The following is a 72,089-nucleotide window of genomic DNA, read 5'->3' as shown; positions in this document are numbered from 1 at the left end:
TGCATAAGAGCATCCCTTTCATCTGACCGTGTATCCTGCTGCCTCCTACATTATAGCACAGGGAACCCAAGGTACTTCATAGTACATCATTTCAATGTTGCTTTCACACTCTAGAAAAATCTTTCTTCATTCTGTAAAGAGCACTGAATATTCAGAGGAATCCATTGGCAGCTCTGTATTTTACCTTAGATTTCATTTTCCAGTATAAAGGCCTGATTCAAAGCTTTGTGAAGTTCATGACAATCTTGTTTCTAGCAGGCACAGGATCAATTTAGCTCTTAATTTAGCTCACCGACCATCCTGATGTCAGGTCACAGATTCAATTTAGTTCTGACTTCCACTTTCCCTAGTTAATCCTTTCATTTGTGAATACTTCCAGCAGTCAGGAGTTAGACATTCCTGTTTTAAGATTTACCTCAGAGGATTCATATCTCTTCAGTCATGTGGTACACATTTATCCCAGACTTCAGTGATTTCACCTATTTAACTTCCACTTTCTTGTTGGATTTAGTTACCTTGTTATTTTCAGAAGCAGAAATCTTTAGCTGTGGATCATTAAGTTGGGGTATTGCACTGAAGTGCAAGTTCTAAATCTGCGATAGTTGGTTATTTATTTAGTCTTGGAAAAAAATCTAACAAAAATGCCTTTCCTGGCCTTTTCCCTACAGATCCCCGTCATAATTTCTCACTGAGTTATATCAAACTTACTACCACATAAAAGTTTTAAAACACTGAGAGAATTGGACTGTTGTGTATTTTAAGGATGGAAAAGGAGGGATACAACAACGATAAGGATACAACAGCGATAAGGATACAACAACGATAAGCAGCTAAAATTATTTTGGATGAATGAACCAAAATCCTAAAAGGGTGCTCACAGAGTGTAGCTTGGAATGCGAGGCCTTCTTGCATCATTCTCCATCATGTCATACACCAATTGAGGAAAAAGAGAAGGGGAGAGAGCCATGGCTTAGGTCATGCATTTTACATTATTTGGGGGATGTTACCTCTCTTTTTAACTCCACTTATCCCTTTGCCTTTTGTGTATGGTAAGGAATATTCAGTGTCATATTTTCTTTTATGTTTGTATACAGGAAGGGCCAATGAGAAACTGATTCATAGATTGCAAGTAAGCGAAGAAATATATAAAATTATTTTTATTAGTCTGTTAAACTCTGAATACGTATATATTATTATCTAAGCGCACTTACAAACCCATGAATTTTTGTTACTTTTATTATACTATGCTAATAGTGATTCAGCGAGTACATATGTGTATACCGGACACAATGAAGCTCCTATGTCCACAAGATGCCTAAATAAAGAATACAAACAAATTGTTCTTAGCCATGCCATTTTGTCTGTCTTTGAATATTCATATGGCTGGAAGTTTACCGGGGTTTACTTACTCAGAATGTAAGTCAAATACCAAATTCAGGTAACGTGTAGCCAGAATTAGTTGAGTGTGCAGCTCTACTCATACAACTCTTTGGCTTAATTGTTTAACATGTCCTTAGCTCTGGCTGTTTTTTCACTATGTAGAAAAAACCTACCAAAATTTTTATCACAAAACATAGAGATAAATTAGATTTATCTGCAGTGGACCACTGTCGCAAAATAGCAGTTGCAAAAGCAATTTGTGAAAGGAAAGAGTCCTTTTTGAAGACAGTAACTTTTTGAAAATTAGTAAGAATCTTTCTAACCTCAGTATCTTGCTTTTGATACATTAAATGACTTGTCATTTTCTTTTGTTTTTCCTTTAGACTTCCAGCTGCAAAGATTAACAGGTATCAGACAAAAAAAACCTTGGTCACTTTTCTGACCCCTTATATTCAGTGAATTATAGTCAGCTCTTGTAAAATGAACAATAGTAATCAATATTAAGAGGGAGACAGAAAGGAAACAGAGGAGTAACTGTATCTTGCAGCAAAAACTGAGGGTTATTATGTCTAAGCAGGATGTACAAGACCAAAACACTCAAAAAAAGGGAAAGTGACAGTTTTAGCTGCACAATGTCTAAAGGCCATTTGTGTTGTGCTGATAGTTTTTATATATGCCCAAATCAGTATAATCAGTGTTTTAAACAGTCTGTTGACTCGGTAACACTTGACTTACTGCTCCGGTCATTCTGCCATTCCTTGGTGTAATTTTTCATAACAAAAGAATGGATGGTGGTCATATCAGCCAAGTGCAGACAGTATTTTCATTTTTCAAGGTGGGAAGCAGTAGCTTATTATTAGGAAGCAAGATGTTATGTGAGAAAGAGTATTGGACACTTAAAATTACTTCTGAATTTCCCTTTTGGCTCTGGCACTCATATTTGAATTGCCTTGGTGACGTGAGCAGCCATAAAGGTGGCCTGGTCAGAAGGTGAAAAATACTGAACAGAAGAAATTGTCTGCTGAAAAATACTGCCAGGGAAAGGCCTGCCAGCCTGGGACCGTGAGCCTGGGAACTAGGCCTGGGAACCAGAAGCATCCTTGAAAACTGCAGCTGGGATACCTAGAAACCAGAGATGTCCTGAGATATCACGGATAAGCACAAAAACAAGGGACTGTAATGGCAATTTGTAATCTGAGAAGGTGGAAAACCACCTGGAAAAATAAAATTGTTCTGAAAGAACAGAAAACTGCATCATCTGTCAGCTGTTATAGGTGAAAAACCAAAATCAACATCTTTTGGTTGCTTGAAGTAGGGTGTCCTGAACCCTCTCAATGTTATAAAAAGGACTCCAAAATGGAACCTCTCGCTCTCTGAGAACTTCCCAGTTGAATCCCACATGAACTTTCTGTGAGCTCTTGGACTCTCAGTGGGGACACCTGGCTGACTCCAGACTCTGTGTCATGGATCATTTTTAAAGGGAGACTCTGTCTGTATCTTATTGGTTCGGTCTGTCCTCCCCTCTTTGGGGGTGGCTAGGTTTGCGCCTCTGAGATCCCTCCCCCCGCCTTTTTTGATGGTGTGGCCCCTTCTGAAATCTGTCTAATTTGCTTCATATCGATATTATATATATATACATGTAAGTACTCTATCATATCTGCTGTTATATTGTTGATATGTTTGCTTCACTAAGTTGTAGTAACCTGTAGTAGTATGTAAGTATTTGGTTGTTACTGCTATTGGTTGTACTGCAATACTGATTGATCCTATTATTGATTGATAACATACTATTGATTGTTACTATATTATTGATTGATGATAGTAATTTGTAATAGCTTGGTATATATATTAATTCATATTCACTTTATTAATTATACATATATTTGCTAATGGTGATTTTTGTGGTATTTGTGGTAATCTGTAATGAAGTACAGAAATTTAGAGGATAAAGCCTCCGTGTTCTTGCATATTACAGAATGCTATGAACCTACAGTTGCGATCTCTACACACCCGGAAGCCAGGTAACCCTTTAGGTTGTGACGCTTGGGAAGATCACTTCATCTTCTATGCTCCTTCCCTCCTTCTATAAAATCATTCCAGTTAAAACTGTGTAGGCTTCTAGCTTTCTGTCTTGGTCTTCCTTCCCCTCCAAGTGAACCGCTTCAATTCTATTTTTTCTAACTCTCTTTTCTATATAGATTTATGAGCAATGGAGATTTTATGCATCATGTCACAGAGCAATACTAAAAAAACCCAAAATTAATGTGAAACTGCTTGCTTGTGAAATACAGAAATGGCATTTTTTCAAAAATCCTTTTTTGCTGGCAAGAGTTTCACAAAATGATATGTTTGTCTTGCTGTACCATTGGAAGGGGAGGAAAATTTTAATGATGCTACCTATAGAGAAGAGAAAGAGGAGGACAGAGTCTCAATCTAAGACCTTACATGTTACATAGTTTCCCATGCCTTTACACAGGAAAACTGCAATATTTCACATGCAGAGACTTCAGATGTCTCTCTTATGAAACAGAAGCATTATTAACATTTTTATGTCTACCATAAGTATGTTAATCATGTAGAATGACTTGCTACATACAACATTTTCATTTCGCAAGAGAGGAAATTGAGCAACAAATACATCATCTCTATTAAATACTGATAAAAAACAAAGGATAATATTTACTGTAAAGAAGAAAATATTCCTAGGGAAGCTGAAAGTATAATAGAATGAGATTACACAAAGAAGTTTAAACATACAAGTAACACGTTAAATCCTTCCTGTCTCTTGACACCTTCAATACCGAGAAAAAAGAATCTAAGGAGTCAGAGTAACAAAAAATATCACAATCTGAATAATTAATTTATGAATGGTGAATTAAATTTCAGTTCAGTAAGTGCTTGTGTTATGTTGTAAGAGCAAATCCACATGTGAAATTCTGTGAACAGAACTTTTTCTCTTTAGTCTTCAAAGAAATTAAAACATTTCAAGAGAAAAGATGCTTTGTAGAAACTCCATGAACTCAATAAAGACAAATGTGAGTGGTTTTAGCAAGAGTAACAGTTACATTTTAATTCTAATAGCTTTTTATGGTCAAAGATTTTTTCTGCTTTTTCAGTTCTAATGGCATTGACCATGATTTCTTTTGGAAGAAATAGAATTGTGCTAATGATTTATCAGGATAACAGTATTCAAAGGTCATATATTTATCATATGTTAAGAGAAGATATGGTGGTTTTGTTAATATCTTGCATCTTCATTAAGTATTGAAAATTATTCTTTTTATTATTCAGAAACCTCTTTACTACACGGGTTCTCTTAAGGTTACTTCTTGGATAAATCAGTTTAATAAAAATAATGGAGATGGTGATGTTTTGCCTCCTCATTTTTCTCAAATTTCAGGAACTGTGTGGTCCAGAAGTCGGTGCACTAGCTGGAAAGATGTTTCCTCTTGGGTTCTGTTATGGACTTGCTGCAGTAAATTTCCTTGTTGCTGTTTCCCCTCCTTCTGTTGTCCAATATTTCAAGCACTTTGAAGCAGATGCATTCTATTATGTTTCTATAATCCCTGGCACAGTTAGGACTTCATGTTATTTTACATCTGTAGGATAATTTTAAAGTTAAAAAACACAAGTCAAGTAGAGGTAAGCTATCCTATATTTCAAAATTTATTATAGCATACTAGTATAAAAGCTTATATAGGCATGAGGTGACGTATGTTGTATGAACCATTAATTAGACCTTCTTTGTGGATTCAGAACATACCTATGGAATTTGCAAGTCAGTGTGTTTGTGTGAAAAAAAGTACAGAATCAAAAAAGCTGTAGAGCAAAGACTGGGATCCACGGGACATGATAAAGCTTTAAATGGCCATCATGAGCAGCAGAGGGACATTGAAAACAAATTGAATGAATTTATCACAGAAGCTTTTAAAAGGTAGTAAGTATGCATAACCAGTGTGAGAAAATTTTTTTTCTTTTGATACTGGTAATAAATTTAGCCCTTTGTTTTTCATGAGTGTTTTGTTGTAAAGAATTTCCTTATTGCATTGAGGAATGTAATCTTAAAGGCTAATTTTAGCTAAGGCAGGCTCTTCTCCCGAGGCTCTATTGACAAATGGTTCTTCTGAAGGGCAGTTCAGAGCCTAATTCACGTGCTTTGCATTAGTTTACTGAAGGAGCCTTTCTCTCTCCATTGACTGTCTCTCCTGGAAAAAAACAAGTTAGACAGACCTCTCCAGTGTAAGCTTAGTCTTTGGTGATTAAATGGAAAACCCTGTTAGCATTCAGACTACGATTCAGAATAACTCTTTTTAGGTCACATTATTTATGAAGATTTTTACTGAGTTTTCACAGATTGATAACAGATAGCGTAAGATTTACTCTTGGAATCAGCCCTCTCCCACCCCCTGCAAGTCCTATGCAGATCTTACAGACAGTAATATTGGGCCTTGGATCTTTGTGCCTTCTGCTTCAGACTCCTTCGTTTTTCAGCAGTCTGAAGCACATTGGCAGTATTTGGCAGATGGCTATCTGCTGTGCATTGCACTGGTCCTGATAGCAACCAGTAAATGCCACTTCCTGATCATAATCTTTCTGCTGACACTTCATTCACAAAAAGCTATCTAGTAGGAGTTTCTTGGAATGAGAAACAGATTTATGGGGGACCCATATAAGAAAGTAAAAAAATGAAAATTTTGTAATTATTCTAATATAATATGACTACCTGGTCTAGGAAATCTTCAAACTAAAGCAACGGGACATGTAGCAATGCCTTGCTGGGTAAGACCTTGCCACATGGGAAGGAATGTTTATTAGCTGAAAGTACTTTGTCCAGGAAGCTCTTGGAGATAAAGCAGTAGTCTCCATTGCAATTATGTAATTACAATTTGTTACCTTGGTTATAAGTACTTGGATCTATTAACAACAAACTTGGAACACATTCGGACGCTTAGTTGGGCATGTACTTCCAATGATTATAAGTCTTTGAGTGACACTACATGCATGAAAATCTATTCATATATGTTGTGGTAATATACAGGTGGTGCATGTGAATATAGGGATGGCTCGACCTCTTACATATAGACGGCTGACTGGGGAATTTATTAACATGAGTTTTTTCAGTTCTTTCTTTCATTCATTGTACAAGAAATGACTCAGCCATGAAATCAGGATTCAAAGAATATTTTCACTCTGGAGAGAACTTTAAGATACCAAGTTAGGTTGCTTCAAACTGTACATGGAACTGGGATATTGATTCCTGTCTTCAGTCAACAGATGATGTCATCATTAAGATCATGCTGTTTCACTTTCAGAAGAGCACTTGGAAAGTCCTTCACAAGAAACTTGCCAATCTACAGTAAACTCTGTTCTACTATGAATCCTGCCAGAAAAGCCTTGATAACGGTTAGAGAGCAGATGTGATGAGATAAGCTCTCTTTTCCTAACCCAAACCATCTTATTAACTCTGACTACCATAGCTGTCTGTATTTAAATCTGTAACCTTTCTGTTCCATGTTTGCATCATACCCAGTTCAACACTACCCTCACCCATGACTAGAATTCTTTTGCACCATCACAATACAAATGAATTTTAGAGCAACTGAACTTGCAAGATAAAATGAAACAAAAATGGACAGATACAGCCAAGCAAATAACAGAATAATATTCTGCACATGATCTTGCAATTTGGTGAAAGTATTTTGCTCAACTGTATAAGTGCACCACAGAATTTTTACAGTTATATTGCTTAATATGTGTTCCCAGTCTTTGTAGGGCTGCTTAGGAAACTGTCCTTAGCTATGATTTTGACACTAACTAATAATATTTAATATAATAATGCTAATTGATACAGTAACAATTACCTTGATTAAACAACTTATGCTTGTGTGCCTACTTTGCATTGTTGGTACAAACCACTGTACGTTTCTTTTGACAGTGCAGTATGGCTAACCAGCTTTGTGGTGAATCAAACAAGAAGATGGCTAATGTTTTCACCTTCTTGTAATGCAAAAGCTGGCATTGACCCATAACATGGCATAGGGTATTTATGTCTTCCCCTGTCAGGAACTTGGAACTGAATAACAGTGCTAGGCCAGTGTCTCAGCTCTCCACACAATGGAAAAAACAATATTGCTTGAAAATAGTAGAAAAGTAAAAAAGCTGGAGCAGGGAAAGGTAATGGATAGGGGAAGAATGCCTCTAGTTTTGCTGGATCTTTCAACTCTGAAGTCACGTGCAGCCTGTAATTTAGTCAACCACTAATCAGATAGAAGTACGTTGAAGAGTTGAACCTAAGCTGATCAATGCACATGGCATTTCAATTGAGTTTGTACTGTGGATGATAACTTCAACATTCATATAACAGTTGAATTTGATTCTGGCTTTCTCTCTCTCCTCCTGTTATTATCACTAGTTAAATTTAGATCTTGGGTTTCACTGCAGGATAAAGGAAGAAGCAACAACCCATTTTAAAAAATCCACATATAAATAAATAAAGTTACCCTGAGACAGAATTGCACTCCAGTAATCTGAGTGTATGCATAACAACACAGCTGTTGGGCCATAACTGTACATATGTTTCTCAGCAATGGAAATCCCCAGTTTGCATAATACCTGTTTACAAATAGATGTATCATTACAAAACTTTGCAAGACTCTTATCTACAGGTTTATTTTTAGTGAAGTAACCTTGTTATACTTTGCAAGTGGAATTCAAATATAATACTAAGTATTTGGTGAATCAATACCAATGACATAGTAGCTATTATTCTCTCCACTTATACCCACCTGTCCAACAGAAACAAATCTGCTTTATTGCTTTATGTACACTCACAGGCATCTCCCATCCCTTTAAACTTTTGTTCCTAAATAAATTATATTCATCGGTTAATATTTATCAGTAAAAATGGTGTAAGCAATTTTGCTTGTATTAGGTTGTATTATACTTTAAAATCCTGTCTTCAGATTTCAGTAGCGAAAGCACTGACTGTTGTGAAAGGGTGAATTGGTTAGAATACAACCAAACCATTAAAAACCATTCTGAGCTGATGGAGTCCTCAAGCTGCTTAATAAAGCAGCCTAGATGAGGTGTGGCATTAACCACATCCTCAACTAGTTTCATTTTCTTAGGGCGTCTTTTTGGCCTAAGAGTTTCTATTTGTATGAGCCATTAACTGCACCGTGCACTAGAATTTCTTGTATAACCTTTTATTTTCTTCAAAATTGGTTTACTCTGCAGATGTCACTGAAATTTGAATTTAGAACCAGCGGACTTTATATGTACACTTAAATGTACATATTACACTAAATGAGTTACATAACGAAGATATGTCTCAAAAATAAATCACATAAGATAAAAAGTAAATTAAGTCATCCTCCCTAGCTTTCCATCACCTGCTTCTTAAGGCTGTGTTTTTTTCTCTGGGATTTCCTCTTGGAGTTCTCTTTCAGTTGCATGCAGCCAGACCATCTCATCCATGTCCTTAACTTTTAGCTCACACACTCCAAATATTTCCTGATTGGTGAAAAACATCCATTAGTTCTAGATAAACAGCATGTAAGTTAGCACAAATGAAAGTATATGTGAAATATCACTCATGATTAAGTATTTATTATGTGTCTATGTCTGACTGAGAGGCTATGCGTTGTTGCACTGATGAGCTTCAGAGGGCTGGCTCTTAAGTTCCAACTGCAGCAAAACTTGTTTACCTCTTAGGTCTTTATTCAGATCGTGTGTGTTGAATGAGGGGCAATCATCACAAATAAAAATAATGCAAAAATACCTCTTCACACCTACCTCTTGTTAATGGATATTATAAGCAGAAGCCACCTCCAACAGCTCCAGGGTCCAGGGATTCCTCTGCCCGGCCACTGGATTCCAGCCTGGAGACCCATGGGTCTCCATCCCAAGCTGATGGACGTGGCTGCTACTTTCCCATTTGCAGGTTCAGCCGATAATGAGGCTGAGCATGTGTCCTGGAGACACACACAGATACACAAAGAAAACAGGCACGGCTGGCTACACAGCCTGCCACAGACAAGGTGCTGCCTTCAACAGCACCCACATGTGACTGTAGCAGGACTACAGCCAAGTCCCCTTCCTCCTCTTCAGCTGGTAAGGACTCAAGTTCACTAGTGAAAGCACACATGTCCCCAGTCTCTAGATTCACAAGTAGATGCATGTTTGCAGATCCCTTACGTATCAACGCGGCCCCTCTGTCCGTCTGATGCCCCTGCCTGTATCCCCGTGTATTTTATGCACTCTAGGGATCTCCTACTTGCTGGCTAGTCCAGCTCAATGCTCACCAGCAAGCAAATGCATGCACTCACACACTCCTCTCAAAGGCACTCCACGCTCGTGGGTCCCCCCTAATATCAGCACAGACCCTCCACCCATCGGATACGTCTGGGCCTCATACTCTCCAGTTACTTCAGCTGAAGTTTGCAAACAAATTACATGTACACACACCAATGTGCACCAGGTTCAGGGAAGATGCAAACACTCAGGTGTCCAAACGCTGTAGAGGTGCACCTAGGAGCTATGACCCCTCTGTCTACAGACACTGAGACCCTCTTTTGATCCAGTTGCTGGCACCACACACCCTGGGGCACCATCACCCTCAGTCTGACTCCAGATGCTAACCCCATACTCCCCCACTGTTGCATCACTTAAACCAAATGAAAACACCCTAGATTTCTCTAGAAAAAGGGGGTAAACTTTCCTAAAAATGACCTTTTTTTTTTTTTTAAAAAAAAGCATCTTACAAGGTCCACCTCAATGATGCAAGATTTTGAAAAAAATTAGTTTGTGAAAATGTAGTTATAATCAGAAATAATGGGAGGAAGAGGTTGTTTCTTGTTTTGCCCATGCTTAACATGCAACAGCTGGAAAACTAGAGATTAGAAATGGTCAGTAAACAAAGCAGAATTTTTTTTCCAAGTGCCTACACTTTATCTTGCCATAGTCTTACCATTGGATGTTTCTACTGCTCACTTCAAGATTTTGTCCCTTATTATTTAAATCACCAAAAAATAATGAAGATAGATACATCATCTGGGGTGATCACAAAAGGAGCCAGGTAGTCAGATGGTAAGTAGTCTTAAAACCCAGATAGACGCACAGGCCTCAAGCCTGCATGGAAACTTCAGTAGCCTTTTGTATTACCAGGGCCAGCTCATGCCTTAGCTGCCCAGTTCTCTCTCAGAGGGAACAATTTGGATAGCACAGGTCTCTGTGAAACTGGAAACTTGCCCTCTGAGGACCAGCAGAAGAGTTGAAACGGAACAAGAATGAGACTTTTGCACTACTCTGACCTTTGGAAAGGTGCTGTGACTGGGAATTGCCAGAGGCACTGCATAACTATGGTTTGAGAAGCCAAACAGGCCAGAGTTAGTTTTATCTTATTGCATGGACAGTGGATAAGGACAGTATCCACCCCTTATTCCATACCATTTACGTCGTGCTTAGGTCTCACATCTTTTTTTAATACATTTCAATTAACCACCACTATCTTTCTATATATATACACACATATATATATATATGCACGCACAGATATCATTCCCTCGGTCTATGGACTATCCCTCTAAAATGTCCACTGAGTTCATTTAGTCCATGACTTTGGGCTCCATCTGTCATAACAGTCTTTCAGGGCCGAAGAGATGGTGTGCGGTGTTGGGCCGTTGCATCCTGAAGCCAGTTCTCATTTCGGTACTGCTGCGCTCGTCCAGTTCTATCATCGTTGCACTTTGCTCGGTTTCATCGGAGTTAGTTCATTCTTCACTAATCTGGGTGATTTTCACTGCTATACCACTGCTATATCATAGAAATAATGATATAAAATATCATGTAACAGTTGACATCAAAATTCAGTTCATTGGCTATTTTCACCCAAAATCAAATCCCCTTGAGGTACACACCGGACTTGCCCATCCTTTCGCATCACCACCAAGTGCACCCAGGTCCTTGAGCAAAAGCGATCCCACGAATGGGTTTTCCCTTGCCAGAGGCAGGAGTAACCCAGACTGTCTTCCCCAGCATATTCCTTATGTGCACGACAGGGACTTTATCTCCATCTACAGTACATAAGAGTCTTGATTGGGCAGGGCCAGCTCGATTGGCAGATCCCCTGGTATTGACTAACCAGGTGGCCTTTGCTAAATGTGTGTCCCAATGCTTGAATGTCCCACCACCCATTGCTCTCAGCGTAGTCTTTAGCAGTCCATTGTATCGTTCGATTTTCCCGGAGGCTGGTGCGTGGTAGGGGATGTGATAGACCCACTCAATGCCATGCTCTTTGGCCCAGGTGTCTATGAGAGTGTTTCGGAAGTGAGTCCCGTTGTCTGACTCAATTCTTTCTGGGGTGCCATGTCGCCACAGGACATGCTTTTCAAGGCCCAGGATGGTGTTCCGGGCGGTGGCATGAGGCACAGGGTATGTTTCTAGCCAGCCGGTGGTTGCTTCCACCATAGTGAGCACATAGCGCTTGCCGTGCTGGGTTTGTGGGAGTGTGATATAATCAATCTGCCAGGCCTCCCCATATTTGTATTTCAACCATCGTCCCCCATACCAAAGAGGCTTTACTCGCTTGGCCTGTTTGATTGCAGCGCATGTTTCACATTCGTGGATAACCTGTGCAATAGTGTCCATGGTCAAGTCCACCCCTCGATCACGAGCCCATCTATATGTTGCATCTCTCCCTTGGTGGCCTGAGGCGTCATGGGCCCACCGAGCTATAAATAATTCACCCTTATGTTGCCAGTCCAAATCCACCTGGGCCACTTCAATCTTAGCAGCCTGGTCCACCTGCTGGTTATTTTGATGTTCTTCAGTGGCCCGACTCTTGGGCACGTGAGCATCTACATGACGTACTTTTACAGTCAGGTTCTCTACCTGGGCAGCAATATCTTGCCACAACGCGGCAGCCCAGATGGGTTTACCTCTGCGCTGCCAGTTGTTCTGCTTTCACTGCTGCAGCCACCCCCACAGGGCATTTGCCACCATCCATGAGTCAGTATAGAGATAAAGTACTGGCCATTTTTCTCGTTCAGCAATGTCCAAGGCCAGCTGGATGGCTTTCACCTCTGCAAACTGGCTCGATTCACCTTCTCCTTCAGCAGTTTCTGCAACTTGGCGTATAGGACTCCATACCGCAGCCTTCCATCTCCGATGCTTTCCCACAAGGCGACAGGACCCATCAGTGAACAGGGCATATTGCTTCTCGTTTTCTGGTAGTTTGTTATACAGTGGGGCTTCTTCAGCACGTGTCACCTCCTCCTCTGTGGATATGCCAAAATCTTTGCCTTCTGGCCAGTTCGTGATCACCTCCAAGATTCCTGGGCGACTGGGGTTTCCTATTCGAGCCCGTTGTGTGATCAGTGCGACCCACTTACTCCACGTAGCATCGGTTGCATGATGACCCTCCCTTTGAACATCCAGCCCAGCACCGGCAGTCGGGGTGCCAGGAGGAGCTGTGCTTCGGTACCAACCACTTCCGAAGCAGCTCGAATCCCTTCATATGCTGCCAATATCTCCTTCTCAGTTGGAGTGTAGCGGGCCTCAGATCCTCTGTATCCCCGACTCCAGAACCCTAAGGGTCGACCTCGAGTCTCCCCTGGTGCTTTCTGCCAGAGGCTCCAGGTAGGGCCATTCTCCCCGGCTGCGGTGTAGAGCACATTCTTTACCTCTTGTCCTGCTCGGACTGGCCCAAGGGCTACTGCATGAACTATCTCCTGTTTAATTTGTTCAAAGGCTTGTCGTTACTCAGGGCCCCATTTGAAGTCATTCTTCTTCCTGGTCACTTGATAGAGAGGGCTTACGATCTGACTGTAATTTGGAATATGCATTCTCCAAAAGCCCACAACGCCTAAGAAAGCTTGTGTTTCCTTTTTGCTAGTTGGTGGGGACATGGCTGTTATTTTGTTGATCACATCTGTTGGGATCTGACGACGTCCATCTTGCCATTTTATTCCTAAAAACTGGATCTCCTGTGCAGGTCCCTTGACCTTACTTTGTTTTATGGCAAAACCAGATTTCAGAAGGATTTGAATTATTTTCTTCCCTTTCTCAAAAACTTCTTCTGCTGTGTTGCCCCATACGATGATGTCATCAATGTACTGCAGGTGTTCTGGAGCCTCACCCTGTTCCAGTGCGGTGTGGATCAGTCCATGGCAAATGGTAGGGCTGTGTTTCCACCCCTGGGGCAGTCGGTTCCAGGTGTACTGGACGCCCCTCCAAGTGAAAGCAAACTGTGGCCTGCACTCTGCTGCCAAAGGGATGGAGAAGAAGGCATTAGCAATGTCAATGGTGGCGTACCACTTGGCTGCCTTTGACTCCAGTTCGTATTGAAGTTCTAGCATGTCCGGCACGGCAGCACTCAGTGGCGGCGTCACTTCGTTCAGGCCACGGTAGTCTACTGTTAGTCTCCACTCTCCATTAGACTTTCGCACTGGCCATATGGGACTGTTGAAGGGTGAGCGAGTCTTGCTGATCACTCCTTGGCTCTCCAGTCGACGAATCAGCTCATGGATGGGGATCAGGGAGTCTCTGTTGGTGCGGTATTGCCGCCGGTGCACTGTTGTGGTAGCGATTGGTACTTGTTGTTCTTCAACCCTCAGCAACCCCACAACAGAAGGGTCCTCTGAGAGACCAGGCAAGGTGGACAGCTGTTTAATTTCCTCCGTCTCCAGGGCAGCTATACCAAAAGCCCACCGATACCCTTTTGGGTCCTTGAAATACCCTCTCCTGAGATAGTCTATGCCAAGGATGCACGGAGCCTCTGGGCCAGTCACAATGGGGTGCTTCTGCCACTCGTTCCCGGTCAGGCTCACTTCAGCCTCCAATACAGTTAACTCTTGGGATCCCCCTGTCACTCCAGAAATACAAATGGGTTCTGCCCCTTTATAGCTTGATGGCATCAGGGTGCACTGTGCACCAGTGTCTACGAGAGCCTTATACTCCTGTGGCTCTGATGTGCCAGGCCATCGAATCCACACAGTCCAGTAAACCCGGTTGTCCCTTTCCTCCACCTGGCTGGAGGCAGGGCCCCTCTAGTTCTGGTCATAGTATCCATCTCTCACTCCTTGCAAACGTAAGTCAAGAATTTCTTCATTGCAATTACAATCCAAAGTAAGATCAGCCTTTCTACTCTGTCTGGGGAACTGTTCACTGGAAACTGGACCGTCGTGAGACAGCTTTTTCCTGACAACTGGAGCAGCATTTTTCCTGGGAGAACCCCCTTGTGTGATTGTTTTTCCTTGCAACTCAGGTACACGTGCCTCTAGGATGAAGGTAGGTTTTCCATCCCACTGCCTCATGTCCTCTCCGTGGTCACGCAGGTAAAACCACAGGGTGCCCCGTGGTGTGTACTTTCAATATCCTCTCTCTTGAGGAGAAAAACGCTGACTCCTAATGGCTGAGATACTGGTCCGTACAGGTGGAGAATAGGACATATCCTCTTTGAGTTGCTGGACCTCCCGGGACAGTTTCTCCACAGCTGAGACAAGGGAGGAGGAGATAGTTTCTTCAAAATCCCGAAGTCTGCTAACCATCTCATCCACCGTTGGTGCTTCTTCCTCTTTCCAGCACAGTACTGCCAACGAACTGGCATACGATGCTGGTGCGCTCCGTACCAACTTCCGCCACATGGGTTGCGTGCACTGGACGTCATCTGGATCTTTGGGTGTTCGGGCGTCGTCCAGGTCACTATAAACCACCTCCAGCACGCCTAGTTCTCTCAGGTACTGGATACCTCTCTCCATAGTGGTCCATTTGCCTAGGCGATATATAACATCTTCCTTGAAGGGATACCTTTCCTTTACGCCTGACAGCAGTCGCCTCCAGAGGCTGAGGACCTGTGTCCCTTTTCCGATTGCTTTGTCAATACCCGCTTCCCTAGCAAGGGATCCCAGCTGTTTGGCCTCCTTCCCCTCTAATTCCAGGCTACTGGCCCCATTATCCCAGCATCGGAGCAGCCAGGTAACAATATGCTCGCCTGGACAACGGCCGAAATCTTTCCGCATATCTCGCAACTCATTCAGGGATGTCGTGGTTTAACCTGGCAGGCAGCCAAATACCACGCAGCCGCTCACTCACTCCCCCCGCCCCCCCAGTGGGACGGGGAGAGAATCGGAAGGGTAAGAGTGAGAAAAACTCGTGGGTTGAGATAAAGGCAGTTTAATAGAACAGAAAAGGGAGAATAATGATAATAAATAATTATAGAATATACAAAATGAGTGATGCACAATGCAATTGCTCACCACCCGCGCTGACCGAGAACCAAGTAGCGATCTGCCCTTCCTGGATCACGCCTACCGTTCATATACTGAGCATGACGTCACATGGTATGGAATACCCCATTAGCCAGCTGGGCTGGCTGTCCTGATTATGCTCCCTCCCATCTTGTGTACCTAGCTCAGTCAGTAGGCACGGGAGCTGTCCTTGGACTAGGAGGGCACTTAGCAACAACTGAAAACATCAGTGTGTTATCAACATTCTCCTCATACTAAATCCAAAACACAGCACTGGGAAGAAATTTAACCCTATCCCTGCCGAAACTAGGACAAGGGATAAGGATCGGGTGGTTTCCGTCTCATTTATGAGTTCTTCCTCTTCCTCCTCCCCTCCTCGTGATGTCCCTGCTTTTCCATCATCCTTTTCTACACGACCTGACTTCCGCTTCAAAGATTTCTTCTTCTGTACAGGGGCGACGGATACCAGCGACGGTTGGTCCTCTGATTCAGCTGTAGTACCCGTCGCGAGGGTTTGGGTAGCTGCAGTGCCTGTTGCGGGGATTGGAGTATTTGTAGTGACTGTTGCTGGGGTTTGCGTGGCTGCAGTGCTTGTCGCACTGGTTGGAGTAACTGCAGTGACTGTTGGCGGAGTTTGAGTAGCTGCAGTGCCTGTTGCGGGGGTTGGAGTAACTGTAGTGACTGTTGCCGGGATCTGAGTAGCCATAGTGGTTGTTGTGGGGGTTGAAGTAGCCACGGTGGTTGTCGTGCGAGTTGAAGTAGCTACAGTGCCTGTCATGGGGGTTTGAGTAGTCACCGTGTCTGTTGCTGGGGTTGATCTCTGGACAGTATTCCTGAATAGTTGTTTAACTCTAAACAAGGCCTGAACCACATTCAGGAGACATAGCAATATGAACGTGCTTGTTTGAACATCCCAAGGATATTCAAAATTCTCAGGGAATATTGTGGACGTCTTCATGAAGAGGATAGAAGAAAAAGGAGTTTCTGAAGATATGGAGGGGAAGGTGAACAAGTGGGAGAAAGTGTCCCATCCTGTCTCCCCTCTAAATTCATCCTCTGAGGTGAAGACGTAAGAAGTGTAATTATTAATAGTTTCCAAAAGATAGCTCCCAAAGAACAGGAATGATGGCAGTGCTGAGTACAGGCTCGTGACCAATAATTTTATCATAACATAAAGCCAGGTCACACAGTATAGCAAAGCAATGACCTTAATCCATTTCCCAGAGATGACCAACCCCACATACAAACTGATAATCAGCAGTATAGACAGCCAGTAAGGTGCTACATACCAAAACTGCAAGAACAGATCCAAAAACTCTGAGAGCAAATAAATCAACATTGTGAACATCGAGTACTAAACTGATATAATGAATGCTTATAACAAATTTGTTTTAACCCGTTCGGGTCAGATGTGTCGTTATCTCAACCCTTCGTGCCCCACGTTGGGCACCAAAAAGGACTGTCGTGGTTTAACCTGGCAGGCAGCCAAATACCACGCAGCCGCTCACTCACTCCCCCCACCCCCAGCGGGACGGGGAGAGAATTGGAAGGGTAAGAGTGAGAAAAACTCGTGGGTTGAGATAAAGACAGTTTAATAGAACAGGGGAAAAAAGGGAAAATAATAATGATAATGATAAAATATACAAAATGAGTGATGCACAATGCAATTGCTCACCACCCGCGCTGACCGATAACCCAGTAGCGATCGGTACTTCCTGGATCACGCCTACCCTTCATATACTGAGCATGACGTCACATGGTATGGAATACCCCATTAGCCAGCTGGGCTGGCTGTCCTGATTATGTTCCCTCCCATCCTGTGTACCTAGCTCAGTCAGTAGGCACGGGAGCTGTCCTTGGACTAGGAGGGCACTTAGCAACAACTGAAAACATCAGTGTGTTATCAACATTCTCCTCATACTAAAACCAAAACACAGCACTAGGAAGAAATTTAACCCTATCCCAGCTGAAACCAGGACACTGTTCTAGTCCTCATTCTGAGGTGAGACTGGAAATAAGAGATTATGCTAGGGCAGTAGCCTTTCCTCAAGGGACAGCATGCTGTTCATAGGACTCAAATCTGTTGTCAATCATAAAAAACATTTGTATACGATACTGGTTTCTAAAGTGTTCCGTTTATAATTTTATCACCAGCCCCACCAAGTAATCACTTTGTTTGTGAACTAGTTGACCACTAAATATGAATTCCCATGTGAAAGTACAATATTGCATTTTTATGCATAGTTCAGTTATAATTAGTGCATAAATAGAAAACTGTTTGAAGTTGCTCATGTATAAAGGACTGCTACAGATTCTGGTAGACACATTCTCCATGCACTACACCATGTACAGAAATGTGTTTAGCAATCCATAAAAGGCAATAGTTAATGTAATCAATCAGTCAAGATAAGAAATATGGAAGCTAAAATAAGCGAATTGTATCACTGTAACAGCAAGAGGAAGCTTGCAGCTCCGTAATACACAATGCAAAAGTAGACATAAAAGAGCTGCTGCTTTTTTTTCCAGCCTGCTGCAATATGGCAAACAAGCCCCCGAATGTCTGTAAATAGCATTTCTCTCACACTGAGACTGACTTTTCCAGTCATAGAAATAATTGCAGTTTTAAAGGTAAGATAGTTGTAGATGTAGAATCTGTAACAGTCAAATGAAGAGAGAGAGGACATGGTTACTACAGATGTAGACAAAACTGTCTATAGCCAGAAGTAATCTTCCTGGCATGTGTTTCAGATGTTATACTGAGAAGGAAACTTTACTGAGTCTGCTCTCTCCCTGGGGCCCGGGTGAAGGACATTACTAGGAAGCTCCCTAGTCTCGTGCAGGTCTCCGATCACTACCCGTTACTGGTTATACAGGTTGGCAGTGAGGAGGTTGCAGAGAGAAGTCCCGAAGGGATCAAAAGGGACTTCAGGGCACTGGGGCGACTGGTGGGAGGATCGGGAGCACAGGTGGTGTTTTCCTCGATCCCTTTAGTGGCAGGGCGGAACACCGAAAGGAACAGGAAAACTCATCGGATCAACATGTGGCTCAGGGGCTGGTGCCATCGGCAGAATTTTGGCTTCTTTGACCACGGGGAGGTTTACACGGCACCAGGCCTGCTGGGGACAGACGGAGTTCAGCTGTCTCAGAGGGGGAAAAGGATCCTCGCGTGTGAGTTGGCGGGGCTCATTGAGAGGGCTTTAAACTAGGTTCAAAGGGGGAAGGGGATAAAACCAGGCTCACTAGAGAAAAGCCTGGGGACCGCACGCCAATGTCAGGGGAGAAATCGGCAGCCCAGCTCAAGCATCTACAGCAGCCCAGCATCTACACCAATGCACGCAGCATGGGCGGCAAACAGGAGGAGCTGGAAGCCATTGTGCAGCGGGGTAGCTATGACTTAGTCGCCATCACGGAAACGTGGTGGGATGAATCTCACGATTGGAGTGCTGCAATGGGTGGCTATGAGCTCTTCAGAAGGGACAGGCGAGGAAGGAGAGGCGGTGGAGTAGCCCTGTATGTTAGGGAGTGCTTCGACTGTCTAGAGCTCAATGGTAGTGATGACGAGGTCGAGTGCTTGTGGGTAAGGATGAGGGGGAAGGCCAACAAGGCAGATATCCTGCTGGGAGTCTGTTATAGACCACCTAGCCAGGATGAGGAGGCAGACGAAATATTCTACCAGATGCTGGCAGAAGTCTCGCAGTCGCTAGCCCTTGTTCTCGTGGGGGACTTCAACTTTCCGGACGTCTGCTGGAAATACCACACGGCAGAGAGGAAACAGTCGAGGAGGTTCCTGGAGTGTGTGGAAGATAACTTCCTGACGCGGCTGGTAAGCGAGCCTACCAGGGGAGGTGCCTCGCTTGACCTGCTGTTCACGAACAGAGAAGGGCTGGTGGGAGATGTGGTGGTCGGAGGCCGGCTTGGGCTTAGCGACCATGAAATGGTAGAATTCTCGATACTTGGTGAAGTAAAGAGGGGGGCCAGCAAAACCGCTACCATGGACTTCCGGCGGGCGGACTTTGGCCTGCTCAGGACACTGGTCGAGAGGGTCCCTTGGGAGACAGTCCTGAAGGGCAAAGGGGTCCAGGAAGGCTGGACGTTCTTCAAGAAGGAAGTCTTAAAGGCGCAGGAGCGGGCTGTCCCCATGTGCCGCAAGAAGAACGGGCGGGGAAGACGACCGGCCTGGCTGAACGGGGAGCTCTGGCTGGGACTCAGGAAAAAAAGGGAGAGTTTATCACCTTTGGAAGAAGGGGCAGGCAACTCAAGAAGAGTACAGGGATCTCGTTAGGTCATGCAGAGAGGAAATTAGAAAGGCAAAAGCCCAGCTAGAACTCAACCTGGCCACTGTCGTGAGAGACAACAAAAAATGCTTTTATAAGTATGTTAATGACAAAAGGAGAGCCAAGGAGAATCTCCATCCTCTCTTGGATGCGGGGGGGTACATTGCCACCAAGGATGAGGAAAAGGCTGAGGTACTCAACGCCTTCTTTGCCTCAGTCTTTAGTAGTCAGAGTGGTTATCCTCAGGGTACTCAGCCTCCTGAGCTGGAAGACAGGGACGACGAGCAGGATAAACCCCCCATAATTCAAGAGGAAGAAGTTAATGACCTGCTACGCCACCTGGACGTTCACAAGTCTATGGGGCCGGATGGGATCCACCCGAGGGTACTGAGGGAGCTGGCGGAGGAGCTTGCCGAGCTGTTCTCCATCATTTACCAGCAGTCCTGGTTAACTGGGGAAGTCCCGGACGACTGGAGGCTCACCAATGTGACGCCCATCTACAAGAAGGGCCGGAAGGAGGATCCGGGGAACTACAGGCCGGTCAGCCTGACCTCGGTGCTGGGGAAGATCATGGAGCGGTTGGTTTTGAGGGTGCTCACGAGCCATGTCCGGGACAACCAGGGGATCAGGCCCAGCCAGCACGGGTTCATGGAAGGCAGGTCCTGCTTGACCAACCTGATCTCCTTCTATGACCAGGTGACCCGCCTAGTGGATGAGGGAAAGGCTGTGGATGTGGTCTACCTGGACTTCAGTAAAGCCTTTGACACTGTCTCCCGCAGCATTCTCCTAGAGAAGCTGGCGGCTCACGGCCTAGACAGGTACACTCTCTGAAAGAAATATATTACTTTAATGGGTCCTGAGTCAACATCATTTCAGGGACTAACTAAAGTTAGCTATTCATTCCTTTTAGGGCTAGTTGAATATTTTGTACTGAGTGTTCTTTAGAATATTATTATTATTATTATTGTTATTATTATTATTATCATCTTTATAATCTTCATTTTCCCATCATCATCATTATTTTAAATTACCCATATTTTATGGAAAATGTTGATTTTTCAGAAGCTAAAAATCTCCTTTTACTGAAATGAATTTTTTTTTTTCAAAAATATTTTTTAAAACTTACCTATTTATTTATTTATGAGAAGAGGGTGAAGAAAATAAATGTTGCAAATACTACAGTCTATTTAAAGGGGAATGTGTAGTCCTTTATGAACTACGTTCCCAAACCAGAATGCATCTTCAGAAAGGCCATAGTAAAAACAAGAGTCTATGGTGAATCATAGAAGAGAAGAGACTAGAATGAATAGAAAGAATGGGAGCATAAAGATCTAACAAGGATCTTGCATCATCCAAATGCAAATGTTCGAGTTTTATCACAATTAAGGGCGTTTCTCCCCCCTTTTTCCAACCACATTAGCTTATGTGGCTGGTAGTCATGTATACATGGCTTTTTGTTCTGTATTGATAGAGCTTCTTCTTGGGTCATATGGCTGGAATCTTTATTTTTCATTAAGGATGACTTTGAATCCTACATTTTTTAATTGTCTTACTGTGGCTGATTGGAAGTCTTGGAAGATGACAATATAAGTTAAGTGTGTTATGGAATGAACTGTACATAGGAGAAGGTAAGTATAGCAATTTTCTGTTCTCTTCAGCATGGTGAGTGTTCTGTCTACTTTAGTGGAACGTTTAAAAGGGTATTAATTTATATAATAATAAATACTGAGAAAGATAAATCAGAAAGAGAAAACAGATTTACTACAAAGTAAATAATAAATTTCTAAGTCCAAAATGACCGTGAAGTTATGATGCTAGAACAGTCAAAGAATATAGCCTTCTGAATATTTTTAGCAGGTAAAATTAACCACTCTTCTTCATATTTTCACACTTTAAAAAATGTTTGCAAATTTCAGAAAAAATAGGAAGCAAGTTGCATAGGACATCTCAGCAAAACTCACAGCAGAGAAACTGTAGGGTTGTTAAAATATAATAAGGAAAATCAGAGCAGGAAAGAAGGATTCCAGAATGAAGAACAATAATAAAAAGGGCAAAATGATACAAGATCATGATACAGTTTTGGGAAAATCTCACTTAGTAAAAAATACCTGGAGACATTCAGAAATGTTGGGAAGGTACAATAAAGTACAGATTTCTAAAAACATATATAAGAAGGTGTAACACATTGTGGAGGAAAGAGAGGAAGAAAACTTTTATTTCTTTCTTCCATTTAGATAAGCATAGCCACTGTTCAATTGTTCACAAACCATCTAGTACTCAAACTGAGATTATAGGAATGTGACCTTATAATGTCAGAAAATGAAAAGGATAGGAAACAAAGAAATAGATAATAACAATAAATATTTGGAAATAATTGGCTTCCTCTGTTAATCCCTGCTGCATCTCTAATACTTTTTCTCATCCACATTTCAACAACGTTTACAAACTCCTTCTCAAAAGTCTATATTTTATAGTTTAAAAGACATGTATCTTCTGATATTCACTCTTTTTAACACTTAATTTAATTTGATTTGCTGAACTGGGCTCTTTATTTTATATCTTTTCTTTCCCTAGATCTCACATCTTGCTACTAACTTATTTCCTTTTAGTAATATCTGCAAATTTATGTTCTGATATTATAAATAGCACTTTCACAAAATAATCTTCTGGTTATAATTGGACTACTCTCAGGAATTAACCCTGCTGACAATTTTTTTGTAGATCTGATTCTCAGATACAAAGGCCAAAGGGGACTATTGGGTCATCTAGTCTGACCTCCTGTACCACATAGGACATTACATTTTACTCAGCTACCCTACCTGAAGCCCACTAGCTTGCTCCTAAGTTTGAATATATTTCTTCTACAGTCTATATTGATTTGGGGCATGAAGAGATGGGGAATTCAACATTTGCCTTAGTATCTTTGCAAAAGCTTTTGAAATTTCTTTTATTTGGATTTCCCTAGTTCAACTTTCAGCCATTGGTTCTTGTCATGATTTCCTCTGCTCGTTAAAAACACCCTCTATTTATGGTATTTTTATACGTCGGTGGTAACTAATCACTGAGAAAAATATTTCTTGGTAGGTTAAATCTGTGGAGCTCTTTAAATGTGAAGGATCATCCTCAGAATTCTGATCACTTTTTGTCTCTGCTTTTCATTCCTTTTCCCACTGTTTTGAACACCTGTGGTTTTTTAAGCAAAAAGTCAGCAGTTCAAATTTTGGTTCTGAATAAGTATACGTTCACTGCTAAATTGCCATTAGCTACACTACATCAATGTGGCATTATGCTAAAATTGGTCATGTATTCCTATTTATTGTTATCTTTTATTCACAGAAGATTTTTTGGATAGTTAGTCTTTCATGTGATGGCCTTCCTATCCAAGATGACTTGAATTCAGATTGCAAGAATTAATAAGACAATATCACTAAAATTTTCTCATTCCACTTGGGTTTTCTGCTACCTAGCCATTAATTGTTGCATTACAATAAAAGTTCTTAAATTCTGAGTTGGTACAACACTTGAAAAATTAAGTTCATGATGCAGATTACTCCATAATACAGTAATACATGAAGTATATGTAATAGAACATCTTAAATATGCAGGGTATATATGTTACATTGACTGTTACCGATTTGGCAATTCTGTTGAAAAGCTGCAGCCAGAGGCCAGCCAGATATGCCAGGTAAGAGGGAAAGAATCTCAGCTGGTGTAAATAGTGACAGCTTCATTGCCCATAATAGAGTCATGACAGTTTATTCCAGTGGAGCAACTGACTGTAAGAACTTGAATCCCTGAATTATTCTGATCTCAGGAGCTTCATGTCTCTGTGAAAGCACAATATTATTATTCCTGAATGATAGTGTCAGGTGGATTCGATTTGCTCCAATCGGGGTAGGAGATGTGTTACACCCTCTTGGAAATTAAGGTCATGGACAAAAGGTTGAAAAGACCTTAGGAACAAGACTGGGGTAGAAATAAATGACAGATATTTCCTGCAAATAGGCAAGTGCAGGTTCTTGATGTATTTACTTTATTTAGAGTTTTGTGGGAACAAAGATTTTCCAGGATGAATTGTTATTAATTTTTCATCCTGTAGTTTATGGGGGTTTTTGTTTAGTTTTTTAAAACATATAGTCTGTTATTTTACTGGGAAACTAGTCTTGGCACTATGACAGTTGTGTCACTTTTTATTTCACCTAAGAGCGATACCATCTTTGCTTCTCTGATTCCTCTCATATTTCCACTGTTTTCTATGACTTGATGAATTATTTAGCCAGGTCCCTTCTTACTGAAAAAAATGTATTGCATTGATTCTTGATGTTTTGTTATTGGTTAATCCAAATAGTCTTTCTTATCTTTTTATCAACAGCTATAGTTGCAAAAATCTTCCTTGCTTTTGATTGTACTTCCCCTCTATTATTGTTCTTTACAATGGTTTCCCATGGGTTGCGTCTTGCAGGAGCCCCGACATGTGAGTTGGACAGTACATTACACAGAATAACAGTGCTGGAGAATGCTGAGGAGGAAAGAAGATCAAGACAGATCAAGATCAAGACGTGATTTTTTTACTGCAAAATCTTAACATGTATTATGTGTTTAGAAAGCCTAAAACAGCAAAGATTTTTATGGAATCAAAATGGAATCATATTAAACATCTACACACAATACTTCTCAGCTCTGTGTTACTCACTAAAAGCAAGTGATTTACAATTATATTTTAATATAGTTGACTATTCCACCTTACCTATTAGTGTACTTGTGGTGGCTTGAGGAGCTGGCTGCCAGACACCCACCCAGCTGCTCTTTCACTCCCCCTCCTCAACAAGACAGGGGGAGAAAATAAGATGGAAGGGCTCATGGGTCAAGATAAAGACAGGGGCATCACTTATCAATTACCTTCATGGGGAAAACAGACTCAACTTCAGGAAAATTAATTTAATTTATTGCCAATTAAAATAGATGTGGATAATGAGAAACAAAGACAAACTAAAACAACACCTTAATCCCACCCGCCCTTCTTTCCTTCCCAATGCTCAACTTCTCTCCTTCATTCCCAACTCCTCTACCTCCCCTGTTGCGGTTTAACCTGGCAGGCAGCCAAATACCACGCAGCCGCTCACTCACTCCCCCCACCCCCAGCGGGACGGGGAGAGAATCGGAAGGGTAAGAGTGAGGAAAAAACTCGTGGGTTGAGATAAAGACAGTTTAATAGAACAGGGAAAAAAAAGGAAAATAGTAATGATAATGATAAAATATTCAAAATTAGTGATGCACAATGCAATTGCTCACCACCCGCGCTGACCGATAACCAAGTAGCGATCGGTACTTCCTGGATCACGCCTACCCTTCATATACTGAGCATGACGTCACATGGTATGGAATACCCCATTGGCCAGCTGGGCTGGCTGTCCTGATTATGTTCCCTCCCATCCTGTGTACCTAGCTCAGTCAGTAGGCACGGGAGCTGTCCTTGGACTAGGAGGGCACTTAGCAACAACTGAAAACATCAGTGTGTTATCAACATTCTCCTCGTACTAAATCCAAAACACAGCACTAGGAAGAAATTTAACCCTATCCCAGCCGAAACCAGGACATCCCCCCACCCCTGCCCCACATGGCGCAGGGGGATGGAAAATGGGAGTTGTGGTCAGTCCGTAACAGCTCGTCTCTGCCGCTCCTTCCTCCTCGCACTTTTCCCCTGCTCGTGTGGGTCCTTCCCATGGGGTACAGTCCAGCAGGACAGACTGCTCCAGCATGAGTCCCCTATGGCCTGCAGGTCCTGCCAGAAAACCTGCTCCTGCGTGGGCTCCTCTCCACAGGCTGCAGTTCCTGCCAGGAACCTGCTCCTACACTGTCTCCCCAGGCTGCAGCTTCCTTCAGGGCACATCCACCTGCTCCGATGTGGGGTCCTCCATGGGCTGAAGTGTGGATGTCTGCTCCACCGTGGTCCTCCATGGGCTGCAGGGGGACAGTCTGCTTCACCATGGTCTTCTCCATGGGTGGCAGGGGAATCTCTGTTCTGGCGCCTGGATCGCTTCCTCCCCCTCCTTCTCCATTGACCTTGGTGTCTGCAGGGCTCTTTCTCTCACATTTTCTTACTCCTTGCTCCTCTATCTCTCACACTGTGCAGCATTTTTTACCCTTTCTTAAATATTTCCCCCGAGACGCCCCCCCCTCGGCTGTGGGGCTGAGCCGTGCCCTGCGGTGGGTGGGTTGGAGCCAGCCGGAACCGGCTGTGTCCGGCACGGGGCAGCCCCGGCCGCTCCTCACCGACGCCGCCCTGCAGCCCCCCTGCCAGCATCTTGCCATGTAAACCCAATACAGTACCTCTCTTTTCTATAGTATTTTTCTTTATGTTAATAGAATTTAGAGATCAAAAGTATCTTTCATTTTTATTATATTAGTTTATCAAGATTACTTAGTTAATACATTGGGGCTTTTTTGGTTCTTTTTGTGCTTTTGTTCTTCAGTAACTGTTTTAGCCTCACATTCTCATGACAAGAAACGTGTTCTCTGGAAGCTTTAAGAGATTTTGTGGACAAATCACACCCCCTTTGTTCATCAAGCAAAGCACACCATGAAACTATTCCATCACTTTAGGTACCTCAGCAGCCTCTCCAGGTCATTCCCTGCTTTGCACACATCTTATAGTCTCACCAACATAATCAGTAAAAGGAATCATGTCCATCACAAAAACATTTCATGAACAAGAACCTTTTTAGAAAAGAAAGTGTTGTCTTTCCTGATACTGGTTCTGAGCTACCATCACGAGGGTAGTTGGGATACCATGGAGCATGCATAGGTCTTTTGGATGCCTTCACATAGAAGATAAAAGAACAATTAATTGCACTCTAAAGTAGTTTTGTCTCTGATTCACTATAGACCTGGCTCCTAAAGTACTACTTTTAATGACATACAGTGACAAGATATCATGTTCAACCTTGAACCTTGCTTCAGAGCTGCTTCTGAACTTCAGAAACAGCATTTCAGTCAGACTTCTACAGCATGTATGTGTAAATGCTGTCTGTGTAGTGGTTATTCAGACTTCCTTTGAATTCTGTCCATCCATTTAGTCATACCTGCCAAGTCAGTCTCTATCACCCATATCTACTAAGATGTGTTTTAATGGTGAAAGTAACAGGTTGACTTAATAAAAATGCTGGCAGTGACACCAAGGAATGCTGGGATTTTGCTAATCTGAAAAATAATGACCTTAGGGGAGCTTTGTTCCCCCTTCTCATGGGTCCCTGTTAGAAACAGCCAAGTAATTATAAAAAGGATCCAATAAACACAGTGGGAAGTGTCGTGGATGAACTGAATTTCTTCTGAACTACTGTTTTGAGCACATAAATTTCCCTCTGAACATGTGGTAGGCCAGACTGGGTTTCCAGTGCCTCAGTTTACTAGAATATTACGTCATGTTAGAACAGGTTCATGAGTCCTCATTTCAGCTAGCACAGTGTTCATCATAACTGGGTAATCAGTACAGATAGAGAAGATACACACCTAGCACGAGACAGCCAGTTGAGATTAAATGCTATAGAAACTATGGGGTTAATCGCAATCAGCTCTCATCTTGATAGTAAACTCAACTTGTTCCTGTTGACACTGATTTCAAAAGTCTGATAATTAACATGGCTCCCTTTTTTTCCTGTAACCTACTTTTCTAGTGAAAACATTTCCAAAGAGAAGCTAGAGGCTGTGATGAAGAGTTCTTAGGGAATTGGCCACTGGATTAAAATTCACCTTTATGTAAATAAGCCAGATCCTGGGAGAACTACAATTTGTATCTAAGCGTGTAACTTTTTTTTGCCAGTGCTTTGTTGCAGGTCTAGTTTATTTAGATGGCAAGGAGCTTTCTGTTTTGACTGACTTAGCTAAGACTACTTATATCTGTGACAGGTATGCTGCTGTGAGACAGAAAAGAAACTGTCAACCAAATGTATAGTCAGGATGGAAGAGTGCCTATTTTCTGTTTTGTTCGCTATGATGGGCTTAAGGGGGTAAAATCCTTCATGTCCAAGCCCTGCCTCCTCTATACATCTGACACATATGCCATTTTCACTGAACATGCTTTTTCTGGCAAATTGTTGCACCATAGGCACGGTGCTCTTTTGAGAGCAAGACAAATGACTGTGTGGACATGTGTGGTTAGGAAAATGGCTTTCAATCAAAGTCAGGAAGATGTATCAATTTTGGGAACATTTCATGAACCGCTTCTATTTGAAGTCAGGGTTGTGAACAAATACTACTGGAATGTTATATAAATACCATGTGTTTACACAACATTACACCTGACCCAACCAACTCTTTCAGTCTGGCATCCGTGTTTGCCCCCAGTCCGCATGAACACAGCTATAGTTCCATAGGAACTGTGGCCTCCACTGTTCCTAGAAGCCACATAAATCTGAATCTGGCCTTTGCTTAGAGTATACTGTCCCTAGTGTAAGGGACATAAATCTACCCTGAAAATGTCCATATGTCTGGAATCGGATACAAAAGTGTATCTTAGCTTTGTTTTCTGTGTAGCTCAAAGCGCTTCACAAATACGAGTCATACACCATTTGCCCTGTAAGATTTGGGTGGGGGTTGTTTTACTGTTTGCTTGGGTTTTTTTAAAAATCTTTGGTAATACAAAGTGAAGTAGTGATACAAAAATTAAAAAATAAAAAAAAACAGACGGCATGAAAAGTTTCAGTAAATTCATATCCAAAAAATCAAAGTTGAAAAATATCCATAATGCATTTATATAATAACATCCACAATACTTCCCACTGTGTTTATTGAGTTGGCTCCTTTTTATAATTACTTGGCTGTTTCTAACAGGGACCCATGAGAAGGGGGAACAAAGCTCCCCTAAGGTCATTATTTTTCAGATTAGCAAAATCCCAGCATTCCTTGGTGTCACTGCCAGCATTTTTATTAAGTCAACCTGTTACTTTCACCATTAAAACACATCTTAGTAGATATGGGTGATAGAGACTGACTTGGCAGGTATGACTAAATGGATGGACAGAATTCAAAGGAAGTCTGAATAACCGCTACACAGACAGCATTTACACATACATGCTTTAGAAGTCTGACTGAAATCCTACATCCAGGTGAATAATAAATAAAAGCATTTGTTCTTTTGGTGGTTGCTGGTGGCTCTGTTTTATTATTTTTATGCTGGACGGCTAAAAAGTAGAAAGTGTGGCAGCAGGACATCATTATGATAGGTGAACATCTGAAAATTTACAGCTTTAGCTAGGTATCCATAAGTTTCTTCCTTGCCTAATTAAAGGTTCACTCTTTGGTATCTACTAAAATTTGGATGAAAGTTTCATGTGAACAGGCTGTCTCTGTGGATTTCTATACAGTATTTTCTGCTTTCACTCAGGCTGAATAGGCACAGAAAACAGTAAAGGATAATAAAAACAAGAGGGAGACTAGAAATAGCTATATAAAAGCTATATAAACTCAATAATTGAAATGGAAATTAACTAATAATAAAAATAATAAACAGCATCAAAGTGCCTTCCTTCTGTCCTTTGTCCTCCACAAATCCTTGGAACTCCTTTTGTTTTAATTCCTTGTCTCACTCTTCTTTTGCTTTCCAGTGCTCAGTAATGTATGTTTCCTTTGACCTTTATTTGTAGAGCTAGGCCAATATTTTTAATCAGGTGTTTACAGTCAGGCGCCTAAATCTATATTAAGTATCTAAATAAGGCTTGCATTTTAAATGAGCCAAGCATTAAGTCAATAGTGGCTGTGGCCTCTCACTACTACTGAAAAATAGCCCAGCTCTTTAGGTGCCCAGTACTCCACCCACAAGCTGGAAAATATTCACAGCTGTTTTGGTATAATTCTTACCTTCACTGTGCAGTATACTCTTTATGTTGAATAAAATTCTGCTATCACCCTGTACCTTTGGCATAAGAAGACTGGAGCATTCATGGCTGACCCAAATATTGGAAGATAACTACACATTTCACAGACATTTGCTTATTTTGTGGTTAATCTTGCTGTCAGAAAACTGCTTGAAATCTTATAATTCTGTTGTGTTCATTGTATGATAAAAAACTGGCTATACAGAAAGAAGAAAAACATTATGTTATTTTCTTTTATGTTAGGGAAATAGCATATTAGTGGATAGGTGCTCTGCTTCTGCCGAAAATGTTTGTTCATCTCTTGGATATGATCCTCATACTACCTGTCTCCCAGCTGTCAGTTCATGATTCAGGCAGGAGCTTGCAGGGATATGTGCGTTGGCTGGAGGGGATGTCTGGAGGAGCTGGGAAGTAACCAGATGACTGACAGCGATTCAGGCTAGATGCAGCGTGGAGCGGGTAGGTACAGAAAAAGAGCTAATCCTATAGAGAGAGTTGAAGGCTTTTTTGAGGGAGGGCGAGGGAGGTAGAAAGCATCTGAGGGATTTGCTTTGCTTCTGCACCTCTGCAACTCAAGGAGCCTGAGAGCTAGTCAGCACAGCAGACTTTATCAGTTATGCCAGCACAGTGAAGATGATACAGTTATGCTAGTGTAACAACCCATGTGAACACTCTTATTCCAGAATTAATACTTCTCTTTTTTCCAGTTTAGCTTACTTATTGGGTAAATCTAAACTGGGTTTTTAAAAAAAAATAAAAGAAAAAAAGGAAACATTTGTGCCAGTACAATAAACAATACAGGAATTTAATTTTATGTAACTAAAGCTGTTTAATTTAGCCCTTGCAATGTCCTGGTGTATTTCCAGCATGTGCACAGCTCTGAGCGTACTGTTTTCCTTGCAATAAGGTTAATAATAGCTAGAAATGGGGACCTGCTGGAGATAAAACGAATTGTGGATGAGCTTAGCTAAAAGCGAGAGCTACAGTCTCTCAGCTTATACTAAAAGACAGCTTGAAAGGCTAATATATCATGCAAATGGTGGACCAGAATCATTTAGGCATAGATGGTCTGTGGGCTGTACAGAAGGAGTGAATCTTTCTGTATTCAGCTGTGCGTTTGTGTGTGCGCGTCTCGCTCCCCCTCCACCCGCTCCTCTCCCTCTGTCTCTCTCAGACAGGCGAACAGACCAGCTTCTTCCTTTGTGTTGCCAGTCAGGTCCTCCCTCTGCAGCCTTACACAGGAAGAAAATTTATAATAGCTGCATGCAATGCCAGTGTCTCAAAGAGACAGTATCACGCCATGTGGAGGATTTTCATATGGGGTTTAACTTTGCTTCACTGAGTTGGAAAGGTACATTTTTTTAATCTTAATTATTTTAAACGCTTAATTCCTGTGACTTTTATCTCCTGCTAAATTCTGACCTCCAAATACTGGCATCTTTAAATCACAATCTGTTGTCACAGTACTGTAATGGCTGTGATGTCTTAATTGAAAACATGGGGAAATAAGGAATTCGGAAGTATAATTAGGGCACACTTCAATGTGAAGCTGTGAGTGCTGTTCTGTAAGACGGGCATCTGATACTTCTGACATACTATATGAGAAATATAAGATTCAAACTAGAAATTGAAAATGCAGCACACATGCAATGCAACTGTACCATATGTTAAGAAATGTGCACCTCGTAAACAGCGGGCTAATTAGCTAGATAAAACAGAGATGACTGAATGATGACACTAGAAATAAAAAGGATAATGAAATCTTGAGGCAGACTTGTGTAGGAGATCCACCTGGTAGCAACTTGCCAGGTTTATGAAATTAAATGAAATCAAAGTAAAAATTGTAGGTGGGAAATAATGAACTTAACAGCACTACTTCCCTTTGTTTTAAGCTCTCGGTTGCCTGCTTCTTACCTCCCTGACTAGTGGCATGTATTATAATTAATGATGGGTGAAGCATCAGAGTCAGAGATGCTTAGAAACTTTCCCTAGGCCTGTGGAAAATCTCTATGAAAATTTGACAAAGGACAGTTTCTGGGGATACCGCTCTTCCCATTCAATAGCAGGAATACAAAATTATGTATTGCCTTTTGGCATTTCACCTTTTAGCCTCTCTGTTTCCCAAAAATGAATGCACAAAGTTGAATTATTTGATTTCCAGAAATCCCTAAAAGGGCTAACCCATGTCAGTGTCTGGGTTCAATATTAGTAACAGTTTCCCTTTGCAGAGGAACCTACAATCTGAAAATATAAAGCCTTGATAAAAAAATTGGGAATAGAAGCAGTTGCACTAAGAAGTAAAACATTACACAGCACGCCAGGGCAGGGAAGAGCCTGTATGTAATTCTTCCCACTCAAATACATGCACTAGATGACAATCAGTTGTGTTTCCTTCTTCCACCCTGTTTTCCCTCATCCCATAAAAAGCATATCTAAACATGTTGCTCGGGATTTGCCTTAGAACTTCTCTTCCCATGGGTCAATGAACGCCAGAAAAGTGTTCACTGAATTCACTCCCTGTTCCCTGTTGGTTTTCAGCAGCAGGAGGTCCAAGACATGTTTACTCTTCTATTTAGAGAAACATAACCAAGAAGACCTACTTCCACAATTCACTCAAGCCTGAAATAGTTCCTCTGTTTTTCCTCAAATGTTAGTATGTCCACCCAGAACCACCCTTGTTGCATCGTTCTTGAGCTCTACGCATGTCCAGTATTTTCAGTACAATGCTTGCTTTTGCTCCTCCTGATTACCAGAGCCTTTGCCCTCCAACTTCTACAGCTGATACATTGGTATTTTTGGTTGATGGAGCCTGCAAACGGGCTGACATAAAAGATTCCTGTCCCAGTGGCATGTTAAATTGATGTGCTAACTGACAGCTATTTAATCTGTAACACTAACTATATCAGTTCTAATGTGCTAGGAATACTATGTTTACCCAGATTGAAGGAATGTTAGCAAAAGTCCCATGGCATCGGGGAATTCAGTCTGCTCCCTTGCTACTGTACAATTGTTTGTTGTTGTTTAAAGAAGCTTAGAGATGATCGACAGAAAGACTTCCACAGAATGAGCTTAAAGCCTAACAGCCTACAGAAATTGTTCATAGCTCTCTGGTCTACTTTTAGTGTAGGACATAGCTTTCTGCACTGCTGATGAAATCGGTAGTATCCGAACTATTCACATGAAGACCTTTCTGCAAAGTACACTTATCCAACAGATAAATTTATACACACCGTTTACATGTGAAATGAAACCTCAATGTTTCTTAAGTCAATATGTACGCCATCACAGTTAGATGTCATTTTTTATCTAGAAAACAATATCTGTAGATTTATTTTCCTTTATCTGTGGTCCATTGAGGTTTACACCACCTACAAATGTCACAACTTCTGGGACAAGATTCAGACAACATCTCATTGAAATCTGTGCAGAAAAGGTGACTGTACACAACAGCTTACTTGAGAAGGACCAAACATAGCAAACAATGAGATGGGGCAAAGGCTATACAAAAGGCTTCAGCGTGCACGTAGCTGTACAAATACAGAGACATTATGTCTGTGTGTGCGTTTGCCTTAAGCCTATATAGCTATAATGCTAAGTAAACAGAGCTTGAATTCCAGCACTGGACCACTGGTTTTCCGCGCTGCTTGACTGCTAACAGACTTCATTCTGCTCAGTTTCGCTGGTGCTAACTAGCACCCTGCAAGACAATGCCCAGGCATGGGGATAGCATTTGCCAGAAATCATTTCCAATACCAAGCATCACCCTTGATGGTTTCTCCAAAACCGTCTCTGAAGGTTTTGCACCCTGATACACTCCTCCATACCCCCAAGCCACACACCAAAGCATGGTGCACATTCTCTCCGTTTCATACTGGAAAAGCCCTCATGCTAAAAAGCTGCAATATGACTCTCATATTATTTCAGACACTTTGTCCCCTTGAGGGGGGACAAGGCCAAGTGTTATGTAGTGTGCCTGCAGCCGCTCTGTGCCATTTAGCCTCAGGGCCGGAAAACAGCCCTTAGCCCTATTTTATTTAGTGACATATATAGCCAACAAGACCTACTGAGTTAAAGTTAGGGAACACTGAATAAGTGCAGTGTTGAGCCAGGAGAAAGCAGGAAATCTAAGACAAATGGCATATGTCTCATGTATTTGTCAGCAAGGTTAAAAAAAAGGTACAGACCATATGAGAGACAAATGTTTGCTTCCCTTTGTGCCTTAGAGCACCAAAATATCTCAGTGGGATCAACTGAGTTTTTCTACAGACTTGTCACACCACAACAATATGCTTAATCTCCAGAGAAATCACAAACAGGCAGCTAATGCTCAGTTGACTAGGTGAATATTCATGTTGATGAACAGAAGGGTAGTCACAGAGCCAGAACAAAGACCTTCCTCTGCAGTTTATGTTGTTGAATGAAACTATACAAGTTCCCTCTTTCCATGTCAGATGTAAAGCTTGTGTTTAAAAAGGGGAAAGAAAACAAACAAACAAAACACCCCACAAACTTAAAACTCATCCCACAGGAAGCTGGGATTCAGTCATTATATTTAAATAGATCCAGCTATAAGAACATCGGTGATGCCAACAACACACATTATATGAGAGATGGAAATTTTTAGCCAGGTTTAGTCTCAAGCAGAGGATGTGAGCTGCATTTTGCACCAACAACAGAAACACTGGGAATGCGTATAGTTCTAGAAATTCTATATAAGAATAAAATCTCTACTGACTCAGGATACATGTGACAAACAATGCTATAGTGGTTGCAAATATGGGTTGTAAAAGAAATTAAGTTGTCCAATAGGAAGCAAGCAGCCCATCAAGCTAAACTATCAAGACTGGAAGTCCAGCAAGGATTTAGCTAATTCCATTCAGCAAACATTGTGCTGGTAATGACTGATGTAGACACAGTGTTTAAAAATGTGTTAGATGATGGCCAAAAGACAAGATATGTCATAGATATTAATATGTTCTTGAGGACAAATAGTATTAAATAGCATTGTAGAAAACACTAGAGTAACATAACAACTTAGAATATAATCCAGACTGTTCATAAATAAAGCTGCAACCAGTGTTCATGGAACTGCTAAAAGTAGCATGGTGAGTTCTTCGTGTAGTTAAATATAACATTTGTACTGGAGTTCCGTCAATTCTGTAACCCACAACTGCAGATGTTAAAAAGGAAGCAGTTCCTCTAAGAAGTTCTTATAGGAATACCCACAGATAATAGTTAAAGACTCCATCATCCATTCTTACAATCTAGATGGTTCCAGTGTGTTAAAAATAGTTGGAAACATCAGGGCATTATACGCTTTTAGAAAAAATTAACACAAATGAAACATTGTTTTACCTGAAAAAGAGTATATTTCCACTTGTTTCAGAAATAAAAGGATTTTTTTTTTTAATAGAGTCATAGGATAATTCAGATTGGAAGGGACCTCAGGAAGTATTTAGTGTAAACTCCCGCTCAAAGAAGAGTTTTTACACAGCCTGGTCTTGAAAACCTGAGGATAGAGATTGTATAGTTTCTCTGGGCAACCTACTTCACTTCTTGGCTGTCCTCATGGTGAAAAAGTTTTGCCTTATAACCAGTTGGAAACATTCTTTTTCTGATTCATGTCCGTTGTTTCTAGTTCTCCTGACATGCATCACTGGAAAACCTGCCCCAGCCTCCTCATAACCTCCTCGTAGGTATTGGAAGGCTGCTGTTAGGTCCCCCCAAAGCTGTCTCTTCTTCAGACTGGACAGTTCTATTTCCTTCCATCTCTCCTTACAGGGCTTTCATCCCCTGACCCTGTTGGCCCATTCATTCCATAGATCCCTCCAAATGGCAGCCTGCCCCTCAAGCCCATCAACTGCAACCCCCATATGGGTTTCATCTGCAAACTTGATGAGAGTACTCTCCATCACCACCTTTCTCTGCTTCACGTTCCCAGGAATATATTCCTAGAGGACTTGCTCCATGTTTTCCCCAGGGATTGAAGTAAGGCGGAGCAGCCTGTAATTCCCTGGGTTGTCCTTTTGGAACTTTTTTAAAGTTTTGATGCAGCTTGTCTGGTCCATGGGCTTTTATGAGTTGAGTTCTTGTAAGTAATCCCTGATTTAATCCTTATCCACTGCTGGCAGTTCCTCTCTTCTCTCTCATTAAGCACAGAGGCTTGAAAGAACTTGTTAGTGAAGACTGAAGCAAAAAAGGCATTGAGCACTTCAGCCTTATCAGTGTCCGCTGTTGCTGAATCACCCTTTCCCTTCAGCAACTGTTCCACATTTTCCTTGTTCAGCCTTTTATTAGTAATGTACAAGCTCTTCTTGTTCCTTGATGTCCCTGGCAAGTCTCAACTCCAGCTAAGTGTTGGTTTTCCTAACACCATCGTTACATGCTAATGCAATGTCTCAAAAGTCCTTGCTTTCATCTTCCTTATGCTGCCTTTTACAGTGGAGCTCTACTGGTAAGTGTACTTGACTTCCCCAGCATCGGCGTGAACCTTTCACATGCTTGAAGAATGATGTCCTTACAGACCTGCTAGATTCCCTGACCTCGTTTTCTTGTCAGAGCTGTCTCCCATGGAATCCCACCTTTCAACTCCCCAGGTGAGCTGAAGTCTGCCCTCTTAAAATGCAGGCTCTGTACTTGCCTTCCTCTACCTCCTCAGGATCTTGAACTCCACTACTTTGTGGTCACTACAGCCAAGGTTTCCATTGATTATCACATTCCCAACCAGTTATTGCTAGCTAGTGAATGGCAGGTTCACCTGTGTGTCACCCTGGTTGGCCCTTCCAGTGCCTGTATCAAGAATTTATCACCAATACCATCCAGAAACTCCTGGATAGTTTGCTTCTCACCATGGTGCCCTTCCAACAAATGTTAAAGTTCCTATGAGAACCAGCATCATAGGATCCAAAGACTTCCTTGAGTGTTTCAAGAAGACTTTGTCCACTTCCTCACACATCAGCTTCCTCACACAAGCTCTCACCCAGCTCCATACATTTGAGTTGCTCCTTCACATAGACAACAATACTCCTTGCCTTCTCTGCCTGTCTTTCTTGAAGATCTTGCATCAATCCATCCTACCACTCCAGTCATCCGAGCTATCCCATCATGCCTCATTGCATTGATCACAAGTCCTACTACATTATTTACTTAAGAGTAGAGATAAAGTCTCACTTTATAAATGGGATATCATGCAGGAATCAGAACAAAACCACTATTAGATGGAAGACTAAAGCTATATGATTCCATAAGTTAAAGTAGTACTGCAGTTATTAATTAGACTGAAAATACTGCAGAGTAAATGTCCCTAATAGTAAACAAGCAGTGGTATATAAAACAAGTAAACCAGAATGGTAGCAATCAGCAGACACTTCTGCAAGACTTAATAAAAAAAGTAAAACCTCTCCTCCGAATGGTTCATGGAAAATAAAATGTTTTAAAAAATTCTAAGCAATCTTTAAAAGTACATTTGCTAGTAAAATTCTGTTAAAATAAAGTCTACAGCCACAAAAGTATTAAGGTAAGATCCTACTGCCATTGGATTGTTTGAAGTATTTATATGACAACTGGCATGCTGTTTAAGTATTTTGTAATAAATTATTGCAGGTTACAAGAACAGGCTCTGCACAAGGTGCCTAGACCCCAAGTCCACTTGGTCTTGCAAGACCAAGCAACAAGATCCTTTTAAGACTGTCCAAGGGCAGGTTAGTCAGTACTGTTACCATGGAGGGGGGGGGGAAGTTGTAGAAAACTTTATATCCAAGGGAAAAATCGTGTCCTAAATACTTTGCCCAGAGCATTTCTGGCAAGCAGTAAAACATGTGATAAAGAAGGACAAAAACCAAAGACCATTCTCTAAAATACACCAAGTAGGTGCTGTAGTGACTTTATTGTAAAACAATTTTTAAAAAGGTAGTGAGAAGCTCTTTCTACTTTATTATGAAAATGAATACATAAGAGATACTGAAATGTGCCAGCTTAGTGTACCAGCTTGCAAGAAGGTCATGCAGCCAGTAAGAAGGGGATTACAGGCCTAAACCTTAGACTAACTATCATAAGCTCCTGGCTTAGCCAGAAGAAACTCAGATATTTAACAGATTTGCAGTAAAATTAATTGAGAAAGTAGTGTAGAGGCTATTGGTGTAAGGTAGGGTGTAAAATGGGAGAATGAATATGTGCTCTTGTTTCATTTTTCTTTAGGTTCTGTGAGTAGATTAGTGTAGCTTATGCATAGCTATATATTTAGCTATGGTGACAAATATTGCCTAACAGAGGAGTATTTCACAGTTCACACAGCCTCTTTCCCAGGTGGTAGGGATTATAAATAAAGAAGCATTGGCTACAAGGAGTCAGATTCACTACTACTTTCTTCCTGACCCTGAGTAAGACACAATCCATTTCCTCCTGTTTCCATTTCTCAGTCAGTAAAATGCTTCATAGTTTTCCTCAAGATTCAGCTGTAGCAGTCATGATTGACTTCTCAGCTGAAGTCAGCAGCAGGGAGGCAAGCTTCTTCCTCACCATTAGATAACACTGTAATCAATAGGAATCGTCTGCCCTCTTAACAATAGGGAGGTTTTTCTAAGAAAAAAAAATTAACCATCCATATCAAATTGAAAGGAAATGCATAAGCTCTTTCCAGGTCAGTTAAGCACAGTGGGTTCTTCACCTTCTACCAGAACATAAAGAAGCCCTTCTCTGTCTATCCTTGCTATCCTGTAGATAACCTCCTGTTGTTCTAATGCAGATTTATTTAATTTTCACTTTTAATACGTTTCACTGAAACAGATTGCCACCAAAGGAGGAGTAACAAGACAACTCTTTTAAAAGTCTAAATAGAAAAGAATTTTCAGCTTGTTAATCATGACAAATAATCACCTAGATTTAAGGCATTATGAAATAAATCTTGTCATATTGAAATCAGATGTTTAGTGTAATACTTCATGCTGTAGAACTTCCAGAACTCACATATTATTGATCCTGTCTTTACGAACAGCAAAATAAGTTAGACAGACCTCCATTAACAGCAGTGAACTTGCAGCTCTGTTACAGTCAGTGAATTTACACCAGAAGAAAATCAGGAAATTCACAATAAGGGTCAACGCAATTAGTTACACAAAGAATGGTGATAAGTATGCAAGCCTGTGAATTTCTAAGTATGAACTTAGCAGTAAGAATGTGAGCACTCCAACTAACTTCAGTTAAACTAATCAGACATCAAGATTCAGAATATTGTATTAACTCAAATCTAAATCAGAAAAGTAGCTTAAGACAAAGTGAAATATCAGATTCAAAGAAAATATTTTAAAGAAACAGATTAGATGAGATTAGCCAGAAAATCCCGTATTTTCCAGTTCTACTATCTGTTATAGGAAAAATATATTACTGAAATACTGAGGAGAAAATAGCAACTTGGCGAATAAGAAAAAATGGGTTCTCTCAAAAAGAGAGAGGAACAGCAGTTTTAGAAGGGAGAAAAGATCTGAAATATTTTATAATTAAAGAATCTTCAATGGAAAGTATAAAATACATTTTTCCTAGAAGGCATTCACCATTCAGTGCATAAGGACTTCTGGGTTCTGTTTAGCATTCTGCAAATAAGCCTTTTTAGTTAATCAACTAGGGTTGGATTCAGACCAAAAAACTTTTTTTTTTTTATTTTTAAAAAATTTGGCCAGTAGTTTAGTCTAGAGTAGATTCCCTCTTTCATCAGTAGACATAAATCGACGCTTCCAGAGGGTAGTACATCCCCCTTTCTCAAAATCCTTTCTTCGACACCTCTAAAGATCAATTTGTCCCATCTTAGGCCTTTCCATTGCCTACTGAGGAAGTCTAGAAAATTAGCTTAACCCATACTACTACTAAAGGACAGCTTTATCTAGAAGTGTTTCTATACACACAGCCTTGTGAGGTTTCACATCTATAGCATGTAATTGATTTCCAGGTAATTAATAAATATGCTAAACCTCTGAGGTAAAAGAAAAGTTGGATTTCCATCAGTAACAGTCTTCTGGACTCAAATTTATGACTGTCTTATTGTAGTGAGGTTTATTCATTGTGCTGGTACACCTTTGCACAGGCAATGTGCAAACTAATAGGCATGCTCCAGGGATTGGACATGAAGAAAATTATGAACTTAAATTAGTTCTACAGTACTTCAATGGATTAAAGATATTAGAAAACAGGAAAATATCTTCTCTTCCAAGTAACACCATGGTACTGATTCTTGTGGTATGAAGCCCTTCCTTGCTGAAGGACTTGCCACACCATGTGCACAGCAATATTTTTATTTGCTTTTGGGAACAACTGAAAAGACAAAATGGTGTGATTTTAAGTTTCCCTGTATTAAAACTCTGTAAAAATCTGTTCTTTGCTTGAAGTCTGTAAGAAACCACAAACAACTCCATGTGTTTCTTTCTTTTGTGCTGCTTTTGTGCTTTTTATTTTGCAGTGTATAAAGTCACCACTGGAATCCAGTGACAGACCTTGATTAACTGTGCTTAATCTTTTTCTACAGAAAAGTTAAAGTAAGAAGGTGTTCTAAAACAAGATAATAAAATGTTATCATTCCATCACTCTCATTTTTTTAAATATGCTCATCTCATTTGCAAAGTTAGTCTATCCAGTTTGGCATCTTTGTGATGAGACAGGATGCATAAGGAAAAATTGGTTTTGAAACGTATGTTTACATATTCTATCTGCAGTCATAATTTACTGACAGACATTTGTCACTAATCATTCTGTTGTGGTACAGTATAATTTGTACTCCTTTTCTCTTTGTTACTGGAAGTTAAATGGGAAAATAGATAACTGTAGAAAAGCCTGTAACTTTTTTTTACTACCATTCATCTCTAAGTCAGCTCCAAATGCAGGAATTCTGCCCAATATCTGTGAAGCCCTTTGTGACTGTACCTTTTGTTTCCTAGCAGAACAACAGAAATATTTGATGAACTCAAAAGGTGGCAAATTAATACTGATAAAACAAAATACTCTCTCACTCTGTTTGTAACAGAGCTTTAAATTTCATCGGTGTCACAGAATGCTGTTGAAGGTTATAGTTGAGCAAGTTTTAGAGGGTAGTTAGACGTTTATATGCCTATCAGAAAAAAAAATCTAATATCAGAATATTTACTAACAACAATAGGATTTTTGGAAAGGAGATCAAAATTCACATTTTAGGCCTTAAGCAAATCACAGACTTAAGGAATAGGGATAAGCCATTTAATGAAGCATTTTCCTCATGGCTTGCTTCCCACATCTTCCTGTGGGAAGCTTGTTGCTAGCCCTCAAACTCTGCATGGTGGACCTAGATAACCTGATCTGGCAAGATGATTCCTGTGTTCTACTGTAAAACTCAGAGAGGGTGCCATTAATGGTCTCTGCCATTATCTACCCTTGTGCACACTACTTTCTTTCCTAGGAAGATGACAGATGTTCTGGGATGAGAGGAGAGCATTGAAAGCCTGGAGCTGAAGTGGTCTTCTTTTACAGTCTATGGAATGGGATGCAAGGGAGAAAAACAGTTCAAAGGATACCTTACAATGGACCCAATAGGCATGCCCTTTTTTCACTCACAGTAGATAAGAAAACTCCTTGGTATCTGTGGTGGGTTGACCTTGGCTAGCCGCCAGGTGCCCAGCAAGCTGCTCTATTATTCCTCTTCCTCAACTGGACAGGGGAGAAGAAAATATGACAAAAGTCTTGTGGGTCAAGATAAGGACAGGGACATCACTCAGCAATTACTATTACAGGCAAAACAGACTCAACTAGGGGAAATTAATTTAATTTATTGCCAATTAATGACGGAGTAGGATAATAAGAAATAAGAACAAATCTAAAAACCCCTTCCCCCCACCCCTCCCTTCTTCCTGGGCTCAGCTTCACTCCCGATTTCTCTACCTCCTCTCTCCGAGCGGCGCAGGGGGATGGGGAATGGGGGTTCCGGTCAGTTCATTATGCATTGTCTCTGCTGCTCCTTCCTCCTCACACTCTTCCCCTGCTCCAGCATGGGATCCCACCCACAGGAGACAGTCCTTCATGAACTTCTCCAACATGAGTCCTTCCCACAGGCTGCAGTTCTTCATGAACTGCTCCAGCGTGGGTCCTTTCCACAGGGTGCAGTCCTTCAAGGACAGACTGCTCCAGCGTGGGTCTCCCACAGGGTCACAAGTCCTGCCAGAAAGCCTGCTCCAGCGTGGGTTCCTCCCTCCACAGGGCCACAGGTCCTGCCAGGAGCCTGGTCCAGCACAGGCTTCCCACAGGGTCACAGCCTCCTTCGGGCATTCATCTGTTCTGGCATGAGGTACTCCACAGGCTGCAGGGAAATATCTGCTCCACCGTTAACCTCCATGGGCTGCAGGGTGACAGTCTGCCTCACCATGATCTTCACCACAAGCTGCAGGGGAATCTCTGCTCCAGTGTCTGGAGGACCTCCTCCCCCCCCTCACTGACCTTGGGGTTGCAGAGTTGTTTCCCTCACGTATTTTCACTCCTCTCTCCAGCTGCTGTTGTGCAGGAGTTTTTTCCCCCTTCTTAAATATGTTATCCCAGAGGCTCTACCACCATCCCTGACTGGCTCAGCCTTAGCCAGTGGCAGGTCTGTCTTGGAGCTGGCTGGCATTGGCTCTGTCGGACAGGGGAGGAGCTTCTGGCATCTTTCACGGAAGCCCTGTAGCCTCCCCGCTACCAAAACCTTGCCACGTAAAGCCAGTACAGTATCACAGGTACCCCAGATCTTTTCATGTCCTTGTCCTTTCCAACCCATGTTGTTTGAACTGCCATATAGCCTACATAACTGACAACACCTCAACTGTATGAGGTTCAACAAGGCCAAGTGCCGGGTCCTGCACTTCGGCCACAACAACCCCAGGCAACGCTACAGGCTTGGGGAAGAGTGGCTGGAAAGCTGCCCGGAGGAAAAGGACCTGGGGGTGCTGGTTGACAGCCGGCTGAACATGAGCTGGCAGTGTGCCCAGGTGGCCAAGAAGGCCAACGGCATCCTGGCCTGTATCAGAAATAGTGTGGCCAGCAGGAGTAGGGAGGTGATCGTGCCCCTGTACTCGGCACTGGTGAGGCCGCGCCTCGAATCCTGTGTTCAGTGTTGGGCCCCTCACTAGAAGAAGGACATTGAGGTGTTGGAGCATGTCCAGAGAAGAGCAACGAAGCTGGTGAAGGGCCTGGAGCACAAGTCTTATGAGGAGCAGCTGAGGGAACTGGGGTTGTTTAGTCTGGAGAAGAGGAGGCTGAGGGGAGACCTCATCGCGCTCTACAACTACCTGAAAGGAGGTTGTAGTGAGGTGGGTGTTGGTCTCTTCTGCCAAGTAACTAGCGATAGGACGAGAGGAAATGGCCTCAAGTTGCGCCAAGGGATGTTTAGATTGGACATTAGGAAAAATTCCTTTACTGAAAGAAAAGAACAGGCTTAGAATCTTTACCTTGGAAGAGGCTGCCCAGGGAAGTGGTTGAGTCACCATCCCTGGAAGTATTTAAAAGACGTGTAGATGAGGCGCTTAGGGACAGGTTTAGTGGGCATGGTGGTGTTGAGTTGATGGTTGGACTCAATGATCTTAGAGGTCTTTTCCAACCTTAATGATTCTATGATTCTGTGTTACACCTTGCCTGTTGCACAAAGATTTCAAAAGCTTCATTTGATACATTTTCATCCTGATATGCTGGAAACAACTTTCCAGCATACTTTTTCTCCATCTATGTGGTATTAATTCAGGAATAACATAACTCCATGTATTTAAGAAGTATTTCAGCTTACACATAATTTTTCGACTGGAAATGTAGGCCCAAACTGTTAGACTTACTGGCATAAATATTTTTCTTAGTTATATAAAATCTGAGGTTAAAAAGTGTGCAAAGAAACACACATCTTTAAAATGAAAAAATGATATAAATGTTACTTTTGTCCATTTGTGTGTAAGATAAGGAATAGAGTAACAAGATTTTCTTTTTTTTTTAATTGTTTTAGTTTAATGGTTAGATTGCTATAGATTATCCTTAATCATATATTTGTCTATCAAAATTAGCAAATAAATTTAGCGATTGGATAGCTAAAGAAATGAGTGCATGCCTCTAGCTTCATAAGGGGTTATGAATAAAGAGAAGACAAAATCTCTGAATTTGCTTAAATTGCAGTAAAAAGGAGCCTACAAGAGAGGAATACCACAACCCCTGACCCCCCAATGACAGAGAGGCTAACTGAACAACAGAACTGCTGATTGATAGGGTAATCACTTGAATAATTATGGTACTAGTTGCTAAGATCTCACGCATATTTTGTTAAATAAACTTCTGCCTCGGCAGATGAACTCTCACCTGGTCTCTCTTGAAACTGGAAGGATCACACCAAAATTTCTCATTAGATGAAACAGAAAGAAAAAAGAGGACTTCAAGTGTATTTATGAAAATTATCAGGAGCCAAAGTAATGATATAAAAGAAAACACAATATTATCTTCCTGTTGCCTTTAATTTCTCCCTGCAAGCAGATCTTCTATTGCCTATTTGGTTTCTGGTTTTTGGACATTTCTTGTACTCTATTGAAAGTCACATTGCCAATTCTTATTTTCTGAATTCTTCCGTTTCAAGAAGAGCTATAATCTCTCGTGCCTCTCGTGAATCAGTTTACCCATAGTTTGAAGACCACTCTAGGTTATCTTGTCTTGACTAGTTGCACAATTCCCAAATTAAATTTAACACATGATCTGAATCATGCACTTCTTTGGGACTTTTCTTGGTCCTTGGGGCGTTGAAGGGAATTGCTTTCATATGGAGTGCCTAGAGCTGTGACTGCAGTTACAGAGCTCATGTTCCTTAAAAGGATTCTCGTGAAAGTATCAAAGTACCACTTTCCTTGATAGAACTACTATGCCTTAATGGACCTGACAAACTCACCTAAGGTCTTCAAGCCAAAGACACATCAATTAAAATCACAACTAAAAAGGGAGATTTTATATTTAATTTAAATATATTTTATAGATGCAGCCTATCTTAGGTTGACAGAGAATTCCAAGTTCTGTACGACTGAGATGTGTTCATACACTTTGAAAAACAATAAATGGACTTTTTCATGTATATATATAATTTAATGTATATATAGTATCATTTATGTAATAAATGATATATATAAAATAAATAATATATGTATATAATAAAATATATGTAATAAATATAATATAATTTATATAAAATATAGAATATAGTCAATGATATATATAAATGAAAGTATAGATATATGTATATGTTTAATATAGTTTTATAGTCTGTGCTTTTCCCTTAGTTGTATGTAGATTTCTCCAGTGGAATAGGAGAGCTTTCACTCCAGATGGAATAATCAGGTAAGTCTGAGAATGATCTAAATGATAATTTTATATATATATAAATAAATATATATGTATGTGTATAATTTAATAGATTAGATACATTATTAAATATTATATATAAAAATACAGAATGTTTAATATATATTTATTTCATATATTTTTATATATTACATATAATATAATCAGCGTAAGAGTTTCGTGGGCCAACTGGGAAGCTAATCTGTAGGCATAGGGCTGAACGTCATCTGCAGCATTTCTGTAAGTATTCTCCAAATAATGAACCAGGTTTAGTTGTGTAAGCATGAAATTCCTTCAGAATGCAATCAACAGGCAGTGCATACTTGGTTAGACAATAGGAGCCTAGTGACAATAAAACCTTCCACCTGTCTACTCGAGCTATGATCAGACTTTACCAGTTCTCCCAAACTCTCTATGCATTTTCGTAAGCTGACACAATGCAGATGTTCTCTCTTTTTCTCTCCCCACATCTTTTTCTTTGTAAAATTGTCTCTAATTCCTTTTATTCCTTTAAGTTTGTTCTTTTAAAATTAGCTGTTTTTCTTTGGTATCAATGCAAAAAGTTGTCTAAACTTGATCTTCAGTTGCTTCAGTTGCATCCTTCATCACTGGCCTTTCTTTCCTTTATTAATTTCATCCAGAATGCTGGTCTAGTAATCATCTACATTATGGACAGCCTCTATTATGATCTATTCATTAACCTCTCATTATCTTCATTATCCTCATTCCTGACTTCCAAACTCTGCATAACTCCACTCTCATTACTGGCAATTTTCTTTGCAGTTTCTCAGTTCTGTCCTTGTCTCCTTTAAGTCATGTGACCTTCAGTTTCTTCTTTCATTCCTGTGTTTAGGCCACAAATTTTGGAGAGTCTTTGGATGTCTGAGTCAAGGGTGAACATACAAGCCAAGAATGAAAGTGCTTGCAATCAAAGAAACTTCTCTACCATGAGCAGTCATGGAAACCTGTCAAAATCTTAGAGTGAATTTTCAAAGATTGTCTCCACACTCCCTTTCTTCTTTTCTGCCCAGTTAAAATACTTAGCATTTTTGGTTCCTAAAGTTCTCACAGTGTTATAAAAGATGAGCAGGCTTTGTTAGCCTAATTTTTACAGTGCTAAGGTAGGGTAAATCTAACATAAGGTAATGGTAAGGTAAGGTAAGGCAAGATCCCCCTATCTTGCTAAAGGTCAAATGAAAAATTAAAAGCAGAGATCAGATTAGAATAGAGAATAATATCGTAAACCCAGATTGTCTACCTGGGTAGACAATCCCAGATTAATATTTCCTATCAGCTGCCCATGTCAAACTAAATAAGTTCTTTTCTACTCTAACATAGCAATACAAAAGTATTGCTCAATGCTCCATTGAGATACAGTGATATTATACTCAGAGAAGCAGGGAGTATTCCTGTGTTCAAGGCTAAAAATATTTTCCTTTCAAGATGCTGCCATGGAACACAATCAGGAACAAAACTCACTGTTGAGCTCAGTAATAGGAAAGAGGGTACTTCCTTACAGTCAAAAGGACTTTTTTGCCTTCACTGCAACTGTAGCTGAGATAGGTGAACCGATAACTGGCCTTCAGATATATTAAATTATGTTTCATTGATGGCAAGATCCAGTTTCCAGCTAATACTCCATTTAGTAGATGGCTTAAAGTGCACCTTAATCTGCATCGTGCCCCAAGTTTGACATTATTTGTGTAGGGCATCACAGGTTGATAGTATTTTTTTTTCTGCTGACAGGCACAGTTCTCTTCTCCATTAAAGCTTATGGATATTTATAACTCAAAGTGTTCTCGTAGTAGCTGGTAATATAGAACACTTCTCTGCAGTCTACTATTTGACAGCTTCTACTTACTGAGATCTTACTGATGAGAACATCCATAGCTCTTAAAGTTACTAGATAATTGTGCCAAGGTGATCCTGATCCCTTAACTGAAAGAAGCAAAGACACAAAAAACTCGTTTCTTACCCAAATTCTTGTGTCAGATTCTTACTAGCATTAATGGACACTACGTTAGGTAGACAAATAGCAAATCAGCTCTGACTTCTGTATCACTTTTTCCTGTTTCTTTGAAATAAATGTAGATTTCCACCATCCTAGCTGACAACACTGCCTGCATAGATACAAATCAAAGTACATTTCCTTCATGCTTAAGAACATGGAAACAGTATAAAAACGCAGTGCATTAAGAAGCAGGAAATTCGAATCAGAATGAGGGAATCATTGGAAGGACCCTTGGATTGTTTGATCCAACCTCCAATACAAGCAGGATTATTGCCAACACTAAATCAGATCAGGTTTATCATGTCCTGAAAACCTCCATGAGTGGAGATTCCACAACTCCTCTGTGTAAACTTAGTGCTGATAATGCCCTGCCTGAATCTCCCAAGCTGCAGCTTGTGGCTGTGGCCTGTCAGCAAGTCCAGGTACATCAGCTTCACCTCACAAACTATATGTTGTAGGCTGCTGATCATCTTGATTGCCCTCTGCCAGATCCTCTCCAGTTTCTCCACATCATCCTTGAATTGGATACAATAGTTCAGGTGTGGCCTCACACAGTAGAAGTGATTAATATATTCCTTTGATCTACTAGGGAAAACTCTCCTAACTTAGCCTCGTATGCAGTTTGCCTCATATGTGGTGAGAGCATACTGGGACCTCAGATTCAGCTTGGTGTCTGCTATACCCCTGTGGCCACTCAGTCAGTCAGCTCACAGCTGTATTGAATTATTCCACACTGGAAACAGAACTATGAACTTCTCATGGGTAAGCTGCATGGGCTTTCTTTTGGCCCAGTCCTCCAGCATCTTAAGATCTCTCTGAATTGAAGCGCTAATATTTATTGTGTCAGCTGCTTACTTCACTTTAATATCTTCCACAGATTTACTGAGAATTCTTGTCTCATCATCGAGGTTGTTGGCAAAGATACCAAACAATCGTGGAACCATTATCACCCACCCCACTGGGTCTTGTGCTCATTACCAGTGTCCTGGTTTCAGCTGGGATAGAGTTAAATTTCTTCCTAGTGCTGTGTTTTGAATTTAGTATGAGAAGGATGTTGACAACACACTGATGTTTTTAGCTGTTGCTAGGTACCCTACTAGTCAAGGACTTTCAGCTTCCATGCTCTGCCAAGTGCACAAGAGGCTAGGAGGGAGCATAGCTGGGACAGCTGGCCCAGCTGGCCAACAGGGTGTTCCATACCATGTGACGTCATGCTCAGTATATGAATGGTAGGCGTGTTCCAGGAAGTAGTGATCGCTACTTGGTTATCGGTCAGCGCAGGTGGTGAGCAATTGCATTGTGCGGCACTCATTTTGTATTATTATTATTATTATTATTATTATTATTATTATTATTAATTTTCTCTTCCCTTTCTGTTCTATTAAACTGTCTTTATCTCAAACCATGAGTTTTCTCACTCTTACCCTTCCGATTCTCTCCCCGTCCCACTGGGTATTGGGGGGAGTGAGAGAGCGGTTGCATGGTGTTTGGCTGCCTGCTGGGTTAAAACACAACAACCAGCTTCCACTGGACATCCCATCACTGATTACTACCCTCTGAGCACAGAAGTCCATCCAATATTAAGCCTACCTAGAAGCGCGTTCATACAACCCATCTTTCTTCAACTTACAGACTAGAGTGCTCTGAGAGACTGCCAAAGCCTCACTAAAGTCAAAGTGTATTACATCCACTACTGTCACTTCATCCACGTTGCTAGTCACTTCATCACTGAAGGCAATTGGGTAATAAGCATGATCAGTCCTTGTTAAACCTTTGTTACTTACTTGTCCTTCAATGTTTAGAGAAGTCCTCTCAGAATCCGTTTCCAGGCACTGAGATGAATCTGACTCGCCTGTAACTCCTGGATAGTTCTTCCTGCCATTTATAAAGCTGGGCATAATATTTTCCTTTTTTCATTTGTAAGGGACTTTTCCAGATTGTCTCAATTTTTGGCCACAGATAACTAGCAGGTTCACAATCATCATACAGCTTCAGCTGTATGCTTCAACACTTTCAGATGAAACTCATCCAGGCCCCAGGGACTTGAATACATCAGGATCCTCCAAGTAGCCCCTAACCTGTGACAATCCCACTCTTGACTGCTCGTCTCCTTCCCAAGCTTGACTGGCTTGTGCAGTGATCTGGTCTCAGGCTTTTCCTACAGGGACTGAGGTAGGGAGGCGGGGAAGGCATCTCAGCTTTATCCATGTCATCCATCACCGGACTGTCTCCTCCCTTTCGTCAACAGTTCCACATTTTTGCTGAACTTTTTGCTCTGGACCTGTTGCTATAAGCAAACTGACAGAATCTCTTCTCTCTCTGTTACTCTTCGTGTCACTAGGCAATTTTAACTCCAGCTGGGCTTTGACCTTCCATTTTTACTCTGAGTAATGTTTCTCTCATGTTCCCATCGCTGTTTGCAATTTCTTGTATGCTCTCTAGTTTAGCTAACATCAATATGATAATCATTAAAAATCAATTATTCCATGTGTTATTGTATTGCTATTTACATTGCATTAGTTCTATGCAGCCTGTGTTTGGTAACAGTTTGTGTTCTGGTGTCATGTAACAATAATAAAGTAATAGTGGATTAACATAAACATATGTGTATTTATAAAGACAGACAGATAGCTGAAAACTCGCTTGTTAAAGCTGACCAAGCTAAGGGTCTACACCAAGCCTGTGGGCTGCCAGCAAACTAAACTTTTCCAGGCAGCAACAATGCTTACATTTCTTGTCATCAGGAAGAAACTTATTTTTAATACTTTAGGTAGTTATATTCAAATCAAAACATATGAATTGTGTCCTGGTACTGTGACAAACCTAAAACCCCTATCCATAGGAGCCCACTGTTCGAAGTTGCGTGGTAGTCCAACTGCCATCACTTGTTTTTCACATCCACCTTAGAGATATATGATTATTCTAGATCTTTTCTCTTGATCCTGGTTTCCTGCATACCTCTGTCTATCTGAGCAACTTGTGTAGAGGCTTTCAAGCTTTTTCCTGATCCCTTACTTAAAAAGTAGCATCCAAAGGAGACACTTCCCTCAAAGATCCCCATAAGTGTTAAAACCACAGTTTCACTCTATCTGCAACGTTGTTTTTAGGTTTTCTTATTAGATCAGATCAGTTGGCTTTTTTTTTCAGTGAAACATATTAAATGTTTAAAAACAGTTTAAATGTTTCATTTTCTTACATTTTAGAAAAAATGTATTTTCTATTTTAAAGCAAGATATCATGTCTAGAAGTAAATCTACCACTATTTTAGAGTTTGAAGTTTGAAGATCGAAATGGAAAGAAAACGCTTCCATTGCTCTGAGCTTTCTGTTCATTTATTTGGCTTTTAGATATAATATTTATGACAACTAGAAACAGTTTTTTTGTCCCTTCCCTGCAGTTAAGGAACAAACTTAGGGAAGAATGAAAAAGTATTTTCCACCTACAACTTAAATTAGCTCTGCCACATAAAGTTCATATATTTCTTATGTTTATATTGAATTTATCAATAATTAGTATAAGAACAGAAAAATCCATATTAAATTTGACTTTCCCTGTGTATTTAAATAGACCCACCTAGGAAAAAGTGTTTTCAGTCTTCAGTTTACCTCCCACTCCCTCAGACATTGGGCATTTTTCTCAAACTCCAGCCAAGTATGCCATAGCTCCTTTCCACTTCGCCAGGGAAGATGTAAGCCAGCATTTATGAAGTCTCTTATGACATCTGGAGGAATCAAATTCTTGGAAAGTTACAAGAAGGTCATGCTTCCTGCTGAAATGCCAGAGGGCCACTACCTCAAAGATGGCAAACTTAACACCATAACATGCAAAAACACATTCTTGGTTTATATATTTTTTTCCCTCCAACATTATAAATACTATTTTAAAGCTCTTTTTGTTTCATTGACATGATTAAATGTTATTTACACGCAAGCTGTGAGGTTTTATAATATTTTTAAGGCCTTTTACCCACCCAGCTTTGAGATATTTGACAAGTTATTAAAAAAAATGTAAATCTTATATCCTTATGGGAAAAAGAAAGAGGTGTAGACAAAAAAGACCCTTTTCATGCTGACTATATATTACAGAAATGATTTTTTTTTTTTTTAATTTTGCTTCTATGCTTCTGTGATAGGGGCCAGAGTTGATGAATGGATGTTAATTACCGGTGTATGTCTCAGCAAAACTAACTGAAAATCAATGTTAATGTGTCTTCACCTAAACTTTTAATATTGTTCCTCCAGAGGATCAAATTCAAATCGCTCCAGCCAGCAACCTCTGCACAAACAGGTTAATTTATGATTCAAATGTGTAACTCCACACAAAAAGATGTATAATCAGTTCAGCAGCAGACTAGCTGTAAATTTATACTTGAGAGGGAGATACTCATTTCAGCCTTTCTTAAAAAAAAAAAAAAAAAAGAAAAGATTGAATAATTTTCTCCTATCGCTGTTTGTCAGTGAAAATGCAGGATCGCTGAGGACTACACCGGTAGATGAGAATTCCAGACACAAATCACCAAAGGTCCAACTTATGTGCTTTCTTTTACTTTAATTTTAAAGGTTTTGGAAGAAAGTCAGGTTGTAAGAGTTAATGAATTTGTTCAGCAGAACTCAGTGAGAATGGTGATGGGCCACAACAGTAATGAAACATTATAGAAGAAAAATAAGAGCACACTGACCCTGATTTTTCTCGTATCACAAGCAGTTTACAGAAAGCACTCTTACTGTGTCCACGGAGCCTCAAGCTTTTAAAAAATGGATGCAGCTAAATACCTGAGCTCTGAATTCAAATTAGATTATATTAAAAGCTTAACATTCCAGGTATTAAGGACTTGGCAAGGTGGAAGGAAAAGCAATACAAAAAGGTTATGCTTTAGAGAAGAGAACTCTGAGGTGTCAACCGGAAGCAGTCAAATACTGAGATCAGGATGAAAATGCAATGTGGGAGCCTTGTAAGGACAGCAGATTTATTATTATTACAATTTTCATATATTGCCAAAGGTACGGAGAAAATGAGGTCACAAGAGACAAGCGGCACAAAACTGCAATTCCTTTTATATGAAAATGACTCTCAAAGGCTTTCTTAAACAAGAGTGGAAGATGATGTAGTTATTCATTGAGCATGCTTTAGGATCCCAAGCAGGAAAAGACAAGCAGCACATAACCAAGGAAGACATGTAACCTTTCATAGAACATACTGGTGCTGTTCCTGTGCATTTCACAGTGTGATGGCGTAGTCCTCCAGTCATGCAGCCTAAGCTCAGTTAAACAGCTTAGGACTCCACATCTTCAATAAGAGATTCCTAAGGAAGGACAGGGTGGAGGTCTGTAAGTTCCTGTTCACCTTCTCCATGCAACTCATGAAACAATTATTGGCTAGTACTCATAACAAGGACTACCAGTAGACACTAAAAATACCAGCCAAAGCTTGTAGAATAAACAGAAGAGACTACCTTTTCACTGAGGGCGTGTCTATGATCTGGAACTTATTGTTATAACTTATTGGCTATTGTGTGCCAAAAATATCAGAGAAATCAGATGCATTTGGATGTAGGCCGCATAAAAGGTTGTTAAATGGAGAACTTTAGCATCCCTAAGTGACTTATTCTGGGAAAGCAGAATGATGTTAGTGGAACTATACCTGCTCTCTTTTGGTGGATCCCTAAGCTTCCATTAGCAGTCACTGTCAGAAACTGGTCAAGATGGACCTTTGCTCTCACCCAGTACACCTGTTTTACGTTAACTAGCCTTTTATTTTGTGCTTTTATCCTGCTTTTTGTGTACTTTTGTTTAGGGGAGAATTTCTCAAGGGAAGGATGGAAATAGGTGTCCAGATTTCAGTGGCTGCCCATCATATTGCCTTTTGCTCTTTTGAACTTTTTTCCCCTAGTTTTTATTAATGAACAATTATTATTAGATCAAAGTTGTTATGGTTGCTGCTTCTGTAACTTAAAATTACCATTCATTGTTTGAAATCCTTTTTTTTTTTTTTTAGGATTGTTTGTAAGTAAATATAATCTCAGAGATAGCAAAATTAGAACCACATTTTTGTCAAATAGCAATATGGCCATTCAGTTTGGCATTATAATTACTATCTATTTATTGATGCTTTCATTTCTGAAGATGAGTATCTATAATTTGCTAGAAGAGTGAACGATAACAAAGTCCACAATGGCCAACAATTACAGTACAAAAAACAATATACCCATATTGATCTGCTTGAAATATTTCTGTACATTGTTTTTAGTTGAAAGAACTTGAAATAAATTGTTGTAAAAATGTGTTTGGATAAACTTTTGAGAATTGAATGTCATCTTCTTTAAAATACGTCTGGCCTGGGAGAAGGAAGAAGAGATGTCATAGACAAAGGCAACAATTTTACAACTGGTTTTCAAAGAAATAATTTTGGAAATAATTCTATTTCAAAATTATTTTATCACACCAAATTTTAATTGAAAAGATGTGATTTTTTCAGATTTCAGTGAGGCTTAGTCTCCCAAGTTATTCATGCCTTTGCAGTTCTCAAGGATTTTTATTCAGCTACAGTCAACATTACAGGTAGAAGTTCAGCAATTCATTTTGTATGCTGGTGTTAAAAAACCTTTTTAGAACATACTTAATCTATTTAATTTTAAGCGTTTGCGCCTCATAAAACTTGGTCTGGCAAATTAAGACTCTTTTTTCTGAGCTTTTGAGGGGAAACCACAGACATGTTTAAAAAGGAAGACTTGGAGGGAAAAAAGGAGGCATAGTTATCTTCTCCATTATGCAATACAGCCTCTCTATGATTTTTAAAAACATCTGTGTCCCAATTTATCTCTAAATAATGCTTATTCAGTGTTTAGTAGATTTCAAAACACTTTGCAAAAGGAATCAAAATCATTATCAAAGAAAAGACAAGGAAGTGATTTGTCCAAACTCTGTCGTTTTGCACAGAATAGAGCATGCATCTCCCAAATTTAGTCCACCAGTCAAGCTGCTAAATGACACCAACTTTCTGAATTATCTTGTAATTGTAAATTAATCTTTAATTCTGACTCAGTAATATTGCAATACTGTCAAATCCAGACCATAGGACTCTCTTGTTTTGTGAGGACAGGGGTCCATGATTCCTTATTAAGCAGTAATATTTGTGATGTGTTTGATTAAAAGTGTAAAATATAGGTGCTAAAGGTGCCTGGTAATTCTGAGGGTTAACGGTGGCTTATAGGCCCAGAGTGTTTGGAAACTCTGTGTGTGTGAGTTTTTACACATATGCATATGACTGTACATATATATGTCTCTATATATGCATGTACATAAATATACATGTATAAACAGTCATATAACACACAGTCATATAAATAACAATGACTGATGTCTGTGAAGAAATTGGAAAGTCTCAACTGGAAAGTTCAGTATAAGTTAAAAGGATTATTATAAAGTTTGAAAAGATGATAGAGGTTTTTTTAATATGAAACTGTCAGTTTTATGCTAAAATCTAGTTTCAGGTTTCTATAACAAATCTATCATTGACAGTTTTACTTTTTTGTGATAACTCTGAGAATTTCTGACATTTTTGCGACTAATTTTTTAAATTTCTTTTGAGATTGTTGAGACACTAATAACTGTGGTCTGCTTTTAGGATTACTTAGAGACATCTTCTGTTCCTCTTTAGAATAAAAAAAAGTCAAAGGGTAGTCACTCTTCTACCAGGAATTCAAATCCCAGTTTCCCTAGTCTGAATACACTTGTCTTTTGAGATCACTTTTAAAACAATGGCACCCTGAGGCAACGGGCCAAAAGCAATAGTGTCTGCAACTAGTGTCACGTTCAATCCAGACCAGGAGTATAATGCATTTTGTTTTTACAGAAACCTTATTGGCTATGTAACTCAATTTTATGATGGTGTTTTAAAAATTCCCAAGTCATATACCCTGAAAAGGTCTGTATGCTCATTAAAGAATTACTCTTATGGTATCTTGAGGAATTTGAACAGAAATTGAATGTACATTTAAAGACATCTGCTGGAGAAATTTAACATTTTTCAAAAAAAAATCAGTGGTGAAATAAAAGGGTGACATTTCAGTGGACTAAAGCAATGGCTCACGAGACATTAGTATATTAAGATAGCAGTACAAAGGGCAGATTAATTTCTATTATTGATAGATTATTGGAACTGCTGTGAAAGCTAAAGATTTCCATCAGGATCACATTCTGTGAACACCTGTGAAGAAACTGTTTTTCCCCACATAGGGTTTAGCATAACATTCTGGATAAAGCTGTACTAAGCAGCAGATATCAAGTACAGAAACAGCATATTATAGACTTCTAGGATGAAATTCTGGCCCTAGATAAGATAGGGTAGAAATTACTTCAGTGGAGACTACATTAACCCACGTGCTTCAAAAACAGAAGAGGCTTTTACGATAATTTAGGCTGACCCTGCTTGTAGTGAAAGTCCAATTCCTGTATCAAGCCCAAAACATCTACACCTGCTTAAATGATAGGCTTCACAGTCTGCTGACATTTTTGTTAAGCAGTGGCTTATTGCTTCCATTGTTGATGATTACCACTAGTGATGGCATTTTCCTTAATGGACTTTCAACATCTTCACTGTAGAGCTTCATCTGATTTAGCTATCACTTCTGAACCTGCCTGTGGGTCTGTCTCTGCTTCTTGTGAATGTCCTGGCCTCCCATACTCTCTGCCTGTCTCTATCCTCCCAATGCTTAGGTGCTCTCAGGCAAGAGCAAACTCTCCCTCCCTCCTCTACCTGACTCAAAATGCAACACCCAAAATCATACTTGGTGTGCAAAGCTAAACAGAGTGGGATGCTTGAGTGCATGCTGTTCTGCATATGCCAAAGTGGGTGTTTGGGTTTGAGCCTTACTTTGCTTTCAGTTCACACAGTCAAGCTTTCTTGCCCTTACAATTGTAGCTTTTGGTTGTGGCTTTCAGAACCGAGGGCCAACAGATAAATAACACCTTTTGATATGACACCTCTTGGAAGGACGTTAACAGCACAGGAATTTAGTACTGAGAACTGAAAAGTAGCAGCGGAGAGACAGCACACAACTTTTAAAACCATTTTCCAGATGTACCTGACTCCTTAAATGGTCCTATACTCTCACAGAGCAAAGTCAGACAAGTTAGGTCAAACATTTTCAATGATGAATTAATTAATGTGTTTCATTATTTTGAATGGAAATAGACTAATGAGCACTCAACAACATGGTTTGTACTCAGTTGAGACACATTAACTGGAAATCTGAAGGAACAGCTATATTCAACACAGCTGCAAACTCCAAAATATGCTCCTTGGCAGAATCAAGATTTTGGAACAGACTAACTGGTAATCCTGCCCCTCAGATCTTTATTTTATTGTAGGCCATACTTGTACGGCATCCTTTACAGTTAAGTACAGTTTGACAAGTATGAAGTTATTTCTTGAACCACAGAAAAAGCAGACTTCCAGAACTGATTTGGAACAACAGAGACAACTATACAACTGTTTCTCAAACAATTTACAGTCTGCAAAGCAGCCATAATTGTTTTCTGAGCAAGTATGAATGCTTTTCAGACCATCCTTTAAAACTCTGAAATACATTTAAATATTGCCTATTTGATAAAGAAACTTCTCATATTGCCTTGCAAAAGGTTATTTAAAAAAGCAATCACGTCATTTTACCACCTTATGGAAGTTAAGAAAAACTTCATTTTAGTTCAGTATTGTTAAATAAAAATATCTGAGTAGAGCAACCACCATCACAAAGGACTATCAGCAATGAAATGCTGAACTTCCACAAAAAATACCATACACTTTGCATGCTTTTCTGCTCATAAGCTCCTCATAAAGAATGCCTAAACTATAAAGTTGACTACAAAATCCTGTAAAAGATAGCCAAATGATGACAATTATAAAAGAAAACCTATGTGTCCATATATAAAGCAATGCTTAAGGATTTCATGTTTTAATACTCTGAATTGAGGCCTTTTTTGACTTCTACAATTAAAATTGATTTGCTGCAAGACAAGAGATGTCAACACTTGAAAACTGGTGCTAAAATGAACATTTTGCTCAGTTAGTACCAATAAGGTGGTAGGACCATCAGTAAAAGAAAAAAGAAACTTCAGAAATGAGATGTGAGTTTTATTAACACCATATACATGGATTTTTCAAATTGGTAGGAGCAGATTACCTTTTGGAAGGTGACCGGAAAGAAAAAGAAGAGGGAGGAAGCACTGGATAAGAAAAACAAACCTGCTGGAACCAAGGTAAATTATAAAGAAAACACAAACAATAATGGCAATACTACTTTTGCAGAACTAGGACTGGAGAATTTCATTTGACAGGCTGCAAAAAAATATTCATTTAAATAAAGAAAATTCCAAATAAAATGTTTTAAATTATTTAAAGAAAAAAAAGAGAGGCAAATGCCAAAGATCTCATTAGTGATTATACTTCTCTTGTTTTACATATTTAGAAACATTGTCTATTGTGAGTTCAGTTTTTTTTTTTTCTTTTTTGTTGATGTTATCTTCTTTCTAGATGCGTAGACTACATTTTAACGTTCTTTAAAACCAGGAATGAAAATGGAACAGGAGTACTCCTGTCTGACAAGCACTGTATGGATTCATTCATTAGGTATTTTTGAGGATGCTTGTGGGTAGCCCCAAGAATCTGTGCAAGAACTAGTTATTACACAAATGCACTGTGAAATGAGCTGCATTTGTTTGTTACTTACCAATACTCAGAAAATGTGCTCATTTTGAGGAACCCACTGATTGTGCCCACCTAGCCCTCACTGTTGATGAAGTTGATGATAAAGTAAGCCCAGTTTCAGCTTTGCCTCCTGTACATTAGCGCAGATGTCCCTGGATTGATACTACTTCAGAAACAGGTCAGCTGTATCTTTCTCAGAGACTTAAAAAATTATGTCAACAGAGCTTCTAAAGGTAAGTCACTGCTGAAGTAAGAAATTAGTTTATTTAAAAGATTTTAATGATTCATAATCTTGTTTTTATTCCTACGGAAGGGTGTTGTTGCTTGTAACTTCCCACTGGAGGCAAGAAAAGAATGAAAATGGAAGGGCTTACTTCAGTGATAATACAAGCAACTCTGGTTTTAGGTTTTGTTTTTTTGACAAGCCTCAAGAGGAGCAAAAAAGTAGTGTATCATAGCCTCAAGGGAAAGCAAACCAGATGTCAGCTTGAAGGAAACATTGGTTAAATTAGCTCATATAAAGCTTTTGTTAGACCTCAACTGCAATGAAGCCCCAACATGCTTTTGCATACACAGATTTTATTACAAATCCTCTCTGTACATTTATTTATGTACAAAGTGGTCTTATCTCATGGGTCGTAGCCATGGTCCTACCTCAACTGCTAAATTAAAAGACCCTTACTCTCTCAGCTACCACCAAATAACACCATCTTTGCAAATTTCTTTTTTTCTATCCCTTTTCTGTTTTCCTCACTTAGCCGTACTGTTCTTCTGCTTTAGCACTTTTTTTTCACACTGTGAACAGTCTACATTTGTGTGCTTGCAATCACTTTTTATTCCATCTTTTTGTTCCCCGTAAGCAAAACTCACCAATCAATGAGCAAAACCCCAAGGGGATACAAACCAGATACCTTCTCAAAATAAATAAAATAAATCCAGAACATCTGCATCCTTAGTTTCTCAAACACAAGCTAATCCATACAAAGTGCCTTATAGAGGTGATTGCTTTCAAAGTGAAAAGCAAGTCTTCTGTTGTTTGCATGCTGTTAGGATTTGCTTTCATACATGTTCAGCTTTGCCTCAAGAATATGTTTCTTCTCATTCCTACTTACAGATATTTGTCCGCCCTAGATGGACCAAAAAAATGACCATGGAATGATGCAGTCCAGAAAAGAGAGGTTTGTCATTCGGTTTGTTTTCAGTTGGACCAAGCTTTATACGGTAAGCTGGGGAGCCACAGGCTAAGACTGCATCCAGGCCAACTGCCTGCTCTAACTTCAGTGAGACTTCTCACAGGCAGTTACCACTTCCCTGTGGACATCTTTTGGTCATATCTTCCAAGTGATGTGCACTGCGTCCTATACTGAATCTGCCTGAGGATGTGAGGCTTTAGGACCCATCAGCGTGGTACCATGCATCTCTACATATATTTTGTCAGTCTGCCATAAAAGGCACTTTGCAGGCCATGCTGAGACATATCTTAAAGATAACGGGTTGCATTTCAGAAATCTGCCATTTGTGCTCTTTGCTGAATAAATGCACTAAAGCAATGCATGATCCGTGATGAATGAACAAAGCAATCATTCAGCAGATGCTACTTGCATTTCAGTAACTAAATAGGCCATTTTCCTGCTAGGCTTTCTCAATGACTGAATATTTTCTTCTCATGCTGTAACAATTGCGGGTTAAGTACTCTTCCCAGCAGCATGAATGCTGCTTATTGATATTTCTGACACTTCTCTTTTGTGTATGGCCATTTGAACACCTCACTGTCTAGAGGTGGGCATAGTTTCTCTTTGAACATCCTAAAAGTTTGTGCTCAGACCACCCTTTAAACTATCATCTTCAGGATCCTAATGAAGTTTATTGGCAGGGTAGTTAGGGTGGAAACATTTCAAATAATCTGTCTAAATTAGTCTAATGTCTAAATGTCCAGAAAGAAAACGACCTGCCTTCTTGTTCTCAGGATTGCACAATGAGATAAGCCAGCAACTGTGTCAGAAAAGGGCTATCTCACAAAGAAGGGCAGCACATGAATCATGTTGACCGTAAGAGCTGTCCTTCACAGACAGCAGTTCTGTGTTTAATGCCATTACAAGTGGTACTTGTCATTTTAGATATAGATTGCATTCTTGTCTAAGGAGGCGGCTGTTCATGGACTAGTATCCTGAGCCAGAATGCAATCCAGAAACTTCTGAAAGATGATCATCCAGGCCCAAAAAGCATCCTTTGGATGTGAAACAGGTCTTCATCCAGGGACTTTCCCATACTGCTTTGTGAGGTGTTGTGTAACTATGGAATTGATCCTTCCACAACTGTTCCAAAGGTATGACATTCACTTTTCTGAATCAACAGTGGAACAATTTATTCCACCTTTCTTTTACAGATTCCTCTATTATCCTGAACCATGAGCTCATATCCAAAGTCTGTAACTACTCAGGTTCCGTAAGAGCAGAAGCACACTGCCATTTGACAAGCACTGGCATTGGTACTTCAGTCAAAATGTATTGCCTGTCTCAGTTTTGGATTTTGCAGACCTGTTACTATTTCAGGTCACAAAGGGGCACTTCTGTGGTAAAAGAAACAGCTCAGTGCACAGGGCTGCAGAGAAAGCAGCCACTGTTTGGCTTTGTCTTAATGTGATGGGCTGATATTTAGAATGACTTACTGAAGTGTGATAAGGGATTCCAGAAGCATCAACAAGATATGTTTCTGCTCACACCCAGGTGATCTAGTGTAGCCTCCTTCATGCAGACAAATCCCATTTCCTCAGCAATCTGAAAAGCAGACTAAGATTTGCTTATCCATGAGGGAAATAAAGATATAGTCTCTTACACACAAGGGTCTCAAAAAACAAAGGAATCTCAGGTTTTTATCTGCCACTCTCTTGGAGCTGGTATGTTAGATATGTACATCCAAGAAGCCTTTCATTTCTAGCAGCACCTTACAGAAACGAAAAGCAACAGCCTGTGGATTTTGTGCAGCTGACTGTCCATGGGCTTCATCTCATCTCCAGCTATTCTCATATAACTCAGCAGCGAGCATGTCCTCGCCCCACACAGGATATGAGTTGTTATAGCTCACAGGCATATAACTATGACTCTCTAACTTGAGCAATTTACTCTACAGGCCATCAGCTCAGTTGGCCAAGCAGATGGCTGTTACACTTTATTCACTGAAGTGGAGCTGTCCCCCACAGCATGCAGGGGACATGCCACTTTCTGCTCAAGCCTCCTAAATCTTGCTAAGGGGAATATGTTCCATTTGTTCAAGGAGACGGAGAGCTTGTCCTCTGGCTATCAATGGTTCCTTCATCCACTTGACTCTATACAATTCAAGTGTCCTGGTAGATCCTGCAGCAGACTGATTTGTCTCAGAAGCAGCTCTACTGTTTTCACTAAAAAAATCCCAGATACGATCCAGTCAAATACTAAAAAAAAAAAATTAGCAGCAATTATTTGAATTTGGCAAAATTATAAGCAACTGACACACACCCCCCCCCCTTTTAAACTGTTGGAGGGCTTCAATAATAACAGTTACTCTTAGTTCCCTGGGTAATAAACCCAGATTTTCTCTCTGCACCAAGTATAATACGCTGTGGATCTTCCTGCTCTTTCATATTAAAATATGCCTCACTCATTTTTTTAATCTGCTTTTTTCCCCAGTTCTTTTAAACTGTTTCTTTGGAGATCTCCTAAATTGCAATTTCACTGGAAGTTACACCATTTTTTTTTTATCTTACCTAGTGCTAATCTTATCCTTAACTTAGTTCACATGCAGTTTGAGCTTCAGTAGTTAATGGAAGGTGGATTGTGTAAAGAGATGTACTTCTGACACTTGGTGAATACTTTGCACCTGGCTTCCTACTGTAATGCATGCACACCAGGGTTGGGTGAACTCAGAACGACTTGATACGTCTGTGTTTAAACCTATGGTTAGGCTGCTAAAAAAAAGTGACTTGAGGGTTCCAGGGACGAAATTGTAGGCACCTAAGCTTGCACATTAGCATGGGTCATAATTTGTAGTTTATTTCTCAGAAAATGTCAGCATACATAAGTAATGTCTAGAAAATGTATAGGATGAGGCCACTCAAAGATCTGGGGAAAGAAACTCAGTCTTTTGCAATTTGACTGTGGTTCAAACTAGACAAAAAGAAGTCAACACTTCCCATCAGCTAATTTGTTTCAGTTCATGTGAGAGACTGAACTGTAGAACATTTGTCTCAAAGATTGCTTGCCTAAGCAAAGATTCCTCTGAAGAGGGTAAGAGTGGCTGCAAGGCCACGGAGACCTCCAGTTTGCAGGGGCTGCGCCGTGTGCTAGGCCCCCTCGAGCACAGGAATGCCGTTGCCATGGAAACTGCAGCCCTTGAACAGGAATACAAGGGACTGACAAGACTAGCCCGCGGCCATCGCCCACCGCCGACCCCGGAGCGACCGCTCACTGCCGAAGCACCAGAAGACTTGGACTCACGAGACGTCACGGAACCATGGTGGTGACTATTCTTGCAACTCTATCCCGAATGCTTGCTTGATTTCTGTCTTTGTTCTAATCTATCCCCTTGTTTCTAACTTTTACTTTTGATAATAGAAGTTGTTTAGGACATACAGTATCGCCACTAACTTTTACTATCAGTAATAGAAGTTGTTTAGGACATACAGCATTTGACCTCGTTTGTGTCTTAATCTCGCTCTCGGGATCATATCGAAACCGCCCCCGATATTGGATCAGGACAGTTCACAAAATCATAATTCACATATTTGTGTAAATTGTATTTATCACAGCATTTTTTTCCAGGCAGTTTATATCAAACATCTAAATAACATTGGTTTTTTCAGAGAACTCAAAAAAATTTCTGTAGATTCAGCCCCACTATAAGTTGATTACATTTGCATTTTTACTATATGTATCATTGACATTTTGTTTAGCTAGATTACATTTCTGAACAATCTGCAAAGGCAGTTCAGAGCAACCAATAAAATGACCATGTAGAACCAAAACAAAAAATACTTCTATTGTTCAAAGTGCACATAGGTTAAAAATGAAGGTACGCCTCTTTTATGCATAATTCCAATCATACATAGCAAAAAATCCTGATGATTTCAGAAAACTAACAACATACCATCAGCTTCGTGGGTTTTTTTCGCAGCTCAAAGAACAGTTCTGAAGTGTTAACTATTCTATACTAATTTTTGCCTCTGTCTTTTTATTTATTAAAACATTCTGGATACAGATTAATTTTACTTGCTCCGTGTTTACTATTGTTTCATTTGCTAACAGACAAAAAAATGCAAGAGCTTTGTTAAGTGAATTGAGACATAACACAGTTTAGCCACAGATTTGTAAAAACAAAGAAGCCAGATACTACTTCATACAATTAATTTCCAACCACTGTTTCCAAATGTCTCTGCAGTGCCCTTTCAGCAACTGCACGTTCAAGAAGCTATTTCTCTTCCTTGAGCAATCAGAGAATACCACTGCCACAAAGTTTTGCTCAGTGAGGGCAAGGCTGCTTTCTGCAGTGATGTCAACAAATAAGTGCTGTTCTTCAAATGCTGACCTTTAAAAAGAGCGTTATTAAAACTAATACATTATCTTACAGAGACTGTAGAGCAAGCAGGAATGAGGCTTCTCTTTCCTAGAAGAGATACCATTGCACTTCACCTAAAGCTTCTAAACTTTGTGAAAGTGCCAATTTTTCATATTTAAAAAACGTTCTGTGCTAGCCTCGTTTGCCATGCCTGGGTAGGCAGATCTGCACTAAGGAGCAGGTTTTATCCCATTCCCAGATGAGCTGAGTAGCACAGCTGGTTGAAGACAGTTAATTGCTCTTCATGATGATTAGAATGTTGTTACGGTTTTCTCAGAGGGAGAGAAAAGAACATGCATGTGGTTTGAAAGGTCATGGTGGAAACAAGATATAGCAGGCACAAGATAGTGTTATATTGACAAGTGTTTATCGTAAGAAAACACACTCGGCGTTAAAACCTGGTAGCTCTTCCAGTTGATTACAATGTAATATAGTTTCATAAAATAGCATTATGATTACGTGTCCCTTTGTAAAATCACATTGTTTTTCCTCCTCTGCGAAGTTCGCCATTTTTGTGCTTTAAAAGCAATGCAAATAAGCTAGAAAGGTCTTCAAAACCCAACCAGTCTGCCACCCTCATTAATTTGCTTCTGAAAGTGAATGTATTATATTTTCTAAACTATTTTGACTATATACATAGAAACCACATGCATGTTATATTTTATTTCCATTTTATCATACACAGTCGTTAATAAGTCTCACACTACCGATTTAGCCATGGATTACGCTTTATAAAAAGGACATGCTCTGCTTGAAGTAACCTTGAGAGCTGGGCTGCATTCAATGCCCTTTTCAATATCCAGGCACAGTGGTCCGTACAATACAAGAACTGGAAAATAACACTCATGTGACCGGATGGATACGTGCAGATCAATGGAGTTCATCTCCAGAACAGATGCAGTACAAACGATTAATGGAATTGAGAATGAAGATATTGATATGATTATCCCATATACAGTAAAGGGGTAACTTTTGTAAACAGGCAGGGGGTCTTTATCCCATTTGACCATCCCACACATTAACAATGGCTGGTTGATCTATTCTTGCCAGATGTTTATGGTAGATCACATCTGCTTTTTCTCCAGGATACCATGGAATCCAGCAAAATAACACACACTGTTTTGTTCTTTCACTCTGGCTGGCCAATAATTTCCAGTGAACATGAGAAGGAAATTCAAGGTCATCCTTTCAAGGATGCTTGCTCAATCATGCCTGGTTTAATTGCTCTTGATTCTCTTTGTCTCCAGATACAAGCATTTACTGAACAGCTTTATCTACTTTGTCCTGAAGCTTTCCCTTATTCTGGTCAGGTTTCCTTACTCAGCATTAACATTTCAAAGTTCTGCCATTCCTGTATTCCTGGAAGGTTGTTCAGAAATAATTTTGAAGAATCCATACACTAGAGTAGAAGCCTAAAAGAGGCAGCTTTGTATACTATTTCCAATCTTCTCAGGCTTTACTCTCTCATGACTGGCACTTCAAGAAAAAACACCTGTTTTCTGTGACTACTTGTGGTGTTAACACCTCTGAAAAATCAGGCCATTTGTTCTTAGCTATGTCACTCAAAAGATGAAAATTAGAGTGTGTTGGTGCATGACGTTTAGGTTACCTTGATGGGAGAGGTGAATATCTGAAAAATATAGAAATGTAATCTTTCTGGGTCTTGTTTGAGACTTTCCTAGCTTTCTGGTTGTTTTATTTGTTTCTTTTTTAATTACATTTTTTGAACAACTAATTTTTTTTCAAGGCAATGGTTGTATTTCAGGGGTAGCATTTTCAAAGTATTTGTCTTCATTGCTGCCAGATACTCCAAATGCACATTCCATTTGGATTTAGTGAAACTTTACTTCAGAAGAAAAGCCTCCAAGTTGCTTTGCCATACGTGTATTTAAAGATTGGCAAGTGTAAGGATTACAAATTCTGATGTTCTGCAGTGGGAGAAAACCCACAGGAAAACTACTGATGATATATCAAACAAAAAATCCTAATGATAATAGTTCAAAGTGGGATGGAGTTCAAAATACGGTCATTTGCATTAAAAAAACCCCAATGCTGTATAACCTATCTCTTATATAAATTATTAATTATGTTGGTTTAGCTGTTAAACTGAAAAATTGAGGTTGAGGGAAGAATAACTGGCTCCACTTAAACTGATTTAAAAACAGGGAAACAGCTTTTTTGTCATCAAAACAAAGAAGAAATAATTTTCTGTAAGAAAAATGTTCCACAGGCTCAAAACCATTTGATTTTGGAACATTTTAAGAAAAAAAAAGCAAGTGAAAATTCAGGATAGGATTCATGGAAATTTTGATGGATAACCTGCAGGTCCATATATATATATCGACCTCCTTGTCTTGTCTTCTGAATTCAGCTCAGATTAGGGAGGTACCATGTGGAGATTTTTCAGCCGATGTTTCAAAAAATCAAAATTGAATCTAGTTTGGGACAGGTTTGTCTTCCACACCTTTTCTCCCCACTGCTAAACTGAATTCATACAACTCGGCCTTCCAGCCACAAGTCCTTTTCCTTCTAGCTGTATGTTGAAGAAATTATACTATTAGTTCTAAAAACACTGAGTTCAACAGGTCAAATTCACCTCTAGGGTGACTTTGACTTCAGTGAGAATGCCACAGGGAGGCATTTGGCTCAGTGTGCCTCCCATGTTTACTAATCATGGGAGCAGTAGCAGTCCTCTCCATTTGAGAAGTGCTGTGCAGAACTTTCATTACAAAATAACAACTCAACTTTGAATTTAGTTATAGCTTCATTAAAATTTTGCAAAGTTTCTGACTGAGCATGAATTTTTATAGTTGATGCTTTATGGATTCAACTGAGTTTCAGTGTGCATTTTAATCCTAGACTCGCAGTGAAATACAAAGAAATGCAAATAGCAAACAAATTTCGATATAAATGCCAACAAGACAAATGCTTGAGATTTTTTCTGTTCTAATGTTGCAAACACTGACCTTATCCCACATAACAGTGATTTTTAACCAGATTCTGCTTTGCTTCCTCACTGGATGGAGAAGGGAAGATTGGGTATCTAAATGAAAATGGCTAGGTTAGGAATGTAGATTCTTATATAACTGAAAAGTAAACCAGTTCGATGAATACTAAGTGCACTTAAGCTAGGAATTAACTCCTGTTGTGATGCCCTGAATCATGAGTGCCTGTGGAGGCACCTCCCCTCTCTCCAGTAACGGCGTCTGCAGTGGACTGGAGCTGCAGTCTACAGTACATCGTGCAGTCCTGGTCCCCACGTAGACCCTGGTCACATCCAGATTTGGAGATAGACCTGCATATACAGAGTCTGCGCTGTACACCTGTGTTCCCTTGGGATGCTTGGGGAGCCACAAAGGCAGGAGCACTGTGCCCATACCAGAACTCCTCACCTCAAGAAGATTAGGACCTGAGATCGGGTCTATAATGTACACTGCAGAGCTGTGCCTTGCAATCAAGAAAAAACTACTTCAGTCTCTGGGAAGCATAGGGCATCAAGGCACCTAATGTTATGTTGTGTGGCTACTCCATACTGTGTTTAGCACTACTCAGAGAGCATGAGGACGACAGGAGACAGCACTTTGACACATCAGCAGACCCTGGCACACTCTGTACATCACACCAAAAGGACTCTGCTTTCCCTCTGAAAGGTTTTTATATTCTCAGAGAGGCTATTTGACTCCGCTAAAGTAATTTCATCAATTGACTGGTTTTTAGTAAACCAACATAGAACCTACTTCATAGATACATACTACATATATATATGTATGTATTTACATACATATATATGTGCGCATGTGTGTGTGCATATGTAGTAACAGCTGGTGTCTCAAAAAAGTCCTTTTCAAATAAAATATACAAAAAATTATTTTACATTTTTATCAAATCTCTTTAGTACTTCTGAGGCTCCGCCTGAAGACATTTTAACTCTACCTGAGATTCTCTGACTGTCTAAAGAAGTTTAATAATGTGCAAGAACAAATTTTGCTACTAACACAGGACTACATGCACAAGTTTTCTAACCCACTATTCCTGGTTGAAACTAACAAGTAACCTTAACATGGTATCAAGGACATTTCACAGAAATAAAAGATACATGTTACTTAAAATCACTGTAATAGTCTGGAAACATCCTGTGTCTTTAGGATGGTTCCTCATTTCAGTGTCAGCTTACTGCTCTCCAGGGATCCTGCATCTGACCTTTCCTTTATGTGCTGGGCACTGTATATGTATGCAGGTCCTCTGGGAAGAAATCAATAGGAGGCTGCAAACTATGTTTGCTACAGGGGAGAGCGTCCTGTGGGACTTCCTCAGTGCAGCACTTACTCTTCTGTTTTAAAGGAATAGGCATGGAGTGTGTTTCAGTTGGTTTAGTGCACGTTTGGTTGTGTTTAAATCTGCCGTGGTCTTATTCTCCAGAGGCAAAAGCAAAGCTAAATTCGAGCCAAACATTGTGCTTCGTGCACTCTCTTTTCTCCATCCTAAAGCCAAACCAGAGGCCTCAGGAGATCTGTATCAGTAAACCTTACATTCTATGCATGCCCTTGGCAGGGATATGTAACTCTGGAGGGGACTGACTCAACCAAAACAGAAATGGCTTAAATGTTTGCCTTAAAGAAAATGTAGAGTTAACCACAGCAGCAGAGTGTTTGAGAACACTTTAATTGTTGCCTAGCAAACGGCTGTACTACTTGAGAAAAGGTATGTAATCAATAGTGCAGTGCCTGCATCATATTTCACTTTCAGGAAGCCAACTCTGACACACCACCTGCGTAAAAATCCAGCAGGTATTTGGCAGGGAACACTCATCCAAAATTGGAAATGATAGCGAACAGCCAGCAGTTTCATTTCTCGCTTTGTGTGTTACAAGGAGGACAGCAGGCATTAGGAATTGTTGTGTAGTTCAAGAGCTGTGTCGTGGTTTAACCCCAGCCAGCAAAAATAAACACCACGCAGCCGCTCGATCACCACCTCCCCGGTGGGATGGGGGAGAGAATCGGGAGGGCACAAGTAGGAAAGCTCCCGGGTTGAGATCAAAACAGTTTAATAATTGAAATAAAACTAAGTAGAACAGTAATAATAACAATGAGAACAACAAAATAACAGAATACACAAAGCAGGCAATGCACAACAGAACCGCTCACCGACCGCCGACCGCGTGTCACGAACGGGGGCGAGCCCCCCCACACACCTGGTTTTTATACTGAGCATGATGTCACATGGTATAGAATACCCCATTGGCCAGCTGGGTCCACCACCCCGGCTGTGCTCCCCCCTCCCGGTGCAAGCATCACCCAGCAATGGCCAAAGCATCAATGGGCCATCAACGCTCCTTTCACACCGAACCCAAAACACAGCACACCCCCCAAGCTACTGGGAAGAAAGTTAACCCTGTCCCAGCTGGAACCAGGACAATATCCACCCCTTATTCTATACCATCTACATCATGCCCAGGTCTCACATTTTCCCATACATTCCAATTAGTCACCACTACTTTTCCCTGCCTTTTGATATATACACACACAGAGATATCATTCCCTAAGTCCATGGGCCATCCCTCTAAAACGTCCGTTGAGTTCATTTAATCCATGACTTCGGGTTCCATCTGTCAGAACAGTCTTGCAGGGCAGGAGAGATGGTGTGTGGTGTTGGGCTCTTGCATGCGGAGGCCAGTTCTGGGCGCTCGTCCGGTTCTATCATCGTTGCACCTTGCTCAGTTTCATCGGAGTTCATCCTACATTAATCTGGGTGATTCTTACTGTAATACTGTTAATATGGCATATGGTAACCATAGAAGTGATGACATACAGTACTATGTCATAACTAACATCGTACAATTCAGTTCATTGGCTATTTTCACCCAAAATTAAATCCCCTTGAGGTACACACCGGACTTGCCCATCCTTTCGCATCACCCACCAAGTGCACCCAGGTCCTTGAGCAAAAGCAATCCCACGGATGGGTTTTCACTTGCCAGAGGCAGGAGCAACCCAGACTGTCTTCCCCAGCATATTCCTCATATGCACGACAGGGACTTTATCCCCCTCTACAGTACGTAAGGGTTTGGATTGGGCAGGGCCAGCTCGAGTGACAGATCCCCTAGTGTTGACTACCCAGGTGGCCTTTGCTAAATGTATGTCCCAATGCTTGAATGTCCCACCACCCATTGCCCTCAGTGTTGTCTTTAACAGCCCGTTGTATCGTTCAATCTTTCCGGAGGCTGGTGCATGGTAGGGGATGTGATAGACCCACCCAATGCCATGCTCTTTGGCCCAGGTGTCTATGAGAGTGTTTCGGAAGTGAGTCCCGTTGTCTGACTCGATTTTTTCTGGGGTGCCATGTCGCCATAGGACTTGCTTTTCAAGGCCCAGGATGGTGTTCCGGGCGGTGGCATGGGGCACAGGGTATGTTTCCAGCCATCCTGTTGTTACATCCACCATGGTGAACACATAGCGCTTGCCCTGTCGGGTTTGTGGGAGTGTGATATAATCAATCTGCCAGGCCTCCCCATATTTATACTTCAACCATCGTCCTCCATACCAAAGAGGCTTTACTCGCTTGGCCTGTTTGATTGCAGCGCATGTTTCACATTCGTGGATAACCTGTGCAATAGTGTCCATGGTCAAGTCCACCCCTCGATCACGAGCCCATCTATATGTTGCATCTCTCCCTTGGTGGCCTGAAGTGTCATGGGCCCACCGAGCTATAAATAATTCACCCTTATGTTGCCAGTCCAGATCTACCTGAGCTACTTCGATCTTGGCAGCCTGATCCACCTGCTGGTTGTTTTGGTGCTCTTCACTGGCCCGACTCTTGGGTACGTGAGCATCTACATGACGTACTTTTACAGTCAGGTTCTCTACCTGGGCAGCAATATCTTGCCACAACGCGGCAGCCCAGATGGGTTTACCTCTGCCCTGCCAGTTGTTCTGCTTCCACTGCTGCAACCATTCCCACAGGGCATTTGCCACCATCCATGAGTCAGTATAGAGATAAAGTACTGGCCATTTTTCTCGTTCGGCAATGTCCAAGGCCAGCTGGATGGCTTTCACCTCTGCAAACTGACTCGATTCACCTTCTCCTTCAGCAGTTTCTGCAACTTGGCGTATAGGACTCCATACCGCGGCCTTCCATCTCCGATGTTTTCCCACAAGGCGACAGGACCCATCAGTGAACAGGGCATATTGCTTCTCGTTTTCTGGTAGTTTGTTATATGGTGGGGCCTCTTCAGCACGTGTCACCTCCTCCTCTGTGGATATTCCAAAATCTTTGCCTTCTGGCCAGTTCGTGATCACCTCCAAGATTCCTGGGCGACTGGGGTTTCCTATTCGGGCCCGTTGTGTGATCAACGCGACCCACTTACTCCACGTAGCATCAGTTGCATGATGTGTAGAGGGGACCCTCCCTTTGAACATCCAGCCCAGCACTGGCAGTCGGGGTGCCAGGAGGAGCTGTGCTTCAGTACCAACCACTTCCGAAGCAGCTTGAACCCCTTCATATGCTGCCAGTATCTCCTTCTCAGTTGGAGTGTAGCGGGCCTCGGATCCTCTGTATCCCCGACTCCAGAACCCTAAGGGTCGACCTCGAGTCTCCCCTGGTGCTTTCTGCCAGAGGCTCCAGGTAGGGCCATTCTCCCCGGCTGCGGTGTAGAGCACATTCTTCACATCTTGTCCTGCCCGGACTGGCCCAAGGGCTACTGCGTGAACTATCTCCTGTTTAATTTGTTCAAAGGCTTGTCGTTGCTCAGGGCCCCATTTGAAGTCGTTCTTCTTCCTGGTCACGTGATAGAGAGGGCTTACGATCTGACTGTAATTTGGAATATGCATTCTCCAAAAACCCACAACGCCTAAGAAAGCTTGCGTTTCCTTTTTGCTAGTTGGTGGGGACATGGCTGTTATTTTATTGATCACATCCGTTGGGATCTGACGATGTCCATCTTGCCATTTTATTCCTAAAAACTGGATCTCCTGTGCAGGTCCCTTGACTTTACTTCGTTTTATTGCAAAGCCGGCCTTCAGAAGGATTTGGACTATTCTCTCCCCTTTCTTGAAAACTTCCTCTGCTGTGTTGCCCCACACGATGATGTCATCAATGTACTGCAGGTGTTCTGGAGCCTCACCCTGTTCCAGTGTGGTGTGGATCAGTCCATGGCAAATGGTAGGGCTGTGTTTCCACCCCTGGGGCAGTCGGTTCCAGGTGTACTGGACGCCCCTCCAAGTGAAAGCAAACTGTGGCCTGCACTCTGCCGCCAAAGGGATGGAGAAGAACGCATTAGCGTTATCAATGGTGGCGTACCACTTGGCTGCCTTCGACTCCAGTTCGTATTGAAGTTCTAGCATGTCCGGCACGGCAGCACTCAGTGGCGGCATGACTTCGTTCAGGCCACGGTAGTCTACTGTTAGCCTCCACTCTCCATTGGACTTTCGCACTGGCCATATGGAACTGTTGAAGGGTGAGCGAGTCTTGCTGATCACTCCTTGGCTCTCCAGTCGATGAATCAGCTCATGGATGGGGATCAGGGAGTCTCGGTTGGTGTGGTATTGTCGCCGGTGCACTGTTGTGGTAGCAATTGGTACTTGTTGTTCTTGGACCTTCAACAACCCCACAACAGAAGGATCCTCCGAGAGACCAGGCAAGGTGGACAGCTGTTTAATTTCCTCCGTCTCCAGGG

The sequence above is a fragment of the Calonectris borealis genome, chromosome 3 (genome assembly GCF_964195595.1).
Source record: "Calonectris borealis chromosome 3, bCalBor7.hap1.2, whole genome shotgun sequence".
Classification (NCBI taxonomy): domain Eukaryota; kingdom Metazoa; phylum Chordata; class Aves; order Procellariiformes; family Procellariidae; genus Calonectris; species Calonectris borealis.
This window is presented reverse-complemented; position numbering follows the sequence as displayed.